At 39.1% G+C, this 54,054-nt stretch overlaps 1 protein-coding gene across 1 annotated transcript; it reads left to right on the top strand.

Moving 5' to 3' along the window:
* Positions 1-13,004: 13,004 nt before the first annotated feature.
* Positions 13,005-44,235, top strand: TNFSF13B (TNF superfamily member 13b). Its single transcript, XM_082675765.1, has 6 exons — positions 13,005-13,358; positions 13,437-13,524; positions 28,890-28,946; positions 40,358-40,470; positions 40,558-40,708; positions 43,830-44,235. The coding sequence occupies exons 1-6, from the start codon at positions 13,029-13,031 to the stop codon at positions 43,940-43,942; spliced, it is 852 nt and encodes a 283-aa protein (XP_082531891.1). The 5' UTR covers positions 13,005-13,028; the 3' UTR covers positions 43,943-44,235.
* Positions 44,236-54,054: the final 9,819 nt, after the last annotated feature.

Raw genomic sequence — 54,054 nt, 5'->3', positions numbered from 1 at the left:
CTTGTATCAATGGGTCACTCCAACGTTATTTTTTTATTTTTTTGCGGTACCCGGGCCTCTCACTGTGTGGCCTCTCCCGTTGCGGAGCACAGGCTCCGGACGCGCAGGCTCAGCGGCCATGGCTCACGGGCCCAGCCGCTCCGCGGCATGTGGGATCTTCCCGTTCCGGGGCACGAACCTGTGTCCCCTGCATCGGCAGGCGGACTCTCAACCACTGCGCCACCAGGGGAGCCCCACTCCAGCGTTCTTTGATAACGCTTTTGAGACAGGAGCAGCATGCTCTGTGGGTCAGCAGCTTAGCAGGATTTCTCTTGAAATAGAGAGACGCAAGGTTAGCAGGATCCATACTGTTGGGGCACCGTGGATGGCTGGGCTCGCCAGCTTCTTATCCGAGGACGTGCAAAGGCCGTGGGCCCTGCCGTACCAGGACTCACTAACACATATCTTGTAGTCCACTGATTTTGCCAATTAAGGATAATCTCTGACAATCTTTATGTTTCTTACCAAACCTAAGATGTAATACGGACGAGCTAACTCCTTACAATAATTACTCAACCTCTATTAACTAATTCTAATTAATTCACATATAGCACATTTGCCATACTGAGGTGTAAACAAATTACCAGAAATCCGAATGTATTGTCAACTGAAGACATGCTGATGAGATTTTGATATGGAAGAATGTTGAAATAATGTGAAATAGTGCAAAATAGCTGAAATGTTTATATATATATATTCCATTAATAAACAACTGCACACTTAGATAAACTAGCCTAAATTATTGATTGATTTATAGCCTAAATTATAATTATTGATTATATATAATTATACTATATATTGTATATAATGTACATAATATATAATAATATAATGGATATTATTTGTTTCATTAATTGTTTAAATGAATGGAGCATTTATAGTGTGTTCTGTCACTGTACTGTATTTTGGTTCCCTAAAGGCAAGCAAAACAGACACAGCTTCTGCCTTCATGGAATTTGGGAGATGAACAGTTAACAGGTAAATAAATATATACACATGCAGTACAAATAGTACATGTTATAATTAGAAAGAATAGATTTCTCTGAAAGAGAATGACTTCCTTGTACGTGGGAGGAGGAAAGATCATGTTTCCTTGTTTTTCTACATCAAATTAAATCTGACTCAGCCTTCACTCATCTTCCTGGCTGGATTGTTAATCTTGGTGATCAAGATGGTTCTGCTGTCAGGGTCCCCTAATCTCTTTCTTGAGACGGTTCTAGAGCCATTCGACTTATGGGATCTGAGACAGTTGGAGCAGTGCCTCAGGTTTTCAATATAATATGGTAACTGCTGGCTATTTAAATCTTGTTGGGTCTTTCTACTCCAGAGTTTGTTCTAAGGCGGCATCGTTCCTTCCACACCAGGCTCAGCCACGAGTCTATTTTCCGCGGCTCCTAGGGACACTGTGTGTCTCTGGCCCTCACACAGACCCCCCATCAGAGGCCCTGCAGGTGGCACATGCGGGTTTCCCTACTTGGCGGAAACTACCCCCTTTCCAGTCTCTGTCCTGAGTGCCGTTCTGTTGGAAACTGACGAAGATGCTGCATGATTTAAAAATCCAGAATCAGCAGAGCAGGTGATGGGCATAGATTCTGAAGGATAAGAGTACAAAGAAGCTGACCTGCCTTCTGGGAGAAAGGGCAGAAGCAAGAGAAAGTTTCATGAGAGCTCACACATCCTACTTTTTAGAAAAAGGACTGTTATGTACGTGGACGAAAGACAGAGGGGCCGCCTCCAATGTCTTCTTTTCACAGAACTTGTAAATAGAAAAAGGTGATTGACCTTTTGTTCCATTTGTGGGGTTACAAAGTTTTCATGCGTACGGAGCTATTGAGACAGTGGTAAAATGGATAACCATTCACTTGTCACTTAGATTCAGAATTTGCTCATGTTTTTCTCCATATTTGCTTCACCTGTCAGTCTGTTACATCCATCATATATCTATTATTTTACATTGAACTATTTCAGAGTAAGTTGCAGGTACGATGACACTTTACCCATAAATACTACTGGATGCATCACCTAAGAATAAGGGTGTTCTCCTACGGAAGCACAATACCACTGTGACACCTAAGATACTTAACAACAAAGTAGCCAATCTGTATTCAGCTCCCCTCAATCTCTCCCCAAATTTCTTTGAGCTTGTTTATTTTTATTTTTTTTGATCCAGGATCTTCATCTGGTTATACATTGCGTTTGGATTTTATGTTTTATATTATAGAACAAACAATAATAGATTAAACATATGCAAAGTCTCCTTAAAAAGTAGAATGTTTCATGGCACAAGACTAACAAATCCAAGAGGAAAACAGTGTCTCAGTTAGAGAGGAGTGGTCAGGAATGGGGCATGAAAAGTGGAAGTCACATTAGCAGTAAGTCTCCCACATGGCGGAGGAGACTGTGACCTAGAGAGTGGGGTGTAAGGGCAGGTGTGTCCTTGTAGACAGCGTAGGTTTATTTTGCTAACATGGGTTGATAACAGTAACTGTGAAATTAATCCAGGAAATCTCCTGCTCGATTCCAAAGCCTGTGCTTCTAATGTTGCTTAACTAGCGTATTTACACATGAATATCTGAGCATATTTGAGAAAATGTGCTGATCAATAAACAAGAACTGTATCTATAGTTTTTTTTCACATTGTTAATAGGTTAGCTTCTAAACGATTTTTTTAAATGATTTAGAAAATATTTATATTGGTCTTTGATCGGTTCCTGGTGCAGAGTTCCTAAAGCCTTTGGAATATCCTAGGTGATAGTAGTGTCTTTTGTTCTAATGAGGAGACTCTTGGTCAGTGAATGAAGGGTGGTCACCAAAAAGACCAAGCCATGATTAGAAGTTTGGAATTTTCAACCCCACTTTTCATTCTCCAGAGATGGGGCTGGAGCTGGAGTTAATGAGCAATCATGCCTGGTGAAGCTTGCAGGAAAGTTCCAGAAGTGTGGGGTTGGTGGCTACCTGGAGGTGCTGGGAGCATGGCGTCCTGGAGAGGGTGTGGAAGCAAGGTGCCACTTCCCACACGCCTCTTCTGTCTGCCTGTTCATATGTACCCTTTATCGCATCCTTTGATAACAAATTGGTAAACACTAATTAAACCATTTTCTTGAGTTCTGTGGGCAAATTAATCAAACCCAAGTATCGGGTCGTGGGTTCCTCTGATTTATAGCCAGGCTATCAGATGCACGGTGACAACCTGGACTTGTGGTTGCCATCTGAAGTGGGCTGTAGTTAGTGTTGTGGGACTGAGCCCTCAGCCTGTGGAACCTAAGACGAACTCCAGATAGATGTGTCAGAATTGAATTAAACTGTAGGACAGCCAGCCGGCCTCACAGAGGAGCGCCCACACTTTTGGTGTCAGAAGAGTTGAGAGATTGGTAGTGGTGTGACGGTGAAAAGATACATAGAAAGATAAAACAAACGGAAAACGAAATTAAAAAAGAAAAAAAAATACATAGGAGGAAGATTGAGGTTTTCTTTACAAGCCTATTTGAGGAGATGTGCCAGTCAACGCACAAGAACTGTCTGTAGTTTTATTTCACATTGTAGATAAGTTAGCATTTGTGTTATTTTTATTATTTTTTTTTTTTGCGGTACGCGGGCCTCTCACCGCTGTGGCCTCTCCCGTTGCGGAGCACAGGCTCCGGACGCGCAGGCTCAGCGGCCATGGCTCACGGGCCCAGCCGCTCCGCGGCATGTGGGATCTTCCCGGACCGGGGCACGAACCCGTGTCCCCTGCATCGGCAGGCGGACTCTCAACCACTGCGCCACCAGGGAAGCCCTGTGTTATTTTTTAAAGTAAACTTTAAAGACCTTTAAAAAATGTCCATTGTTCATCACTAATGAGGGAAATGGAAATCAAATCCACAATGACATATCACTTCACTTCTGTTGGATGGCTACTATCAAAAAACAGACAATAAGAAGTATTGTCGGGGATGTGGAGAAACTGGAACCTTGAGCACTTTGATGGACATGTATCAATAAAATGGGTGCAGCCGCTACAGAAAACAGTATGGAGGTTCCACAAAAAATTAAAAATAGAATTAACATGTGATTCAGCAACTCCACTTCTGTGTATTTGTCCAAAGGTATTGAAAGCAGGATCTCAAAGAGATTTTGCACACTCATATCCATAGCAACATTATTCACAGTAGCTAAGATGTGGAAGCAACCCAAACTGATCATTGAGAAACCCAAGTTGATTAGCATCCATCATCGATGGATGAATAGATAAACAGAATGTGGTATTATATTAATCAGTGTTTTCCAGAACCAACAGGATGCGTAAATATACATGTATTCCAGTATGTGTGTGTGTGTGTACACACACACACACACACACACACATACATACATACATACATACATACATACATACATACATACATACATACATACATACATATTCCAGTACAGGTCTGAAGTCCTGAGAACCAGGGGATCTGGTATTGTAGGTTCCACTATGAAAGTTAGCAGGCTCAAGACCCCAGAAGAGCCAGTGTTTCAGTTCAAGTCTTGAGGCAGGAAAAGACACGTGTCCCCCTTAACAGGCAGGAGGAGTTCATTCTTACTCAAGGGGAAGTCAGCCTCTTTGTTTTCTTCAGGCCTTCGATGGATTGGATGAGGGCTGCCTACATTACTATCACAGGCAAACATACGTACATTGGAATATTATTCAGCACTGAAAAAGAATGGAATTCTGACACATGCCGTCCCATGGATGAACCTTGAGGACATAATGCTAAGTGAAATAAGCCCGTGACAGAAAGACAAATATTGTATGATTCCACCTATATGAGTATCTGGAATAGTCAAAATTATTGAGATAGGAAGTGGAATGGTGGTGACCAGGGCCTGAGGGAGGGGAAAGGGAGTTCTTAGTTCAATGGGTATGGACGTTCATTTTTGCAAGATGAAAAAGTTCTGGAGAAAGATGGTGGTGATGGTTGCACAACAGGGTAAATGCACTTAACACTACTGAATTGTACCCTAAAAGTGGTTAAGATGGTAGATTTTATGGTATGTGTTTTTAAACCACAATTTGAAAAAAAAAAAAAATCTAGGGCCACAGGAGGCACTGTAGACAAAGGACAGTCCTGGGAATCAAAATGCCTTTCTCTGTACTGATTAGAGTGGAAGAGACCTGAAAGAGAAGTGAATTCCACAGAGGAATGAGATGAAACCCAAGGGTGAAGGGACCAAACCTAGACACGCAGCTGTAATCAGGACCCAGATTTTCCGAGTGTGGCCGGGGCTTTGTCCGCCATGCACTGCCGCCTTCTGGAGCCTGAGATGACGTGTACAGTGCCTCCTGCAGTCCTCTTCGTGTTGCAGATCCATGACCTACAGAAGTTTCCCCAAATGAGATATCTTTCCTTCTCTGGGATGGGGTGAGGATTATAAATTCAAAAGTTAACCATATTGGGACTTCCCTGGTGGTGCAGTGGTTAAGAAGCAGCCGCCAATGCAGGGGACACGGGTTTGATCCCTGGTCTGGGAAGATCCCACATGCTGTGGAGCAACTAAGCCTGTGTGCCACAACTGCTGAGCCCGCATGCCACAACTACTGAAGCCTGTGCACCTAGAGCCCATGCTCTGCAAAGAGAGAAGGCACTGCAATGAGAAGCCCGCGCACCGCAACGAGGTGTAGCCCCTGCTCTCCACAACTAGAGAAAAGCCCACGTGCAGCAACGAAGACCCAACAAAGCCAAAAATAAAAAAATAAATGTATTTTTAAAAAAAGTCAACCATATTAAAGAGAAGTTGAAAAGTGACTTCAAAAGGGTAACGTGGATACAAACGACTATATGTAAAATAAACAACAAGGACCTACTGTATAGCACAGGGAACTATATTCAGTATCCTGTAATAAACCACAATGGAAAAGAATCTGAAAAAGAATGTGTATATAGGTATAACTGAATCACTTTGCTGTACACCGGAAACTAGCACAACATTGTAAATCAACTACGCTTCAATTTAAAAAAAGGTAAGGTGATAAATTTTATGTTATGTGTATTTTAACACAATTTTTTTTAAATCGAAAAGATGTGGTACATATACAGTAGAATACTACTCACCCATGAGAAAGGGGGAAACTTGCCATTTGTGACAAGATGGATGGACCTTGAGGGTATTATGCTAAGTGTGATAAGTCAGACCGATAAAGACAAATACTGTTTGCTTTCACTTACATGTGGAATATAAAAAACAAACAGACAAACAAAACAAAACAAAACTCAGATACAGAGAGCAGATTGGTGGTTATCAGAGGGAAAGGGGCTTGGGGGGGGGTGAAATGGGTGAAGGGGATCAATTGTACAGTAACAGATGCTAACTAGACTTACTGTGGTGATCACTTTGTAGCGCACACAAAGATTGAATTATGTTATACACCTGAAACTAACATAATGTCATATGCCAATTTTACCTCAATTAAAAAAACTCAAAAAGTGTCTACAGTTAATGGTTTAAGATTAGTGTTCTAAAATACTGAAGGATTTTAATAGTCACCAGCAGAGCCCAGTTTATACTTTATTTTATTTGACTTGTTATCCTTAGTTAATTATTACTAATACTGCTGGCTGATAAGGGATAGTGAAAATTTCACATGAATTTTGTACTGCATCGTGATCACTTCTCTTGAGTGTGGAAATACGAAAATGGGTCTGGATTGTGTTTAATTTTTGAAACTAGTAGAAACTCATTATTTAGTTTAAAATATGTAAACAGCTGTAGCTGTGAGATAACAGATTATGCTTTTGGTTAAAATTCTGGAAATCACCCTCTTTTTTTTATACCAGTGGTAGAAAAAAGAGGCTTATATTTAAAAGGAATAGACAAAAATCAGCAAATTCATTTTAAATGCAGTACATTCAGATGTAATTAACAATAAATGCAATTTATGAACTCTGACATATTAGACATGTTTTATGACACTTGACGATTATCTAATACAGCTTCTACAAAATTTCCTATAAAATTATATTTCTGTTGAGCAATCAGACTTGGTAATAAAACAATCTGAGATTAAGTGAGTCTTTATATTTTGAGTAGCAGGAAAACACAAGAAGAGAAGTTGCAGATTTCCAAGCCGCTCAGAGAGGGCTTCCCTGCTGGCGCAGTGGTTGAGAGTCCGCCTTCCGATGCAGGGGACACGGGTTCGTGCCCCGGTCCGGGAGGATCCCACATGCCGCAGAGCAGCTGGGCCCGTGAGTCATGGCCGCTGGGCCTGTGCGTCCGGAGCCTGTGCTCCGCAACGGGAGAGGCCACAACAGTGAGAGGCCCGCGTACCGCAAAAAAAAAAAAAAAAAAAAAGTGACCATCCTTTCCTTTTTAATTCATCTATTAAACTGTTTCATTGGAAAATGATGGGGATCTTTTTTAGTTTCTAAGAAAACTTACTGCAGTTGAATTTTCTATTAATTTTTAGAACTCAAATTGTCCATCACCTCTGTTTTGCATGTTGGCAAGAGGATTCCTGTTTCTCTTTCCTTCTGTGCCTGTTCACCTCTCCTAAGCATCCTATCAGTTTTCTTTACTCACTCAACTGCTGGGAAACCAAGTCCTCTCCATCTGGATAAGCCGGCCTGGTGCCGGCAGAGAAGCTTGCCGTCTACTGATGAGACATGGGCGTTGGGGAGGCTTTCGTTTCCTCTCACCCCTTACGTTATCCCAGCTCCAGGGATGGGAGGAATACCTCCACTCACCTGGTTCCTCCATGCCGTCTCCAGGTCAAGGACACCTGGCACACTCATGGGGGGCTGATGGCCCCCACTGCCTGGGCCCACAGACTTCTGCTTTGCCATTTATTTGAAGATTCACTGAGACTCCAGTCCCAGACTCAATACTACCTAACCTTGCTTTGGGGGAAGAAGCCTCACATCATTTTTCTTGGTCTAAGAACTGTTAGAGCCCAACATCCAGCTGCCTATGGGTTCCTCTGTAGTTTGGCTCGAGAAAGATGGATAACTCAGAGCCTGTAGGAAGGAGAAGAAAAATGGATTCAGGCTGCATTTTTCTCAGAATACCCTGGGCTTCCTTTGGTTTTTCTTTAATTCGAGGTGATTCCCTCCTTACATGGTGACCCACAATTCTGATTTCCTATTTCCCTTCCTGAAGAGGTGACTGAATTTATTCTGGGTCCACATAGAAAAGACAGATCCCTTCAATACATCTCCACAGAATAACGCTTTTAAAGATGTTGTTTTCTTGTTTCCTAATTCCACTAAATAGTTGAAGTTATCAAAAAGTAACTTTAGAAATGGAAATAAGATTCTTCTTAGTGAATGAGCTAGTTTTTCCAGCAATAAATGCTAGATGAAATATAAAACAAAAATTTCTCTTTACATTGTAATTTTTAACATGAAGACATTTGGAAAAATTCGGGAAGAACATTCGAAACACACAGTTTTTGGGTTGTAGGAATATAAATATCCTCACGCTAGCAGAACTAGTTAGGATGTTTCGGGATCCATTAACGTCTACTCTTGTCTCAAATTGGCTTAAAGAATAAGGCAAAAGGATTACTCAGTATAAAACATCCCCAAATAGGGAACACGAAGAGTTGATTAATTCAGCAGTGCAATAGTGCAGTTAGAGACCCAGGTTTTCTTCCTACCCTCCACCTGTCGGCCTAGACAGCACAGCAGTTGGTAGATGGCCAGCACAGTTCTGTGTGGTCATATGTGAACATGTGGCAGTGCAGGAAGTATGTCTTTTTCTTGGGTTTCTCTTTAAAGATGATGAACTCTTTCTCATGAGCCCCCAAAGAGACCACCCCTCCCATCTGATTGTTAGAAACCTCTCTTATCCGTCCACTCTTAGCAATCAACGCTGATGCGGATGGAATCACCAGGAGTGCGTTGCAGTGATTAGAATTGAAGCTTGCAGTGGGTCAGCATCCCACCAAAATGTCTATCTAAACAAAATCAGTTTCTAGATTTGGGGCAGGGAAGAGTCTGTTAAGATGGTAGAACAAGATTGGGCATACAGATGCGTCTGACTCCAGAGGCCATACGTCTCACCCCCATCATTTTACTTCTCACATTTAATAAGCAAAATTTCAAATAAATTATTAAAAACGTTTGCAAACTCTGCTTTATTCGTTTTTAAAGACAGAATTTCATAAGTAATGTTTCCTGCATGGATAGAATTAATCCTTTCTCCCAACATTTCTGAGATGGTCAAATCTGACCAGGTATTATTTGAGTGCCCTTCTGTGTCAGTGTGTATTGTCTGTGTCATGCATGTAAAGTAGAAAAATTAGTTGATGTATATGAAATAGACAGATGATCTGACACATATTCATCTTAATACTAATGAAAATATTCTTGTAAGTGTTATAAAGGTAAAGAATAACAAACTAAACTGCACTTTAATTGAAAATAGTATTAAACAGAAATTTCTTAAAAACACACACTTAAATAAACACTCAAGAGAATTAAATCTGAAAGCAGTTACACTGCAAATTGAGGACAATTCACAGATGAAACTGAATTCTTAGCGGCTTTTTTTTTTCCAAAACTGACAAAAATTAAGCTCCAGTAAATACATACACACTCCTCATTTGAATATAACTATTAAGAAATAAAAATCAACATCGCAGGGACTGACATTATTTTTTGTATAAGAAATGACCAGTGTTGTCTATGTTTAAAATCACACCATTACTTCCTGGTTCAGTTTCACAGAGCAGATAGCACTTGGCCTTCCAACTCAAGTTTCACTATAATTATAATAGCAACTGACTGCATGTATATATTTCTACAAGGAAACAACATGATTTTTTCTGAAATTAATAATTATTTGCATCAAGCCATTTTCCATATTCTGAGCACCTGAGGAAGCCAGTTTTACCTAGGTCTATTTTTAGGTACATATGCATTTCTAGAAGAGCTGTTGTCTCCATGCTTGAGTTGTCCAAATCCTTATGAAAGACACTTTTTTCCTCAAAGAAATGGGTAAAGGATAGATTTCTCAAACCCGCCAATTCTTTATAGGATTGCTAAGCCAGAAGTTTAAAATTAAGCTTTCTGAATCTTTTTGAGGTTGTCACTATAAGAAGCAAGCCGTCAGAGTAGATGTTTGTTTTACGCTGTGTTTCATCCATCAGACAGACTCCTGACTTCAGTTCTTTTCAAATATACTCTCCCATGTTCCTATCTACTCTCTCCTGAATAGATGGGACAGGGAACGTGGGACTCCCTTTGTTTATTCAGTTTGTTTCAGCTCTGTTGCAGGAGGATGTTTTACACTCCAGTTGAGAAAAAGAAGTGGCTGAAAAGGAGCTGAACCGTGGAAGAGAAGTGTGGCTCAGGTCCAGCCCTAAATAAACATGAATGTGGTGAGCTAGTCAGTGACTATGGACGCGCTTGCTATCTGTTGAACAGAATTTCAGTTAAATTATTGTCACACCCTTTCCTCTGCAGGAAACAGATCCTTGATTGATGGAGTAATAACTTCCTTTTGTTCCTCTAATAAGAAATTCGAGAGCACATAAATGCCACTTCGTTTTCTACCTGTCTTCTGAAAAACTGCATCATGTGATGGCTGTGGAGGACATCACCCGGCCATGTCCAGTCTGGGCCAGCTGCCCTGCCGCCTTTGGTCGAGGGAGAACTAGCCCTCCTCTGCTGGGGCTGCCCGCTGGTGGTCCAAGACCAGCTCCTGGTTCCAAACTGGCCGCAGGCAGACTGCTCAGTGGCTCTCCCAGGAGAGCAGCTGAAGGCGAAGGTAATTCCCTAAAGCAAGTCATTCCCTCTCTCTTGAGAACTTTTACAGCAGAACACGGAGCGGAGTGGCCTGCCAGAAGGGGAAGAATGTCCACTCACAGAAAGAAGCGCTGGCTGCAGGTGTCCAGGGTGGAAAAGAGAGTAATTGGTTTCTAGCACTGCCTTGAATTCTTTTATTTCTCCATGTATTTAGGTACTAGGAAATGCACACACTTATAATCTGAGAGAGTTTCAATTACTTTCAGTCAGAAAGTAATCCCCAAACTAATCCTTTTGTAAAAAATTGAAATGTTACCTAGTATGTTTTACCGTGATGATCTGGAAACGAGGACTGTCACAAAGGAATTGTATTACAGTAAAGAGTCTGCACGCTTACTTATAGAAGACAACTTCCACCTGAGAACAGCTAACTGGGGGGACCACGGGAATCACTAAAACCTTTCTTTAAACAGAAAAAAATTTTAAAGTCATTTTGAAAGGTCTTGGAACTTGCAGATGCAAAGGAAAAAACAATCCCAAGAGGTAAAAATGAATAAGGTGGATGACATCGCACTTAGTGAGACAAGGACGAAACAGGCGGTCCTGGGAGGGAGCTCAGAGACACCTGGTCAAGGTGACTATGTGCTCTTCTCCAGCAGGTGTGTGCAGCTGTGACCAGGGGACAGGTACAAAGACGTCTATTGCAGCACTGTTTGTAAGAATGAAAAAGATTCCATGGACTGAATAAATGAAACATTCCGTTCATAAAATGAAGGAATGAAATAGATTCCACATGATGAATGAATGGAATGAATGGAATGAATGAAAAATGGGAACATCTTAAAGGTAGCTTGTTCTACATTCCTGTAAGTCTCCTTACAGCTCTCGGGGACAGTTATCACCCCATCCAACAGATGAGGACACAGAATCACAGGCGGGATTGGTGTCCTTACAGCCACACCACGTCCAAAAATAGAGATTTTTTTTAAAACTTAATTTATTTTTGGCTGTGTTGTGTCTTAGTTGCAGTGTGCGGGCTTCTCACTGCAGTGGCTTCTCTTGTTGCAGAGCACGGGCTCTAGGCGCGCAGACTTCATTAGTTGTGGCTCACGGGCTTAGTTGCTCTGCAGCATGTGGGATCTTCCTGGACCAGGGCTCGAACCCGGGTCCCCTGCATTGGCAGGCGGATTCTCAACCACTGCGCCACCAGGGAGGCCCCCAACAATAGAGATTTGAAACTAAATTCTGTCTGGGTCGAGTCGGGTCGTCTTGTATACAGGTTAGATTGGGGCAGAGTCGGCCTAATGTGGACGAGCAGATTAGCTGCTTTAGGGAAAGAGCAGTTAATGACGGGACCCAGGCATCTGGAGCTGAGCTAAGACCGATTCTCCCCCAAATGGTGTCAGACGGAGCAGGGACTTGCAGCTCCAGAGGTGGGGACGGCAGAGGTGGGACAGCTCCTGGGGACTGGCCATCCTGTGGGTGGCTGCCTCTCTAGCAGTGAGTCCCAGGAGGAAGAGGATTACTTAGAGTCCCTTTCAAAATGCATACACCTGCATATAGAGGATCCCCTGCACAGCTAATCTAAGTAGGTCCCCAAAATATAGGCACTTTCTTCTCATTCCATTACTAAGGTGATAGTGGGGACAGTACTCCCCGGCGGACTTTTATGCCTTGTCTAAGGACATTTCATTGTATTTCCCACTTAGAGACTGTTAGGAAATCACTCTCCAGCTGACTACAGTTCAATGCTGAAGTACTTAGCTTATCTGACCTTGGCATTCATTAATTTTATCACACCAGCAGGAACTTATTCATATTCTTTTCCCCCTTCCCTACAAAGCCACGTGGCCCCAAGTGGACCCAGTTCTCTCCTAATGCCTGAGGGGGAGTTCCTTAAACACCTTCCTATCTTAAAAGTTGTCTGTAGTGTGCTGGTCCAAACCCCCAACTCCTTGCCGTTAGTAGATTTAAGGGGCCCTTTTGTGCATGAGTGTTCTGAGATGCCATTAAAATTCTTACAAAAACTGAAAGTGAAATGAGGAAGACTGATTGAGCAATCACATAGAAGGGCGAATGCCAGGAAGACCTATCATACAGTAGGGGCAGAGATGCGGCCGGGCAGAGAGAAGAAAATTCAGGAGAACTCTCCGGAGGGCGAGCGCCGAGCTGGGCCATGTAGTCAATGTAGGACATCAACAAACACAGATAACAGGAAATGATCCATTCTCTGTGGTCACTTATTCAAAGGGCCCGAACCTTCAAAGTTCAAGGAGGGAAATGGATGACTCCACAGGGGAGCAGTCACGCCTTTCTCGCCTTAAGACCAGAGACGAAATGAAACTGAAGGAGACAGTCTCCATCCTCCCCCAGAAGGAAAGCCCCTCTGTCTGCTTCTCCAAAGATGGAAAGCTGCTGGCCGTGACCCTGCTGCTGGCCCTGCTGTCCTGCTGCCTCACGGTGCTGTCCTTCTGCCGCCTGGCTTCCCTGCAAGCAGAGCTGGGAAGGCTCCGGGCGGAGCTGCGGGAGCTGCCCGGCGCCCCCCAGGCGGGAGCCGCAGCCCCCAGGGCCGCCCTGCGGGAGGCTGCAGCCGCCACCTCCGCCCTGAAAGTGAGTCTGCAGCAGCCCCAGCCCCACGCTCCCGCACCCAGACGCCCTGGCAATAACGGGGGCCTTTTCTCTTGGCAGGGGAGTTTTGCGCTACCAGCTCCCCGAGAAAGCAACTCCAGCCAAAGCAGCAGGAGTAAGCGTGGCCTGCAGGATGCAGAAGAAACAGGTATGTTGGGGGCACAGAAGCGGCTAGGAGTCAGGGATCCCAGTTCACAGGTGAGGAGCAGAGGGAAGCCAGACAGGACCTGGAAACTTGGACACTTGCCAGCTTGCCGTGCCAGCCGGGTGTGGCTCCAGGGAAAACCAAGCCCTGGCCGATGTGATAGGCCGACAGCACGTTTTGTCCTACGGTGAGCGGGTTTCGTGGGGAGAGGGATTTATCTGCGCGGCACTTTAAAAAAGGGGAAAGGGGCCCACATTTCCCCTCCAATAGATAGTTCACTCCTACGTCAGGAGCATCATCTGGCCGTGCAGGAACAAAGCACCACGTGCCAGTGTAGAATGAGCTTCTGTCAGAGAAGGGCAGCCAGACAGCATCTCCTGGGGGGCGTAGCCTCCGTGAAACCACGTGTAGATCACCCCGGAGGCAGGTGCGTGTTTGTGCTTCATTTGGTGTCTTGCTTTTTAAAAAAAAGCCTATTGTACACACACACTCACACACACACGGAGATTTTAATGCTTTTCTTTAACGTGTGCTTTTTCCTGGAGCTCCACACACGTTTATAGCCTCCTTGTAACAGTTCCTTAGCGATCGCTACCTTTCTTCCTGCTGCACGTGTCCCACAGAATTGTGTGCGTCCCGGACACCTCAGGTTTGGTGGGGCCTCCCAAGACGTGATTCAGCTCTAGTTCCTTCATCTCAAGGCTGAGAAAGAGCATTTGAATGGCGCTTACTAATATTGCAATTTAACAAATCCTTGGTGCTGTTTCCCTTTTATATTGAAGGAACCTTTTCTTGAGCCCCTAGAATGTGCCAGGCAGGCTTGTACTAGGAGAGGTATCGTCACACCTCCTGTTTCCTTTCATCTTCACGGTGAGTGTGAGGCAGACCCAACAGGTGTAATTATTTACATGTATTTGTACTTCTGAACAGAAGTGCATGAGAGACAGAATAGGTGTCCTATCACACCACACACACACACACACACACACACACACACACACACACAGGATGCTCCTTCTGTAAACTTATTTTTCACTAAATGCCTTATTCGTGGAAAAAATTCTTCCTCGTTTTATACAACTGTAAATTTTGTATCTGGTTATCATATCTTTGTGCCAATTATCAGAAACAATTGGGTTTAAAAATTTTAAAACTGGAAAACACTCATATTTTTACTATGCTTTAACACATCGATTATTTTCATATTTTGCGTTTTATCGTCTATATTTTTTACATAATTGAAAAAATTCAGTATATATACTGTGGTATATTTTTGTATTCACTTATTACACAATAAATGTGTTCCTTGTTTCTAAGTAATTCTCACACATCCATATTTATTTGTTATCATACAATTATTTATCATGATCATTTCCAATTTTTTTGATAGAATGGAACATGCCAAAATTTTTGTGCAGATCTCTTTGTTGCTGATGAATTTTATGCATATATTCAATATAATTTCCATACATGGAATGTCTGAGCCAAAGAGGATGAACATCTTTAGCACCCTTGCTACCTGTTGCCATACTGTTTTCAAAATGAATTACAGATGTATGTAGTCAGAAATGCAGTGTACAGGTTCTCCACATTGTTACAGCATTTTACCTTTAAAAATATATTTTGGCTAGTTTAGTAGTTGTAAAAGAATGCCTCAAATTTAATTTTTTGCTTGCTTACAGATAAGAATTAACTTATTTCTGCATATTTTGATAACTTCTAATTTTATCTTCTACTAATTTTTATTTATAACTTCCCTCATTTGTCCTATTTTTAAAATAATTTTGAATAAACTCTATATTAGGCATCTTGTTTATCAAAATTTTGATGTAAATATTTTCACAATATTTTGCAGGTTTTTAAACTTGTACAGAGATTTTGCATCTGTATATTTATTGTGATACACTTTTTAAATTTTCTGTAATACATCAAAGCTAAAAATATATTTGTTCATAATCTCTTAAGTAGTTTATTCTTTTCTCTGCCATTTTGACTTTTTTTGTAATTTAGTGTTGTAGTTTGGTATTTAATCCATTAGTCCTGGAGTTTATTTTGGTAGGTCATGTCATACTAACTTCCTTTCTTTGGAACTTCCTTCCTTCCTTCCTTAACTTCCCCTTTCTTCTTTTACTTTTTCCTTCCAAACTATTGCTAAATATCTCGGCCAAATTCAGTAGATGATTCTTTTTAACTCATTTGCATTGGAATGCTTACTATATTATATTAAGTTCCTCATTTATAGTTGAATCTATTTTGAGACTTTTTTTTCATTGATTTATTTCCTATTTATCTGTATTAAATATTTTAAGTAATTTTATAATAAAATGAGCTTCAATGCCTAGTAGGGTGAGGATGCCTCAATCTTCTTCAACCTTGTCTGCTAGTATTCCCCTGCCTCTAAATATTAATATTAAAACTAAACCCTAACTTTTCCATTCCAAAGAGGATATAGACTCATTACATCAGATTTAAGAAGGAAAGAATTGAGTAAGAAATCAGTAACTCCCTGAGTCCCACTTGACCAAAATATGTTCTATTAATATTTGAAAATTTCCTCCCATGTGAATATTTTTTCATATTTGTGTTACTATGGCATCCAAAAATTGTATACTGACAAAAATTTCCCCCCCCAAATTTGCAATTTTTAGAAAGTTTGGAGAATAGCAGAAAGTTGTAACCAATGAATCAGAATGCACCGGGTTTCCATAGCCCAGATGTAGTCACTATGGTCATTATCATGGTTTGCCTCAGATTTTTATAAACCCTGATGTAGCATATATATGGTGTTTGTGTGTGTGTATATATATATATATATATATATACTCTATAAATATACTTAGTACATATATATCTCTAAATCTCTCTCTACATATATTTATAACATTCATAGATCCCACATGAAAGGTTTGAAGACCAGAACCTTAGTGATAGGTAATATCAATTATTCCCAGTCAATGAAATTGGCTTGAATGTTGTCTTAGACACTATCCTTTTGTGCAGGGAAAATTTATTTTGTTTAGCCTTACTCCAAAATTAATGCATATATATATACCAAGAAGGTTGTCTGAGACTCCATGATTTTTGTTTGTTTTCTGTTTGGTAGGGTCCTTTTTTTGGAATTGAGAAAATTCTATGCAGTTTGAATCTAGCAACTTTCTTTGGTTTTGGTTTCCATTCTAGTTGTTGTGATTTATTTTAAGTAAAACTCAAAAGCCAGAGTTATCCCTTTTCCTTTCAAAGCATTAGTTTCTATTTTATTTATTCATTTTCTATAAACGTTTTTGTTGGAATTTTAGAAAAACTGTAACTCTGAAGAAGAAAATGAATTTTCACACTTTGAATTGATATATTCAAGAATTTTTAATATCTCTATTAAATACAGAAGTGTAAATTTCACAGTAAGACAGTTTTCCTTATATGGGTTTCACTATTCTTTCATAGTTAAATTAAAAAGGGTTTATTGCTATTAGGAGTCTTAGCATTTTCAAATAGCTTGTTAAACTGCTAAAAAACATAGAATTTGCAGTAAATGATTTAGTATTTGATCTCACGCTTATTTTTAAGCCACGTCAGTAGTACACTCAGTGGATCTATACTTAACAGATTTATAATATTATTCTAGACTTTGTCTAAAATACTCTGCTTTCTGTATATACTCCTCAACATCAGGTGGTCATTATTTTATAACTGTGTCAAAAAGGTTCACAGCTGAATATTGCTAAGTAACATACCAGAATGTTACTCGTTCTTATTTTTCTATAAATCCAACCCAGATTTCACCAGGCATCTCAATTTTTATTGTGTGGATATTCAGTTTGTAAGTAAATTCCAGTATGCCGTGGGCTAGAAAGTCGAACCTCCCCAGCACACAGCAAGCCTAGTTATTGCATTGGTATTTGATACTCATCACCTATTACCTAGGAAGGTGGTTTTCTTTTCATTTGTGTATATCCCGTCTGTTCAACTAAAGAGTAGAGACTTCTGTGGTCTGGTCCTATTTCTCCTTTTGTATATTCATCATGACACTTGCACCCTGTAGATATTCCACGAATATGTGTTCATCAGTTTTGGGCTCAATATCAAATAAGATAGAATGATTTGGTATCATTTTTAGGGGGAAGGGATTTTCCCATATTTCTTCATTTGTCAGGTTTTGATCAAAGGCCATCTTATGAATTTTTTTTAACTTGACCTTTAAAATAACTAATTAACCAAAGAATGAGCATGATCATAAGGCTAAAGTCGCAGGGGCAGTCTGGAAACCCCTTGCCTCAGACTCTGTTGGTGCACCAGGTAGAGGCACTGTTTGGGCTCATTGAAAAGTCATAGAGAAGCTCCCATATTCAGCAGCTTCTTTAACTATAATTTCCTGGGTTTTTAGCTTAATTCTTTAAAATTTTAATTGACGTATTATTTACACACAGAAAAGGGCATGTATCTTCAGGACACAGGTCAGTGAAATTCACAAGCTGAACAGCAGTAGGTGAAGGGCAGACATCACCGTCAGCCTACACACCCATTTAGTATTTCTTGCAGACCACCCCCGGAGTAAACGTGCTGCTTTGACTTCATTCTAGAATTTGGTGCTGTGGCTCCAGTTTTGTTTTTCTTAATTATGTTGTGTTTCAAATGAAAGTCTCAGTAAGTTTCATGTGTTTCATAAGATAATTTATGATTATAATATAACAAACAGAAATGTGGGGAAATCCAGGATTTAAATTGCCAAATGGCTTACAATAGCCAAAAATTCACTTTTAAGCCCATAAGTGTATTTGGAGATAGTCCCAATTAGAAAAAAAAACAAAAACAAAAACACTAAAGTGACATGGCTTTGAAAATATTGCGCATGAAAATTTCTTCACAGATGAAATCATGATGACCCACGTTTTGAACCTGCACTTAACTATAATTCTATTCATTTCAAGAATCTAAAGATAAGCATCTTCAGAGTCCATCAAGAAAGTGAATTCTTCCAAATGGGTTCCTACTGAATTAAAACAGTTTATTAATAAAATTAGGTGACCTTTCATTTTTTCCCTTGTTATTCAGTAGGGAATTTAAGTTATCAGAAACCCATGTATTTTAGATTATAGAAAGACAAAAATTGTTTTTTTATTAATAATGTTTATTATACTCATCTCAACTGTAATATTAAAAATAGTGGTGAAAGGGACTTCCCTGGCAGTCCAGGCTTAAGACTCTGTGCTCTCAGTGAAGGGGGTGCAGGTTCTATCCCTGGTCGGGGAACTAAGATCCCCGTGCTGCATGGCACAGCCAAACAGCTAAAAAAAAACAAAAAACAAAAAAAGTCATGAAGTGGTGAAAGCATGAGCATTTCAAAGAAATATAAAAACAAGAGCAGAAAAATTTGCCCATATTTTATCTTTCAAATATTTATTGTAAAATTCTGACCAATCTACTTTATTTTTCTCCGTTTTTAAATAAACGTTTTAGTTTGAAATTATTTTAGAATTACAGGAAAGTTGCAATAACAGTGCCGTGAGCTGCCATATATCCCTCATGCCGTTTCCCCTAATGTTAACATCTTATGTTACCATGGTACCTTTGTCACAACTTAGAGACCAACATTAGGATTTAACTGAACTCCCGACTTTATTTGAATTTCACCAGCTTTTCTGCTAAGGTCTTACCATGTTCCGGGAGCCATCCAGGACACCAGAATGCATTTAATAGTTTTTAAAAATCAGAGTTTTGAATATAATGCACATAAGTTAACACCTAAGAGTATAACTAAAGTATTTCTCTGGGGTAAACATTTTTGTTGTTAAACATAAAGATATCAATACTATTAATATTTTTGAAATATTAATATTTCTTTCTTGAAATCCATAGTGCATTTCCTTTGCAAGAAAAGATGGGGTGTCTTAGGGGTTTGTAACATCCAGTCTTTGCTTCATCGGCATTTCGGGCTCAGCTGTAACTTACAAGGCTGTAAAGTGAGTGTTAAAAGCATGCAGTGTATAACTCAGCCATCCAGTTTGTCCCCAGATGAGGCTAACGGCAGCCTCTTACCCAGCAAGGGTGTGTTCCTTCCTAGAACAGAAACAGCTGGCTGCTGTCATGGTGACCTTTGACCAGAATCTTCCCTGAGTGTTATTTTTCTTTTCCCCTGCTTTAAATAAGGAGAGCCTTCTTTTCAGTGTTGCAAGAGCTGGATCCTGTTCAATTTCCACAAAAGTATTTAAAATGAAAATAGTGACCTGGTAACCAAACCTTTGAACCCTGTTCTTATCAAGTTTAAAGTTTTGGGAAACAGAAGAGCCAGGAAGCGAATCAACCAGTGAAGCCAGAGGCGATGTTGTATCTCTTCCAACCTTCCCTGACCTATAGGAGGTCCAAGCACTGTTCTAGTTGTTGGGTATTGATTATAAGACAAACAGATAAAAGTTTCCCGTGCATTGGAGATTACATTGCAGTGAGGTGGAAAGCCATAGAAAATAATCAATAAACATAATTAATGAGGAAATTATAATACTAGAAAATGTCAAATACATTGCGAAAGTGAAAATTTTAGGACAGGGTTAAGAGAACCAGCAGAGTTAAGGGTGAAGAAGGGTAAGAGGACGTGTCTGTATTTTAAGTAGGGAGGCCAGGGTAAGTCTTTCTCTCTAATCCCTGAAAGCTCAATAATTCTTTATTGTTTCAACATTTTAAAAAATTGCAGACATTCCAGGTATTTTAACAATAAATTCATAACGTCGAGGGACGCATTCTCATTAATAGTTCGTAGAAATGGGTGATATTAGTTTTAACAGTTAATTATGCTTTTTATAGGTCAAGTCCTACTTACAGTATCTGCGTTGGGCAGCTGCTCTTTTGTTGTGGTGGGATTTTCTTTGACCTAAATAGACACTTCTCCAAAGAAGACATACAGATGGCCAGCAAACACATGAAAGGATGCTCAGCATCACTAATCATTAGAGAAATGCAAGTCAAAACTACAATGAGGTATCACCTCACACGGGTCAGAATGGGCATCATCAAAAAATCTAGAAACAATAAATGCTGGAGAGGGTGTGGAGAAAAGGGAACACTCTTGCACTGTTGGTGGGAATGTAAATTGATACAGCCACTATGGAGAACAGTATGGAGGTTCCTTAAAAAACTAAAAATAGAATTACCATACGACCCAGCAATCCCATTACGGGGCATATACCCTAAGAAAACCGTAATTCGAAAAGAGTCATGTTCCACAATATTCATTGCCCCACTATTTACAATAGGCAGGACGTGGAAGCAACCTAAGTGTCCGTAGACAGATGAATGGATCAAGAAGATGTGGCACATTTATACAATGGAATAGTACTCAGCCATAAAAAGAAACGAAATTGAGTTATTTGTAGTGAGACGGATGGACCTAGAGTCTGTCATACAGAGTGAAGTAAGTCAGAAAGAGAAAAACAAATACCGTATGCTAATGCACATATATGGAATCTAAAAAAAAAAAAAATGGTTCTGATGAACCTAGGGGCAGGACAGGAATAAAGACGCAGACGTAGAGAATGGACTTGAGGACACGGGGAAGGGGAAGGGTAAGCTGGGACGAAGTGAGAGAGTGGCATGGACATATATACACTCCCAAATATAAAGTAGATAGCTCGTGGGAAGCAGCCGCATAGCACAGGGAAATCAGCTCCGTGCTTTGTGACCACCTAGGGGGTGGGATAGGGAGGGTGGGAGGGAGACGCAAGGGGGAGGGGATATGGGGATATAGGTATACGTATAGCTGATTCACTTTGTTATACAGCAGAAGCTAACACACTACTGTAAAGCAATTATACTCCAATAAAGATGTTAAAAAAATAAAAATTCCTCAAAGGACATATCAAAAAAAACCCAAAAGTATCCCCATTCTGAGAGTTAGAGAAGAAACAGACTCTTCTCAAAATAGAGGAGACACCTACTGTGCAAAGCTCTGAGGTAGGCTGTCCAGAATATGCAGAAAAGGGGAGAGAAATGAAATGAAATTAGCCGAGTACGGTCCATGTGAAAGCTCTGGGTTAGGCCCTGTGGGCCTATGATTATCATTTGCCCTCTTCGTAACCCTGCAGTGCTGGCATTATTGTCTGCATTTTAGGTGAGAGAACTGAAGCAGGCACAGCCAACCCCTCTTTTCAGAAACCCAGTACTGAGTTGGAGAAGTTTCAAAAAACTAATGTAAATTTCAAGATAATAAATAATTAAAAAATAACAATGTCTTTTGCCTTTACAAAACACATGCAAATTATGCCTTCAACTAATTCTCACAACACTGTGAAATAGTTTTTTTCAGTTTACAGATAAGAAAAAATATTTCAAAATTGTGTCAATCTCATGATTAAATAGCTAATTGGTTTAAGAACTAAGGTTGAATTTATTATCTCGACTATAAATTCTGAGCTTTTTTGATCACGTGAGCTATATGTGCTTAATGTTCAAATAAAGCACCAGTTTTGAGAAAAGTTATTGGATCCTGGAGAAGCCTAAATTATTATTAATATTATTACCAGTGAGAAGGATAGCTAGTTATGGAATCACAGGATGTCAGTAGTGGAGATCACAGACTGAAAGATTATCTAGACCATGGTCGAGAAGAGCTGAGCTGGGTTTTAAAGGTTGAGTAGATGTGGGTAAGAGGAGAGTGTATCCAAGGTATGGTAACAGTAATAAAACAGGAAATAGAAAAAATACAAGAAGAGACCTTATTATAGTAAGCGGCCATCTCCTTGGGGATTTTTGCAAATGTTGATTGATTGAAGTTCAGGCTTTCCTCTTCTCCTCTCCATCCCTCTCCTCTGACTATCCTGTGTCAGGTAGACAAAGAAATGGAAAATAACTGCTTCATGGTATCTGCTGACACAAGTTGTGAAGCTACACTTCAGCTCATCTTTTTTCTCTTCTATCTACTACCCTAGAGCTTCTTCTGGCAACTAGAGAGTAAGAAATTCTAGAGAAATAGCACAAAACCATTTACTTTTAAAAATATTATAGCATGCTACAGTTCTATGGATGATGTTTCAAAAATTTATTGAGATTATTCGTTATGAAGAATGTTTTCCATAAAACCATGGACCCAAAGATTTATTGTTACAGAGTTCAGACATCATGGACATAGGTTTTTTTTTTTAATGGGACCTATTTTCCCTAAAACATTAATTTAATTTGATTTAACGTCTTATAAATTTGGATGTAAGGATGGGTTTTTTAAAAATTATTTGGAAAGGTTAGATGTTGGTTTGATGTCTACTTTCTTTTCTAAATTGTTCCACAGATTTTTTTTTAATGTGCTGTAAATCAGACACTGCAAATTTGTAAATGATGGCCCTTAATATGAAGTGACTCACAGTCTAGGGATGGAAGCAGTTATAGAAACAATTAGTACATATAGTGAAATGTATTTCAATAGATGTACGTACAAAGTGTAATGGCATCAAATATTTAGCTAGAAGGATCAGGGAAAGATTTGATATGTGGCCTGAGCCCTGAAGCATGAATGAGGTTTCACCAGTTGGAAAGGTGAGGAATATTTAGCCGTAGGGAATGGCAGATACAAGGTCCTGGAAACTTGAAGCCGACCTCCTGTTCTGAGAAGGTGTGTTTAAGTACAGCGGGGGTGGGAGAGGAGGGTCATGAGGCTGTGCAGGTAGGCTTGGATTTTGTGTGCAAAGAAATCCTTTGAAGGAATTATAAACATGATAAGGACAAGATAGGATTTGGGTTTAGGAAGATAATTCTGGAGGAAATGCAAGTGATGGACTAGGAATTGTAGAAAATGGAAGAGGCACAACTAGGTAGACTAAGGTAATTGTGAAGAATGGTGAGGGTAAAGATCTGAATTTAGGCTACGATGCTCTCCATCTTACCATTTCTCTCTCTTTCTCTCTCTGTCTCTCTGTCTCTGTCTCTCTCTCTCTCTCTCTCTCTCTCTTTCAGCCAAACTTGCCACCATTCAAAGAAGCCTTCCTCATTGGAACAGACATCTAGGCACTGTATCTCTCTTACAGTTGCAATTTTAATTCTGTTTTGGTGCTACTGATTCATGCCTGTTCTTCCCACTAGATTGTAAGCTCCATGGGGATAGGAATTATATCTCCTTTTTTTTTGGTATCCCTAAGTGCAACATGTGACACAAATTTAGTGCTCAGTAAAATTGTTGAATGGATGAATGAGAGATGAAACCTTAATTGAACGAAAGTTAAAAGTTCAAACCATTAGAACTTGGTTATTAGTTGAATTTCAAGATTGAGGAGGAAGAAATAAGGCATGTTTATAAAGTTTCTAGTTTGGGCAACTCAGAGGACAGTTATATATCCACTAAGAGAGAAAACAGAGAAGGAGTGAGAGGTGAGTGTGTGTGGAGAAGATCAAGAAATAGATTTGAGGCAGATGAAGCTTGAGGTATCACTATGGCGTTCAGGTGGGAATGTCCAAGCGGGAGTTGAAAATGTAACAGCCAACTGTGCAATTTATTGCTACCTTTCTCCAGGTATTCAGGTGTATTTCTATTTTTGGTTTTACCTTCCTTGACTTCAGAGCTGTTTGCACGTTGTGTTATGAAACTAATGTCCTTCACTGGTAAGTTAGTGATACCCAGTGCCTTCTGAGTATGCGTCATTAATAAAGTGAAATATCCTGGGCTTCCCTGGTGGCGCAGTGGTTGAGAGTCCGCCTGCCGATGCAGGGGACGCGGGTTCATGCCCCGCTCCGGGAAGATCCCACATGCCGCGGAGCTGCTGGGCCCGTGAGCCATGGCCGCTGAGCCTGCGCATCCGGAGCCTGTGCTCCGCAAGGGGAGAGGCCACAACAGTGAGAGGCCTGCGTACCGCAAAAAAATAAATTAAAAAATAAATAAATAAAGTGAAATATCCTAAAATAATGCAAAGAAGTCATGACCGAAGAAAAAACATATCCTGTGGAGATGATGACAACTATAAAATTGGTAATTTTAAGTTAAAATATTTGATCATTTGCAAAATTAAACATTAGATGAAGATGGTATTTTTGGGGGTTTTTTTGCCTTTGTTACTTTACTCTTATGAGGCTATCCAGAGGGCTGCCTTCTTACATATCCTGCCTTACTTTAGTCATAGAACATGATTATATTATGAGTGGTACATGGCAACTTCCAGTTCACGTCAAGACTCTTTCTGTGCATGTATACACATAGAAAATCTTCAATTCAAATGTATTTCTTTACTTCTATCCGTTATATTTATTTTTACTTTATCAGCTTCATTCCAAGCCCTCCAAAAATTCAGCACCTCTTTCTCACTTCCCCAAGGCCATTATAGTGCTGCCATCTTTGTGAATTCCCCAGAATTGAAAACGTGCTTTTATTATTAGTTTTTAATTCTCCTTCAAGCACATATACTCATTAGTCAGAAACTTTTAAATTTTTTTCACAGTTTGTCTTGGGTGCTTCACTTATGTAATTGCATTTTAGACCAAATCACCCACATATTATATTTATTACCAGTCAAGAGCTGAACCTTGGCTTTCATTCTCCCTTTACAGCAGTTCATTCTACACATAGACACATGTATTGTCTTTCTCAGGCACAACATGTATCAGGCAAGCCCCTCTCAAGATTAAGAATTCCTAATATTTTTTTCTATTTTCTAGTAAGTCAGATACAGACTTCTCAACCTAGCTCTCTAGAAATTCTTTCAAAACTCTCTCAATTCATTGTTTTTGTAAGTTACCAATAAGTAACTTAATAAATGTTGCCAGTTACACAAACTGCTTATCCCTGATCAAATAAAACTTTATAATCCAGTTTCCACCCCTAAAATTTTGTCTTCCCATTCCGGTAGAAATGTTTATCCTAAAACCATGATTTCTTTGATTTCTTCATAAATCTATGTCCAGCATTAGGTCAATATTTAGATCTGTAAGGGATTTCTCATAACTAACTATTCCAGCCACTGATGATTTATTCAAAACTAGCTCAAGAAAATTCCAACTCCTACATTTGTCATGGCTTCCATGTACTGAATGAAAGCTCTACAGAAATGAAGAGAGGCATCATCTCCAGAGTCGTCATTCTTGAAAAAATGTACAATGTAATAAGTAAGGCAACAGAAAAAAGAAGAAAGATAAAAGAAGATGAAGGAAGGGCGTCTCACTCAGACTGAAGAGCTTAGAAGAAGCTTCTTGAATGAGATGAGTGAGAAATATGGGAGTTAGTGGGTGTAGGTCATATGGACAGGACACGAGTAATGGGAAAAGCTCATGTGGGATGCTTTTCATGGGAACCACACATAATCTGCAATAATTGCATTATTTATGGTAGTTTCTATTAGATTTAGCTTTGTGGAAATAATGTATAATAAACTGGATTCCAGTCTGAAAAGGTTTGGTTTCAACGCAGAAAACAATACAACAGATATTAGCAATTCCATAAACCTATAAATCTCTTTTCCTGATTAAAAGCCACTTTAAAAGGTGGCTTTCAATCTCAATCAGTCCAACCACTATTCTAATTGTGAAGTTGGTTGGATTTTATTATATCAAATATTGAGCAATAGAAAATGACTTTTGTCTAAAAGTTCTTATTGTAGGAATTCTCTTTTGTAAGCTAGTTTTGTCGTCAATATAATGTTTTGTTTTTAGAAATATTTTTCACATGGTTTAATATGAGTAAATTTTCTTATGCTGTAAAAATGTACTTAAGATTAATTATCTGTGGTTCTCACATCATTATAATATGAGATATATATACATATATATATATATTTAGAAATATGTGTCTCCCCATTGACACAGAAATGTTTTAATGTATGCTACTGCCTTGCTTAGTTAAAAAGATAAACCATTCTCAAACTCTTGTATAATTCCCCTCAACTGTAGCAGCAGGAAAGATGTGTGAAAGGCATTTGAAAACCAAACACAGTCAATTAATACTACAATTGTTATCAATATTATATTTCTTATATTAGACTATGCATTCGCAAAACTATTGTGGTTGGATATCTATGCTATTGGGAGATACAAAAAGAGTACTGCTCTCTTGGCCAACTTTTTGTGAGCAATAATCTATAGTCTAAAATCAGATCTATGTTGAATTGGAAAGAGAGTCCTCAAAGACTGAACTGGAGATAAGTTGATAATAGATATCAAATTTCCTTAAAATTCAGATACTTTCGTATCAGTTTGGTAGTTTCCAGGCAGCACTCATTAGGTAAACCCCTTTCTGTCTAAATAGAAAAGGTAAGTCTCCCACAGGAGTTTGTGGAAACAGTCAAGGAGAGGGCTAATTGGAATAGTATTTCTAGGGACTTCCCTGGCGGTCCAGAGGTTAAGACTCTGCGTTTCCACTGCAGGGGTGCAGGGGGCAAGTGTTGGATACCTGGCTGGGGAACTAAGATCCCAGGTGCCTCGTGTGGCCAAGAAATAGTATTTCTAGTATTTCCTTGGGCCCTGTATCAGCTTCACTTGGTCTTCTTGCTCTCCTAATGTCCTTCCCTTGTGTTCCCAGTTTATTTGGTTCGATGCTACTAAGAACAATACCACTAATAATAGCCAAGATTGACTTTGCAATTATTATGTCCCAAGTACAGTACTAAATGTTTCAGATGTATTATCTCACTTAATCTTTACAATATGCATGCACATGACAAAGGAAAGATGGAAAATTTGGAAATTTAACTTTGACTTTCGTCAAGATCCTCTTCTTTTTCATTGTGGAGGAAAGATTAGAGCTTTTCACGCTCTGATTGGCCCTTGCATCCCTCACAAAACTTATCATGGTGCCTTGTATGTAGTAATTCCTCAAGAAGTGTTTGTTAGAAAAATAGGTTTAATATGGTGACTCTAGACCTTGTGCTTTTCAGACTTTGGCTGCTTTGGATGTTCTGTGGTTCCTTTCTTTCAAGCTATCCTTATTCACAGCTATTCTGCCTGTGACGATGCTTTTCCATATTTTCTGTGGCAGAGGGTCTGCCATAGTAACTGCAGTGATGAGTCACATTTCCCTGTGGCATAGACATCGCTGCCATTGTTTTCCAGGTCAATAAAAGAACCACAAAGTGGCCAAAATGTTGTGCTCCTATCCAAACCATCACATTAACATAAAAATGTGTTAGAAAAGTCTCGTGGTTATAAAGGAATTGCAGTTTTTATCATTATAGTTCCACCTTTAAATACCAAGGGAAATTTCTTAGCAGGTTTTCATATGTGATCACTGCCTGTAACAGTATTCTTTTTAGGCCTATGCATTTGCACAGCTTCAGAATATTACATAATTATTCCATCTGTTATTCCACGTTTTCCATTAGTGACTTGCAGCAGGAACTCTCCACTGTGTTAATAAGCTCCTGAAGTGTATACATTGCGAAGCATGTTTTTAAAGCATTACTTCAATGCAGAATAAAATACTTGCTATATAATAAACGACCTAAACTAATATTTTCTTAATTTAAAATAGGCATATACTTAGGTTCATGTTCCATATTTACCGTAGATCTTTGCTGCTTTGTTTCCTTTTCCTACAGGCAGTGTACCTATTTTGCTGTTACCCGAAGGCATTGTCTTTATTTATTAGCGTAGTTACGTATTCTTTGGAATACTCTGTGTTGTATTCTATATGTGATGTGTGATGTGAATTGATGCTTCCCAGAAGCTTTACTGGTGATGCAGTGTCAGGGAAATCTTCCATTTTATCCTAAAAAGACGTTGTAGCTCTCTTTCTCTTTCTAGTCCAAAACATTTTACCAAAAGCCTGACTTTGGTTCCACAGTGAAACAGGCGTGATTAAATTCTGGCCCTGTCACTTTCTATCCCTGGGGACTGGACAGGTTGTTTACACTTTCCATGACGTAGTTTCCAGTATGTAAATCTTGGAATTTTTGTGAAGTTGCCTGGATTTATATTAGCTCAATGCATTTTAGCAATTATTTTTATTTTCAGTAATGTTAATAGTGATAGTTTCAGTACTAGTGAGTTGTTACTTAATGTTAGATTTTTTAAAACAAAAAATCATTTTAGAGTAATCTGATAATTTGGCTTGTGTATTTGAGAGAATTGAAAAACAAATGACAGTGGCTAAACTTGCTTTCTATACAGGCATAACATTTTAGAATAAGTTAAGCTAAACTGTTCAGATAATATACTTACTGTATTTCAACAGTATATAGAGTTTTTCTAAAGCTTGAATTTCAAGTACATATTGTATTTCAAGTACGAGTTATATTAAGAACCTGTGGGCACATTTCCTATAGTAATTTTAAGAAGAGCATACAAGCAATATAGAAAGTATAACTGATTTGGTGTCACTGGAAGAGTGGGTTTACAGCTCTGTATTCTTGGTCATCTTTATTCCCTTACTATTTCTATTCAAGTAGCTAAAATGATATATTTTTGCTTTTCAGTCACTCAAGACTGCTTGCAATTGATTGCAGACAGTGACACGCCTACCATACGAAAAGGTAATAAAATATTCCCAGGAACGTTTCCACTTAGAATTCAATTCAGTCCAATTACCTGTACATTTCAAGTCTAAAGATTGTATTCAAACTCCATCTCAAATCACCTATCTGCCTCAAAATTTCTTACAATCAGATTTAAAATAATAAATTTATTTAAAATGATTGGGGAGTAAATATTTAGGCTAATGTAATAACCTAACAGAATTACCTTAAGGATACTAATACGTACAAATTTTAAATAAGTAGCACATGATAAGGCAAAATCAGTACTAAATCAAATTCAGTATTTTATTATTTAGAAATGATTTTGGCCTCTATGGTGCCTCAAGATCCTCTTCACAAACATTCATTCTCTGTTATATTAGGTTGTAGAATATTACAATAGGAAGAAGATAAAACTGAACATACATTTTATATTAATTTATCAATAAGTATATGTACAAATATAACATTTTTGTGACAAATCTCCAGTGTGAAATTGTTGCTTTATATTTTACATATACTGGTTAAAAACATACAGTGCGCCAGTTACTGTGTGGGTGTTGGGGCTCAGCAGTGAAACATATATATATAGGTCCTCATTTTTATGGAATTTACCTTCTCATGAAGGGAAAACAGAAAAGCAAACAAATGAACGAGTAAAATGTAGAATGATAAAATTAAATGGTATGGAGAAAAATAAAGCAGGCGGGGGGGCAAGGGAATATTTGGGTTGTGAACCACAAGGGGGAGTTCAGAAGTGTCAGGAAGTTAAGCTGGGGGCCAGGAGTGGAGACACAAGAAAGATAATGAATTTGGATTGGCCTTTGCAGTGATTCCTGGGAACTCTACCTTTCATCTCTATTTTTCTATGTGACTTTAATTATCCTAATGTAACCCAAATAATAAACTATTTGAAATTCTCTTATTATTTATTGTTCTGCATTTTCCAAAGTCATATGTTTGCAACTTTTATTAGGTAGTAAATTGTTCCCTAAGAATTAAAATAGAGCCAGAAGAAGACCCTAAGGACCAATTAAAAAATACAACTTGGAAAAGGTTTGTTTTACACATTTGGCCAAAACCAAAAATGCTATAAATCATGCAAAAATATGCAGCTGCTACTCCATTGTGAGCTTGAATTTCACAGAGTGTTATGATCTTCCTGGCGTGGTGGCTGCTCTACATTGATCCTCCTTGGAAGATCTGGGTGCTTATCTGGGTGCTTTGCCATTTGGGCTGATGCGTTGTGATGCCAGTAAACCTTGAACGTGTAAATGTTAGTGTGTGTGGACACTGCAGCAGTACTGCTTTACTGCATCCTATAAGTTTTGGTATGTTGTGTTTTCATTTTTATTTGTCTTAAGATTTTTTTTGATTTGCCTTTTGATTTCTTTTTTGACTCCCTGGTTGTTCAGGAGTGTATTGTTTAATTTCCACATATTTGTGAGTTTTTCAAATTTTCTCCTGTTACTGATTTCTGGTTTCATACCATTTTAGTTGGAAAAGATGCTTGATATGATTTCAGTCTCCTTTAATTTGTTAAGACTTATTTTGTGTCCTAACATTTCATCTATCTTAGAGAATTTTCCTTGTGCACTTAAGAATGTATATTTTGCTACAGTAGGCTAGAATGTTCTCTATATATCTGTTAAGTTCATTTAGTCTGTAGGGTTGTTCAAGTATGCTATATCCTTACTGATTTTCTTTTGGGTGATCTATCCGTTGTTGAAAATGGGGTACTGAATTATCCTATTGTTGTTGTATTGCTGTCTATTTCTTCTTTCAGATCTGTTAATATTTGTTTTACATATTTAGGAGCTCCACTCTTGAGTGCATATATATTTATATTTGTTATATCCCCTTGATGAATTGATCCATTTATCATTACATAATGACCCTCCTTGTCTCATGTGACAGGTTTTGACTTAAAATCTATTTTGTCTGATTTAAGAAAAGCCACTTCTTATTTCTTGTTTACCATTCGAATGGAATATTGTTTTCCAACCCTTCACTTTCAGTCTATGTGTGTCCTTAAAGCTACAGTGAGTCTATTGTAGGCAACATATGATTGGATTTTGTTCTTTCCAATCCATTCAGCCACTCTGTGTGTTTTGACTGGGGAATTTAATCCATTTACATTTAAAGTAATTATTGATAATGAAGACTTACTATTTCCCTTTTGTTAATTGTTTTCTGGCTGTTTCACAGTTCATTTGTTCCTTTCTTCCTCTCTTAATGTCTTTCTCTGTGTTCTCTGATTATTTTTTGTAGTGGTATGCTTTGATTCTCTTTACATTCTTTGTATCTACTACAGGTTTTTATTTCTGCTGACCATGGGGTTTACATAAAACAACCTAGTGATAATAGTCTACTTTAAGCTAATAACAACTTAACTTTGATCTTATCCCAGAACTGCACTTTTACTTCTCCCTCCCCTACACTTTAGCTTGTTAATGTGACAACTTACATCAGCTTATCTTGTGTATGTATTAACACATTATTGTAGTCATAATTCTTTTTTAAAAAAATACTTTTGTCTTTTAACTTTTATATTTACTAGAGTTAAAAGTGATTTACAACTCATTATAGCCATTTCAGGTTGTTTACTGGAGATTTTTTTTCTTCCTTTGTGTTGTGTTTTCTCGATTCCTCATATTCCTTGTAGATTTGCTTTGTTGTCTGTGCATTTGAAGAAGCAGCTACTTCTCCCCATCTTCTTGGACTGATTTTGACTGGGATACACTTTCACTGTCAGCAGTGCTCAGTGTTAGTCACTCTAGGGCTGGGAGCAAAGCCCCTTTGCATCCTTCCTTCCCTCCTGAGGAAAAGTATCAGTTCTCTGCTTTTCCACAATCACTGACTATAAGGGGATGCACTCCCCTTTTTTGTTTCTAACTGTCTCAAGGGACCAAGATCTTTGGTTGTTCAGTGCTCAGTACGAGGCAAGATAGAAACCAGTTCCTCAGAAGGCACCCTAGGAGGCCCTGAGGCCTTGTGCACAATCCAACCTCACCATCCCTCCATGCGAGAATCATGGGCTTGAGGCAGTCTTCTTGGGGTGGAGCTAAGCCTGTCTGGAGGAGGGACTGATGTGAGTAAATTGAAATTGCTTTTCTTACCTGTATAAATATGACTGCTTCTCAGTTTGTGCTCCTCTAGGCTGCTTCTACTTCTTAGTTGGATCCTGAATGTCTCTTCACGGTATTTTGATAACAATATTATTGTTAAATCAGCACTTCTGTGGAGGGATGAGAGGTAAGTCTCCCTACTCTACCATCTAACTGGCATCATTCAGAACCTTAAATATGTCATCCCACTGCCTTTTGATGACATAGTTTCAAGTGAGAAAACAGCTGTTGATCTTATGGAGCACCCCCTTGTACTTGAGGAATTGCTTTTCTCTTGCTACTTTCGAAATTCTGTGCTTGCCTTTGTCTTTCAGCTGCTAGTTATAATGCATCTTGGTGTGGATCTCTTTAAGTTTATTCTCCTTGAAATTCATTCAGCTTTGTGGATATGTAGATTCATTCTTTCTACAAAGTTGGGAAGAGTTCGGCCATTATTTTTTCAAATATTCTTTCTGCCTTTTTCTCTTCTCCTTCTGGGACTCCTATAATGCATATATTAGTCTGAAGGAGAGTGTCCTATGGGTCCTTTATGCTCTTTTCACTTCCTTTTATTCCTTTTTATTTCTTCTACTCAGACTGGATAATTTCAATTGTCCTATATTCAAGTTTGCCGATTCCGTCTTCTGCCTGGTGAACTCTGCTGTGTAACCTCTCCAGTAAAAATTTTATTTCAGCTATTTTAATTTTTAGCTCCACAACTTCTTTTTAAAGAAAGAGTTTGGTTCCTTTTACAATAATTTTTGTCTCTTAACTGATAGTGTCTATTTGTTCATACACTTTTCTCCCAGTTTTCTTAAGTTCTCTGTCCATGGTGTCCTTTAGCTCTTTAAACATATTTAAAATATGTAATATCTTTGTCTAGTAAGTCCAGTATCTGGGCTTCCTCAGGAATGGTTTCTGCCAATTTTTTTCCCTGTGAATGGTCCATAATTTTCTGTTTGTTTGTATGCTTTATATTTTTCTTTGTAAATTGGACAATTTGAATATTACAGTGTGGTAACTCTGGAAATCCCATCCCCAGGGTTTGCTGTTGTTGATTGTTGTGGGCTGCAGTTGTCCATTTGTTTATTGAATTTTCCAAAATATTTTTTTAAAAAATAAACTGTACTCCTTGTTCTGTGTGGTCACTGAAGTCTTTTTTCTGTTATCTCTGCAGTAATCCTGTTGGGGATTCTTTTATCTCCAATCCTAATCCTGATAGAGATTTACTTTAATGCCAGGAACCAAAACCAAAACCAACAACAACAACAAAAACCAAACTCCCTTTTTCTGAGCAGATTATCTCTGGGTTGGGGCACTCCAACATTTAGCTAGGCTACCAGCAACTGTGCCTTAGACTTCCCATCCTGCTTGAGCAAAGAGCAAAGATCGACTAGAGATGTTAGCTTAGGGTTCTTTCAGGTGTTTTCTGAACATGCATCCTGCTCTGGTCATGCACAATCCACTGCAGATTCCTTGGTGTATGTGGTAACCCTTCAAAGCCCTTATTCCTTGAAGTATCTTCCTCCTTAGCCTCATCCTTCTCAGGCTTTTTGTCAGCCTGCTGCTTGCTCTGTCCACTGTTCCTTGTTACAGGTGGCTACAGGTAGTGTATTTCTGTAAAGCTTTGGACTGACACCAGCCTGAGGAGCTGCTCCCATCTAAATGGAAACTCCAGGCAGGTCAAAATCCAGAGTCACAATGTTTTGAGAACAAAGTGAGTATTGCACTTCCTGGCATCAGCAAGACACCAACTGGAACTCAGGCCACCATCTCCATGTCTGCCACTAAGCAGGAGAATGAGGGGTGGTACATGAGTAAGCAGAAATACCACAATACTTTCTTACTGAAATTTACACCTTTTGTTTCATTAAACACTCCCTTGGTTTCTATAAGTTTTTTACTAGATTTCATATATCCAAAAACATGGGTTCTGTAAGTTCTTGCAAGTTTAATTGCTGCCTTAGCAAAGGGACTTTTCTTTATCTTTTTTTGATTTTTGAATTTTATTTTATTTATTTTTTTATACAGCACGTTCTTATTAGTTATCCATTTTATACATATTAGTGTATATATGTCAATCCCAATCTCCCAATTCATCACACCACTACCACCCCCAATGCCACTTTCCCCCCTTGGTGTCCATACGTTTGTTCTCTACATCTGTGTCTCAATTTCTGCCCTGCAAACCAGTTCATCTGTACCATTTTTCTAGGTTCCACATACATGTGTTAATATACAATATTTGTTTTTCTCTTTCTGACTTACTTCACTCTGTATGACACTCTTTAGGTCCATCCACGTCTCTACAAATGACCCAGTTTCGTTCCTTTTTATGGCTGAGTAATATTCCATTGTATATATGTACCACATCTTCTTTATCCATTCGTCTGTTGATGGGCATTTAGGTTGCTTCCATGACCTGGCTATTGTAAATATTGCTGCAGTGAACATTGGCGTGCATGTGTCTTTTTGAGTTATGGTTTTCTCTGGGTATATGCCCAGTAGTGGGATTGCTGGGTCACATGGTAATTCTATTTTTAGTTTTTTAAGAAACCTCCATACTGTTCTCCATAGTGGCTGTATCAATTGACATTCCTACCAACAGTGCAAGACGGTTCCCTTTTCTCCACACCCTCTCCCGCATTTGTTGTTTGTAGATTTTCTGATGATGCCCATTCTAACTGGTGTGAGGTGATACCTCATTGTAGTTTTGATTTGCATTTCTCTAATAATTAGTGATGTTGCACAGCTTTCATGTGTTTCTTGGCCATCTGTATGTCTTTTTTGGGAAAATGTCTATTTAGGTCTTCTGCCCATTTTTGGATTGGGTTCTTTGTTTTTTTGATATGGAGCTGCATGAGCTGCTTGTAAATTCTGGAGATTAATCCTTTGTTGATTCATTTGCAAATATTTTCTCCCATTCTGAGGGTTGTCTTTTCGTCTTGTTTATGGTTTCCTTTGCTATGCCAAAGCTTTGAAGTTTCATTAGGTCCCATTTGTTTATTTTTGTTTTTATTTCCATTACTCTAGGAGGCGGATCCAAAAAGATCTTACTGTGATTTATGTCAGAGAGTGTTCTGCCTATGTTTTCCTCTAAGAGTTTTAGTGTCCAGTCTTACATGTAGGTCTTTAATCCATTTTGAGTTTATTTTTGTGTATGGTGTTAGGGAGTGTTCTAATTTCATTCTTTTACATGTAGCTGTCCAGTTTTCCCAGCACCACTTATTGAAGAGACTGTCTTTTCTCCATTGTATAGCCTTGCCTCCACAAAGGGACTTATTTTTGAGCTTTGTACTCCGTCATTTTTCATGATGTTACTCTGACATCTATAATTATATCTTTAGATAATATATATTGATTGTCTATTCTGGTCTGTAATAAAATTAAATATGATTTTTCTTTATTTTCTCTATCATTCCTGTCCTCCACCATCCATTTTTTGGATAGTGGTATTACATTTCTTAATGCTTATCTGCATACTGTTACGATGTTTATATTTCTATTACTTGATCTCTCAACTTTATACGCTTTGAGCCCCAGCTGTTACAAATGAGGCAGTTGATGACTTTACTGTCAACATTTTTTTCTCCACTACTTCTCAGTATTTGCTAGTTATATAATCTCTACATTGTCATGGCATAAAACCGTTCTATTCTTTATCATCAAACCATCCTCTTTATGTGTTTTTACAGTAAATATGTTCAATACCCATTGCAAGTCCTTTTGCTATGGTTTCCTCATTCGTATCTTAGTTTCCGGAATTTTGTTTTCTACTAGTTTATTCAAAATCGCCACAGGAGAACAATGCTCTCTTAGTGTTTGCATTAATAGAGCTGTTTCCTTGTAGTTTTTATACTTTAAGGACAGATGCCTGGGTGTGAAATCCTCAGTTTACCCTTTCTTTACCTGGGTAGCTTGTAGGAATTTCTCCACTGTCTTTTGCCTTTGGCATTATATGCACTTTGAAGAAAACTAAAGTAAGAGAAAATTCCTTCTCATAAGTGGCTTGACTATCTTGCCTAGTTACACAAAGAAGTATATGTTTACCTTAAAGTTTCAGTACTTATTTTATTATGTATCTGAAGGTAGACTATTGTGGTGGGTAGAAAAATATTTCCTCAGACATGTCCACACTGTAATCCCTGAAACCTCTGAGTTTCTTACCTCACCTGGCAAAAGGGACTTGGAAGATGTGATTAAGATAAGGAATTCGGGCATATTATCCTGGATTATCCGTGTGGTCCCAGTATAATCACAAAGGTCCTTGTAGGAGAGAGTTAGCAGGGTCAGAGTCGCAGAAGGTGATGTGGCGATGAAAACAGAGTTCAGAATGTTGTGATTGCTGACTGGGAAGAGGAAGGGCCACAAGCCCAGGAAAGCAGGCAGACTGTAGAAGCTGGAAAAGGCAAGGGATGGACATTCCAGCGTCCAGAAAGAACACAACTTGCCAACACCTTGACTTTTGCCCAGTGAGGCTTCTGATGTTTCAAACGGGAGATAATAAATGTGTGTTGTTTTAAGCCACTAAGTTTGTGGTAATTTGTTACAGCTGCAATAAGAAACTAATAAAACTCTGAATCAACCTTCTCTGGCACATAATGGGCCTTTTAATTCTGCAGTAGCTCTAAGTGCTTGTTCTGCTTGACTTTTTGTTGTTTTTGTTTTGTCTCTCTGGGTTCCAATTATGTATATGCTGGTAATTCATTACCTATCTTTTATATTCTATAGTTTTACAATTTTTCTCAAATTCTTAACTCTTTTTTTAATTTCCATCTCATTTTGTTCTGTGTGAAACCTATTTTCCCTTCTGAAACTTTTACTTTCATTTAAGTGAGCACTTTCCCCCCCTAATTTCCCAAATTCTTTTAGCTTACATTGACATTTGCTGTTTGTTTGTGTGTAGATTTCTGTGTGTGTGTGTGCGGGCCTCGTCACCTTTAGCGAGTTGATTTTGCTGACTCTGTGTGAACTTGGCTGTTCCAGGCCATTGACTAGTTCCTTTGCTTCTTCTCTGCACTTTTATGCTCAACTTCAGTGTGATCTCAGTTGCTTTGGGCATCCCTTGCAGTTATTTTGGAGAACACACATCTATGTTTCTTTCATGGGATTTACAGGAGGTAAAAAAGGAGAGATGTGATTTCCACAATCACTGATAGTGGAAGTCTCTCGACTCCATTCTTGGCGTCTGAGTTTCCAGCTGTGACTACAGCATAGTCATTGCCTTGGCCTAATGGAGTGTAATCCGTGTGTGTGTGTGTGTGTGTGTGTGTGCGCGCGCACACGCATGTGTGAGGCTGGGGTTGGGAGGAGAAACGTAGACAGTATATAAAGACAAGCAAATGTATACTCTCTCTCTCTTTAATAAGAATATTTCCAGCGAGGTATGATGAAATGCCGAAAGCAAAAGAGTAAATAAGAATACAAACCTAATAACTACTTGTTTTTCTTTCTATTGTGACAATACAGCAGTGGAATTTGGTAAGAACTGGCTAATTTTATAGATGTAAGTACTGTGTAAAGAAAGAGAGGATCAATTTCAGGTATGGCAAAAAAATTTTTTTACTCAATATCTCTAGTCAATATAAACAAGCAGTTTTAGAAATATGTGTTTTACTTCAAGAGTTCATATTACCTCTATAGTGGAGGGTGTTTCATTTCCAAGAGTTTCAGAAACCAGGTAATAAAATGCTTTTAAAAAACAATCGAATGCTAGTGACTAATTGCCTAGCACCCCACCATTTTGAATTATTCTATGTTTAAAGTTGAATTAGTTAACTCAGTAAATATTTGCTGCATCTGCTGTGGGCCAGGTATCATTTTAGGCCCTGGGGAAACAGCAGGGAACCAAACAGAAACAGTCCCCAAGCTCAGAGAAATTAGAGTCTATAATGGGTATAGTTTTGAAGGGGAAGGAAAGCCCTTTGTGGTCAGAGTACCAAATAAGTATCACTTCCATGAAAACAATCACGTTCAGTCATCAGCTTACATTTTACAATAATAACAACCATGATATTAATTTTTCCTCATGTTTTCAGAACTCTACCTTAAAGAATGCTTTGGGCACGTGATCTTTATTTAAACAGAACTTAAAACTACGTCATTATAATCTTTACACCGAAATAATATTTTATAAAAACAGGTGATGATGAGATTACCTCTGTTATTTGTAAATGAGGAGATCTTTATTCATGGACTGTCATTACCCAGTGTGTGGCCCTGGAGAGTTTTCATTTAAGGAAATGGTTTCTCAGAGACCGTCTTTGTGGACAGCAGATTGGGGGGATCAGACCTGCCTCATGTGTCGGGGGGAGCATTCACTCCTCCTGAGAGACGGAGCCATTCAGGGGAGCACAGGAGAGGAGTGGAGATCTGTGGGGTCCCCTCCTGCTGCTTCCTCTCTCCTCTCTCCACCCACCCCTCCCTCTCAGCTCCCTCCCTCTGTCTGTGGAATGTGATCCTGGAGGGCTGCCTTAAGGAATTGTTTCATTGTAACTTGAATTCACAGTATAGTGGCTTTGTTTGACCACTCAGGTTCTTAATTCCTCAGAAATATTCAGAAAATATGTGGTTCTTCCTCTGTATTCTTCCCTCGAGAATCCTATTTGGGAAAAGCTCAAGTAGGATGGTTTTGCCTTGGGGGCACCATTGAAGCGGGCTTGTCCACTTAGAAATTGTGTTTATGAACATGAAAGCATCGTCAACTATTGCATCCTAGGGCGCCGCCTTAGGAAAATCCGCAGGGGAACATTTCCTTTATTCTCAATCGAGGACAAGTTGTTCTTTTCTTGAGCTTCTGTCATACCGTCTTGTAGACTTCTGAATTTTATTATTGATTTTGTTTCTTTTTTTGTTATGACCAAGGTGACGCTTGGGGACACATGTGGTCCAACATTGCCAATTATATGGGAAAATTTTTTATATGATTTTAGATGACCCCAGTTTCATTTTACTATTTTTTTCTTGTGCTGCCATTTCCCTAATCTTCTTTTCCCTTACTTTCTGCCATTTTATTTATACCCCAGATTTCCCAGCCCCTAGCCTCAGGGTCCACTGTTTACTCCACTATATGCATAACATGATGGTGGGAGCTCCAGTGACCTTAGCGTGTGAATTCACCGGAAAGCAGTGTTTACTCTTTCAGTGGGCATTCCGGCTCAGCCATCCGCACCCCTTTTGCCCATGCATTTCTTTGGCCTCTGTCTTCTCTCTGCCCCTTTATCCAACTCTTGAGAACCGTGGCTCTCCTGCCACTCCCCAAGTGATGTTTGAGGGATAGTGGAGGAGAATGGGTGTATTGAACAGAAACCACTTCAACTTGAACATTACGGATGGGTATCACAACATTCCTGGACCATTTCCTAGGAGAGGTTGCATCTCAGTAATTTCTCTCCCTCTCCTTAAGCTCTGTCTTATTGCCATGTTGGGGAGAGGGTGGCTTCCTCTCCATATTCTTCGCTAAACTCTCCACATACAAACTCCCTCCTTTCTGGGAACTGGAGGGGAGCAAAATTTGCTGCCCCAAAATGTGTCTCTTTGACATGAGGATTAATTTAGGCTGATTATTTTTAGCAATTATTTTTAAGAAGACGCGGGAAGTTTTTCTTGTTATCTCTCCCCTTAAGTTCCTAAAAGAATTTGGATAGAGGACTTGTTCCTAGAACAGAGCCATCCTGAGAGATGTCTGCAAAGAATATGGGCTGAGCCTAGTGGGGGAGACTCTGGTAGGGCTTAGCGACCAGAGTCCACTCTGTGTCCCACTGTCTCTGGTGGCCCAGCAGACATTTGTTTTGCCCACTTTGGGGGGTTACTCAGTCTTCCTGGGAGTCTCCCATGTATGCATATTATTAAACTTTTGTGTGATTTTCTCCTGTTGATCTGTCGCATGTCAGTTGAATTCTTAGACCAGCCAGAAGAACCAAGAAGGGTAGAGGAAAATCTTTTCCTCCCCGACAGAATCAAAGGAAAACCAAAAATTTCTCTTGCTGTGTTATTCAGAGACAGTTTGTCCATGTTTTTGGCCTCAAACTGTCCCATCCAGACCAGACTATATTTTGAAAATTGCTGAAATACAGAAGAAATCAAAACCCCAGACATTACATATGAAGTGTTTGCTTTCAAGTTCCTGTATCTGACAATTGCCTGGGTGAGTATGTAAATACGGCTGAGAAACCAGTGGAGGATTGTGATTTCTCTTCTTTTCCCCTTTTTTTAAAAGATGAAATTCTCCTCTAGGTTTCGGACTTAGTTTAGCAGCTAAGTGGAGGTGAAGAACTGCTTTTCTCAGTTTTTTTTTCTTATGAATGATTCTCTTCATTGTAGGAGCTTACACATTTGTTCCATGGCTTCTCAGCTTTAAAAGAGGAAGAGCGCTAGAAGAAAAAGAGAATAAAATATTGGTCAAAGAAACGGGTTACTTCTTTATATACGGTCAGGTAGGTTCCACCCTAATACCGCTGTCACTGTCCAGTGCCTCCCATTTTGTGCTGACTTCTGACAAAGTTCTTTGGTTTGTTTCTCAGGTTTTATACACCGATAACACCTTTGCCATGGGACACCTAATACAGAGGAAAAAAGTCCATGTCTTTGGGGACGAATTGAGTCTGGTGACTTTGTTCCGATGTATTCAAAATATGCCTGAAACACTACCCAATAATTCCTGTTATTCAGCTGGTAAATAATAGTTCTATATACATAGACAGAAAGACATTCCTCAATATACTGTGTGGTACTTATTATCTTGAATGATAACCTAGTCTGTGTTGATAGAGGCAAAATCATTATTAATAGGTTTATCATTTTTATATACATTTAGAAAGGGCAGTAACTTCACAGCAGTCCACACTAGAACAATTGTAAGCGGTGTTTTCTTCAACCTGTAATAACAATGCTGGAATAATACGAGAATGATAAGCGCGTGCCAGGCACTTTACCTGTGCCCCTTCCTTTAATCCTCCCTGTCGAAGGGAGGTGGGGTCTGAGGCACAGAGAGGAAGCACACATTGTCTTAGGCTGCACAGAACTTAGTTTAAACCAGCCAGTCTGACCCCAGTGGGACTCACAGAATCTCTTCTTCACCTCCTGCGGAAGAAGTACCTTTGGCTGGTTTGAGGGTCAGGTCCAGTGGCCCAGTGGCTTTGCTGGTGTCAGTGGACACCAGGTGGATGCGTTTGGGATGTGAAAGTGTAGGAGTGAGGCTGCATTTCAACTCAGAAAAGGGAAAGGGCAGGCTCGCTTCATTGCAGGTCTGTTTGGGCTGTAATTGCCATCGTAGCCTTCATCTTGTCTTGGGGTAATTTCAAATTAATCGAGGCCAGTATTTGAAAAAAAAAAAATTGCCTTCGACACGTTTATTTCTCTCTGGTGATTTTGACAAATCCATTCAGGACCCCGAGGAATGTCTTCCCTTCCAGACAGTTAGCGTGAATGGCAGTGTGAACACGGGGTGCAGCTGGGCTGTGCGATTTGAAGCGCTATATTCCAAAGGCGTTTACTGACAAAGGCACGATGAAACAAGTGAGAAGGCAAAATAGTTCCCAGTAATGGAGACAAGTGTCATCCTGGATCCACAGCCACAAATAGCTTTGACAGGGTGATGAGGAAGTGTACGAAATTGGAATTCCCTAATTTTCATAGAGAATTGCTTCCCTGCAGCCAGTGGTAACCAGTATCTTGGTGTTGCAAAATATTTATAAATGGTGAGGTCACTTCAGTCTGTTATATGTATTTACATTAATTAGTACTTAGAGCTTTACAACACACTCCTTTTCAAATTTTCTAATCATCAGCCCCTCATGGTTACTTTCTCAGCCAGATTTCCTAGGTGCCTTACTTTTTAAGAGTAATTAACTTGACCTTAAAGATATTTCTCAGTGCTAGTAGCTTAGTATTATTTACGAAAAGTGTTTTCTAGGAGATTTCAGGTTTTCAATCTTTATCTGTTCTAGAACGAATTTGTTTAAAACCATTAAAAGCTACACATTGGTGTATACGTGTATAAAGTGCTTCCATAATAATCTGGAAAAAATTAAAATGGTCCATTTGAGGAGCCCAACGAAGCTGAATCTTATTATTTCATTAACAAATTGAATGTGTTTATTGTAGAAAAAGTTAGAGCTGATTGCTATACTCTGGAAGACTTGAACTAGCCAATGACCCAGTGTTGAAATTTTAAATAGAACCTACTTTGAAACGTAGTTGGTTCCCACAGACTTTATTTGGAGAGTTCCTGTTAATTAATGATCTGTGATCTATAGCCTTTGTCAAATGATTAGATTATCTTTAATCTCTATGATAATGACTAATCCATTCAACAAGTAACTTCAATCTTTTTTTTTTTCTACTACTTAATGTAGTCATCAAATGCCTTGCCAATCCTAAAAGTGTACACTTTACCCTTAACAATACCTAGAACTATGTTCTTTTGTTTGTTGTCTGTCTTGGTCTATTAACAAAAAACAAGGTCCTTGTAGACAGACTCTTTGGTTATTCTGATCACCGCCCTATGAGGGCCTACGAAGGTGTCTGGTATATCTGAGGTGCTCCGTAAATAAATACCCGCTGGCTAGTGCTGCAGGACACCCAGGTGCTTTGGCTTGACAGTGGACTAGTGGTTAACGTAGATGTGTTCCTGTAAATACATTTTCATGGCATGTTAATGAAACAATGCAACTACTTTTAAAATTGTGAGTTGAATGTATTGACAATTTAGATGCTATTTCCTTTGTTATTTCGTTGGCTTTATTCTCTGCCCCTCCTCCTCTTTCTTTTTCTTTATCTTTTTCTTTTAAAATGATGTCAAGAATGACCTGATAGTATACTGAGTGTAGTTCCTGAGTTGTGTTTTGTATTCCTGAATCACAGGCTGCATTATTGTAAAATAGGCGCATGAATGAAGATTAGTTTATCAGTTTTGAGAAGCTAATTACCTTGTTGCTTTTGATTATAAAAACAAGTATGGAAACACAAATTATAGAGGGCTATAAAAGTAATCCAAATGACTTCTCATCCCGCAGTTTGTACTCTAGAGAAAGACTATGTTAGCAGATGTGCTTTGTGAATAAGTAGTGTTTTGTTTTTCACTTTTAAATAATTTATGCATTTTATATGCACATTTGAAAGTATATTTAGGACTATGCAGTATATATACGTGGGTGTGCTCATTTTTTTGTATTTTTATTTAACATTATTTTTTAAAGATTCCCATGTCAATAAAATGAAGCAAAACCAATTTTTTTTTTTTTTTTTTTTTTTTTTTTTTTTTTTTTCGGTACGCGGGCCTCTCACTGCTGTGGCCTCTCCCGTTGCGGACACGCAGGCTCAGCAGCCATGGCTCACGGGCCCAGCCGCTCCGCGGCATGTGGGATCTTCCCGGACCGGGGCACGAACCCGTGTCCCCTGCATCGGCAGGCGGACTCTCAACCACTGAGCCACCAGGGAAGCCCAAAACTACTTTTAACTATATAACATTCCATCAAGGGACGTGCTATGAATTCCTAAACTTTTTTCTTATAGTTAGATGTCTGAGTCCTGTTTAGATTCTCCATTTTACGAACAGTAGGTGATACATCCATTTATGTCTGTTATAACTCCTTCTGCTTATTTCTTTTACTTTTTTTTGGGGGGGGGGTGGTGTTTAGGCAAATCATAACTGGTTTAGAAGTCCACTGGTGTAATTTGAAGGGTGAATGCCTACTGTTTTTTTCCAAAACAAAGTAGTTGTCTTTAATGTTCTCCCCTCCCCCTCCTTTCCGTGTACAACTGCTTAAAGTTCTTGCAAATCATTCTTTTCCAGGCATAGCAAAGCTGGAGGAAGGAGATGAACTCCAACTGGCAATACCACGCGAAGATGCTAAAATATCCCGGGATGGAGACGGCACGTTTTTTGGTGCACTGAAACTTCTGTGACCTACTTACACACCTTGGTGTGGCTGTTTTCCTCCCTTTCTTTGTACCTCTAAAGAGAAAACACTTAACTGGAAATACCAAAAGGAAAAAAAAAAAAAAGGTAGTTACCATAGCCTGGTTTGCTGAAACTAGACCAAAACAGGAAATTTAACAGACAACCACAGCCAAAGGGTGTCATGTGAATTAAAGAACTAGAGCCCGTTTAAGGAAAAATAGAACTAGAAAGACTTTTCACTATAATGCCATGTTGAACACCTTAGTCATAGTTTCTTACCTTGCAAGAAGCACAGGATTCAAAGGGGCAGTAATCATTTCTTCAGAAATGGTATCCCACTGTTTGCTATGGGACAGCGCCCATGGCTGTAGGACATTAAGACATTTGGGGGAAACCTGAGGATTTATCCTCTATTTTTATGTTAAATACCCTTTCTCCATTTTCAGTTAATATTGAGGAAACTAAAAAAAAGAAAAAAAAAGTATAGAAATCTTGCATTCCATACATGAAAAAGTAACTAAAAGTTTAAATATCATTAAACAATCGGACTCAAAATAGGATATAGGTACTATTTAAGTCTTTTAGGTTTATTTCAAGTTTGCAGTTTTTAGCTCTAATATCATATATTACCTGCTGGAACACTCCTGGACATCTTTCACAGGAGGGAAATAATTCTCTCATGTGTTTACACTTAGGTGTATTTTTTATAGCTAATTTCAGTTACTTCAGAAACTTTTAATGTAGGGTAATTCCAATTCATACATATAAGCATTAATTGAAAGAAATAACTATAAGTGTTTTAACCTAAAAATAAAATCTGCCATAAAAGTTAATAAGTACATTTGTAATAATGTAATATCATTTCCCTTTATTTCCTATCCTTCTATTTTAAACTGCTGGTATTGTAGTTCACATATCCCAGCCTTTAAAAAATACTCATGTTATTAGCTTTACAGAAGTTGAGGTTTAATGAAAGTTCTTGGCATCCTGAGTATGTTATATCCCATGTGCTTGTTCCAAAAATTATCACATGCCAGAAGACATTGTCCTAATTTTCATTTTATAAAGACTCATTTTTGAGAATGCTGTAATACTTATCTTTTATAACGTCATGTGTTTTGCTTATATTTTTAAATGTCATCAGTTTAAACAGTTTACTTCATTGTTTAAACAGATGGAAAAATAGACCCTGGTCTACACTAGTTTTCCCCAGTTTACATTAAAATATTTTTAAAGGTATTTTTTTCAAAACAAAATTATTTGTATTTTGTGCCTAAAATTAAACTTTGTTTAAAACTGATTCCTATAGTTTTGGCTTTTTGGTTAAAATAAAATACACTTTGCAGTTTATTCTGTTCTTCAATATTGTAATAAAAAAATAAGTGATAGGTGAGGTAGAAGTTTCGATAATAGAAGGAAGTCAGAGATTTTCTTAGTGTTGCTGCTAAGTGGATTGCCAAATAAAAAAATGTTAGTGCCTTTTGCCTCATTTTTGGATTGTTTGTCTAACACTAGTCATCTTTTGGTTTCTCTCCATAACACTGAATGTTGTCTTAAAAATTAGGTGCATGCAGGGAACTATAGTCAGTATCCGGTGATTAAACCATAATGGAAAAGAATATGGAAAAGAATGTATATATATGTGTAACTGAATCACTTTGCTGTACAGAAATGAACACAATATTGTAAATCAACTATACTTCAATTAAAAAAAAGACTAAGTAAAATGATAAAAAAAATTAGGTGCATAAATTGTTGCACATGATAAAGTAGTATGTGTTAGGGTATGATATAAAGTATTTGAAGTCATAAATATTTTACATGTTTCAGAAAGGATTTGGTCACCTCGATAGTATATATATAAAGTTATGGATTAAATATTTCTTAGAGCCCAGGTTAAACAAAGATAAAACTACATTGTAACAGGCTTGTGCCCTAATCTCTTGTGAACCTACAGCTTGCAACATTTTTCTCTCTAAATGGCTTAGCGTATTTTGTCAGCAGATGTAGAATTCAGCCACATAAAATGGTCTTAAGTCTTATTTTGCTCTCTGTTCAAACCAGCCTTAAAATGTGAATCTTATCTTCCTCGTCAGTGAAATGGTGAGGAAAATCAGACTTCGGTTGTGTCAAAGTTTATGCAGTTATCAGGAAGTTGAATTAAGTCAGAAAGAGAAAGACAAATACCATATGATATGACTTGTATGTGTAATCTAAAATATGACACAAATGAACCTATCTATGAAACAGAAGCAGAATCAGGGACATAGAAAATAGACTGGTGGTTGCCAAGGAGGAGGGGTGTGGGAGAGGGATGGGTTGGGAGTTTGGGAATAGCAGATGCAAACTGGTATATATATAAAATGGATAAACAACAAGGTCCTACTGTAGAGCACAGGGAACTATATTCAATAACCTGGGATAAACCATAATGGAAAAGACTATGAAAAAGAATGTAGATATATGTATAACTGAGTCACTTTACTGTACAGCAGTAATTAACATAGTGTTGTAATTCAACTATACTTCAATAAAAAAATTTTAAAAAAGATTAGGTAAATATAGAGGTGTGGGGGGATGTGACTGCAACAGTGAGTGAGGTTGCCCAAGTTCAGCCTTTGCTATCTTTCCTCCAATTTATTTTAGCAGAAAATGGATGTTATCCTGGGATTTCCTACGAAAGAAAATTTCTAAGGTTTAAGTGTATGGGCCCAGGCCAGATACTCTTCTGTCTTAAATCCGAAGTCAAGATTCGTGATGCTACCTAATCACCCAGTGAGGGCCCTCAATGCATTAGCAGAACATCCTGAGGAAGTAATGTGCTGGCCTCACTGGCGCCTGGAGAAACGCCTCCACTGTCTGGTCACCGTGCAGAGAAGCTCCTCCCATGCACTCTGTTATGGGTACAATGACCTACTGATAGAAGGGCTTAATAAATCCTATTGTCATTCGAAGTCCAAACCAGAAAATATTACTCTGAAGATGTCCCTGCCCTAGGAGACCCGTGCAGCCCCCTGACGTGTTTGGTTTGGCTCCCATGTTGCTTCGCAATTTTTGAGTTCGTTTCTTTTTTCTTTTTTTGTATTGGAGTATAATTGCTTTACAATGGTGTGTTAGTTTCTGCTTTATAACAAAGTGAATCAGCTATACATACACATATATCCCCATATCTCTTCCCTCTTGCGACTCCCTTCCACCCTCCCTATCCCACGCCTCTAGGTGGACACAAAGCACCGAGCTGATCTCCCTGTGCTATGCAGCTGCTTCCCACTAGCTATCTACCTTACGTTTGGTAGTGTATATACGTCCATGCCTCTCTCTCGCTTTGTCACAGCTTACCCTTTCCCCTCCCCATATGCTCAAGTCCATTCTCTAGTAGGTCTGTGTCTTTATTCCTGTCTAACCCCTAGGTTCTTAATGACATTTTTTTTCTTAAATTCCATATATATGTGTTAGCATACAGTATTTGTCTTTCTCGTTCTGACTTACTTCACTCTGTATGACAGACTCTAGGTCTATCCACCTCATTACAAATAGCTCAATTTCGTTTCTTTTTATGGCTGAGTAATATTCCATTGTGTATATGTGCCACATCTTCTTTATCCATTCATCCGATGATGGACACTTTAGGTTGTTTCCATCTCCGGGCTATTGTAAATAGAGCTGCAATGAACATTTTGGTACATGACTCCTTTTGAATTATGGTTTTCTCAGGGTATATGCCCAGTAGTGGGATTGCTGGGTCGTATGGTAGTTCTATTTGTAGTTTTTTAAGGAACCTCCATACTGTTCTCCACAGTGGCTGTATCAATTTACATTCCCACCAACAGTGCAAGAGGGTTCCCTTTTCTCCACACCCTCTCCAGCATTTATTGTTTGTAGATTTTTTGATGATGGCCATTCTGACTGGTGTGAGATGATATCTCATTGTAGTTTTGATTTGCATTTCTCTAATGATTAATGATGTTGAGCATTCTTTCATGTGTTTGTTGGCAGTCCGTATATCTTCTTTGGAGAAATGTCTATTTAGGTCTTCTGCCCATTTTTGGATTGGGTTGTTTGTTTTTTTGTTATTGAGCTGCTTATAAATTTTGGAGATTAATCCTTTGTCAGTTGCTTCATTTGCATATATTTTCTCCCATTCTGAGGGTTGTCTTTGGTCTTGTTTATGGTTTCCTTTGCTGTGCAAAAGCTTTGAAGTTTCATTAGGTCCCATTTGTTTATTTTTATTTCCATTTCTTGAGGAGGTGGGTCAAAAAGGATCTTGCTATGATTTATGTCAGAGTGTTCTGCCTATGTTTTCCTCTAAGAGTTTGATAGTTTCTGGCATTACATTTAGGTCTTTAATCCATTTTGAGCTTATTTTTGTGTATGGTCTTAGGGAGTGATCTAATCTAATACTTGTACATGTACCTGTCCAGTTTTCCCAGCACCACTTATTGAAGAGGCTGTCCTTTCTCCACTGTACATTCCTGCCTCCTTTATCAAAGATAAGGTGACCATATGTGCGTGGGTTTATCTCTGGGCTTTCTATCCTCTTCCATTGATCTATCTTTCTATTTTTGTGCCAGTACTATACTGTCTTCATAACTGTAGCTTTGTAGTATAGTCTGAAGTCAGGGAGTCTGATTCCTCAAGCTCCGTTTTGCGTTCTCAAGATTACTTTGGCTATTCGGGGTCTTTTGTGTTTCCATACAAATTGTGACATTTTTTGTTCTAGTTCTGTGAAAAATGCCAGTGGTAGCTTGATAGGGATTGCATTGAATCTGTAGATTGCTTTGGGTAGTAGAGTCATTTTCACAGTGTTGATTCTTCCAATCCAAGAACATGGTATATCTCTCCATCTATTTGTATCATCTTTAATTTCTTTCTCATCAGTGTCTTATAATTTTCTGCATACAGGTCTTTTGTCTCCTTAGGTAGGTTTATTCCTGGATATTTTATTCTTTTTGTTGCAATGGTAAATGGGAGTGTTTTCTTGATTTCACTTTCAGATTTTTCATCATTAGTGTATAGGAATGCAAGAGATTTCTGTACATTAATTTTATATCCTGCTACTTTACCAGATTCATTGATTAGCTCTAGTAGTTTTCTGGTAGCATCTTTAGGATTCTTTATGTATAGTATCATGTCATCTGCAAACAGTGACAGCTTTACTTCTTCTTTTCTGATTTGGATTCCTTTTATTTCCTTTTCTTCTCTGATTGCTGTGGCTAAAACTTCCAAAACTATGTTGAATAAGAGTGGTGAGAGTGGGCAACCTTGTCTTGTTTGTGATCTTAGTGGAAATGCTTTCAGTTTTTCACCACTGAGGACGATGTTGGCTGTGGGTTTGTCATATATGGCCTTTATTGTGTTGAGGAACGTTCCCTCTATGCCTACTTTCTGCAGGGTTTTTATCATAAATGGGTGTTGAATTTTGTCAAAAGCTTTCTCTGCATTTATTGAGATGATCATATGATTTTTCTCCTTCAATTTGTTAATATGGTGTATCACGTTAATTGATTTGCATATATTGAAGAATCCTTGCATTCCTGGAATAAACCCCACTTGATCATGGTGTATGATCCGTTTAATGTGCTGTTGGATTCTGTTTGCTAGTATTTTGTTGAGGATTTTTGCATCTATGTTCATCAGTGATATTGGCCTGTAGTTTTATTTCTTTGTGACATCCTTGTCTGGTTTTGGTATCAGGGTGATGGTGGCCTCGTAGAATGAGTTTGGGAGTGTTCCTCCCTCTGCTATATTTTGGAAGAGTTTGAGAAGGATAGATGTTAGCTCTTCTCTAAATGTTTGATAGAATTCGCCTGTGAAGCCATCTGGTCCTGGGCTTTTGTTTGTTGGAAGATTTTAAATCACAGTTTCAATTTCAGTGCTTGTGACTGGTCTGTTCATATTTTCTATTTCTTCCTGATTCAGTCTTGGCAGGTTGTGCATTTCTAAGAATTTGTCCATTTCTTCCAGGTTGTACATTTTATTGGCATAGAGTTGCTTGTAGTAATCGCTTATGATCTTTTGTATTTCTGCAGTGTCAGAAGTTGTTACTTCTCCTTTTTCATTTCTAATTCTATTGATTTGAGTCTTCTCCCTTTTTTTCTTGATGAGTCTGGCTAATGGTTTATCAACTTTGTTTATTTTCTCAACCAGCTTTTAGTTTTATTGATGTTTTGCTATCGTTTCCTTCATTTCTTTTTCATTTATTTCTGATCTGATTTTTATGATTTCTTTCCTTCTGCTAACTTTGGGGTTTTTTGTTCTTCTTTCTCTGATTGCTTTAGGTGCAAGGTTAGCTTGTTTATTTGAGATGTTTCCTGTTTCTTAAGGTAGGACTGTATTGCTATAAACTTCCCTCTTAGAACTGCTTTTGCTGCATCCCATAGATTTTGGGTCATCGTGTCTGCATTGTCATTTGTTTCTAGGTATTTTTTGATTTCCTCTTTGATTTCTTCAGTGATCACTTCGTTATTAAGTAGTGTATTGTTTAGCCTCCATGTGTTTGTATTTTTTACAGATCTTTTCCTGTAATTGATATCTAGTCTCATAGTGGTGTGGTCCGAAAAGATACTTGATGCAATTTCAATTTTCTTAAATTTACCAAGGCTTGATTTGTGACCCAAGATATGATCTATCCTGGAGAATGTTCCATGAGCACTTGAGAAAAATGTGTATTCTGTTGTTTTTGGATGGAATGTCCTATAAATATCAATTAAGTCCATCTTGTTTAATGTATCATTTAAAGCTTGTGTTTCCTTATTTATTTTCATTTTGGATGGTCTGTCCATTGGTGAAAGTGGGGTGTTAAAGTCCCCTACTATGAATGTGTTACTGTCGACTTCCCCTTTTATGGCTGTTAGTATTTGCCTTATGTATTGAGGTGCTCCTATGTTGGGTGCATAAATATTTACAATTGTTATACCTTCTTCTTGGATCGATCCCTTGATCATTATGTAGTGTCCTTCTTTGTCTCTTCTAATAGTCTTTATTTTAAAGTCTATTTTGTCTGATATGAGAATTGCTACTCCAGCTTTCTTTTGGTTTCCATTTGCATGAAATATCTTTTTCCATCCCCTTACTTTCAGTCTGTATGTGTCTCTAGGTCTGAAGTGGGTCTCTTGTAGACAGCAAATATATGGGTCTTGTTTTTGTATCCATTCAGCCAATCTGTGTCTTTTGGTGGGAGCATTTAGTCCATTTACATTTAAGGTAATTATTGATATGTTACGTTCCTATTCCCATTTTCTTAATTGTTTTGGATTCGTTATTGTAGGTCTTTTCCTTCTCTCATGTTTCTTGCCTAGAGAAGTTCCTTTAGCAGTTGTTGTAAAGCTGGTTTGGTGGTGCTGAACTCTGTCAGCTTTTGCTTGTCTGCAAAGGTTTTAATTTCTCCATCAAATCTGAATGAGATCCTTGCTGGGTAGAGTAATCTTGGTTGCAGGTTTTTCTCCTTCATCACTTTAAATATGTCCTGCCAGTCCCTTCTGGCATGCAGAGTTTCTGCTGAAAGATCAGCTGTTAACCTTATGGGGATTCCCTTGTGTGTTATTTGTTGTTTTTCCCTTGCTGCTTTTAATATGTTTTCTTTGTATTTAATTTTTGACAGTTTGATTGATATGTCTTGGCATATTTCTCCTTGGATTTATCCTGTATGGGACTCTCTGTGCTTCCTGGACTTGATTAACTATTTCCTTTCCCATATTAGGGAAGTTTTCAACTATAATCTCTTCAAATATTTTCTCAGTCCCTTTCTTTTTCTCTTCTTCTTCTGGAACCCCTATAATTCGAATGTTGGTGCGTTTAATGTTGTCCCAGAGGTCTCTGAGACAGTCCTCAGTTCTTTTCATTCTTTTTTCTTCATTCTGCTCTGCAGTAGTTATTTCCACTATTTTATCTTCCAGGTCACTTATCCGTTTCTGCCTCAATTATTCTGCTATTGATCCCATCTAGAGTATTTTTAATTTCATTTATTGTGTTGTTCATTGTTGTTTGTTTCATCTTTAGTTCTTCTAGGTCCTTGTTAAATGTTTCTTGCATTTTGTCTATTCTATTTCCAAGATTTTGGATCATCTTTACTATCATTATTCTGAATTCTTTTTCAGGTAGACTGCCTATTTCCTCTTAATTTGTTAGATCTGGTGGGTTTTTATCTTGCTTCTTCATCTGCTGTGTGTTTTTCTGTCTTCTCATTTTGCTTATCTTACTGTGTTTGGGGTCTCCTTTTTGCAGGCTGCAGGTTCATAGTTCCCGTTGTTTTTGGTGTCTGTCCCCAGTGGCTAAGGTTGGTTCAGTGGGTTGTGTAGGCTTCCTGGTGGAGGGGACTAGTGCCTGTGTTCTGGTGGATGAGGCTGGATCTTGTCTTTCTGATGGGCAGGTCCACGTCTGGTGGTGTGTTTTGGGGTGTCTGTGGACTTATTATGATTTTAGGCAGCCTCTCTGCTAATGGGTGGGGTTGTGTTCCCGTCTTGCTAGTTGTTTGGCATAGGATGTCCAGCACTGTAGCTTGCTGTTCGTTGAGTGAAGCTGGCTGCTGGTGTTGAGATGGAGATCTCTGGGAGATTTTCGCCATTTGATATTATGTGGAGCTGGGAGGTCTCTTGTGGACCAGTGTCCTGAAGCTGGCTCTCCCACCTCAGAGGCACAGCACTGACTCATGGCTGCAGCACCAAGAGCCTTTCATCCACATGGCTCAGAATAAAAGGGAGAAAAAGTAGAAAGAAAGAATTAGTAGAAGTAGAAAAAAAGAAAGAAAGGAGGGAGGGAGGGAGGAAGGAAGGAAGGAAGGAGGGAAGGAAGAAAAAAAGAAAGGATAAAATAAAGTAAGATAAAATATAATAAAGTTATTAAAATAAAAAATAATTATTAAGAGAAAAAAGAAAAAAATTAAAAAACGGACGGATAGAACCCTAGGACAAATGATGGAAGCAAAGCTATACAGACAAAATCTCACACAGAAGCGTACACATACACATACACACTCACAAAAAGAGGAAAAGGGGAAAAAATCATAAATCTTGCTCTCAAAGTCCACCTCCTTAATTTGGGATGATTCATTGTCTATTCAGGTCTTCCAGAGATGCAGGTACATCAGGTTGATTGTGGAGCTTTAATCCGCTGCTTCTGAGGCTGCTGGGAGGGATTTCCCTTTCTCTTCTTTGTTCTCACAGCTCCCGGGGCTCAGCTTTGGATTTGGCCCTGCCTCTGCGTGTAGGTCGCAGGAGGGTCAGACAGGACGGGGTTAAAGGAGCCGCTGATTCGGGGAGGGAGGGGCACGGAGTGAGGGGCGGGCCTGTGGCGGCAGAGGCCGGCGTGACGTCGCGCCGGCGTGACGTCGCGCCGTGCGTTCTCCCGGGGGAGGTGACCCTGCATCCCAGGACCCTGGCAGTGGCGGGCTGCACAGGCTCCCGGAAGGGGGGTGTGGAGAGTGACCTGTGCTCGCACACAGGCTTCTTGGTGGCGGCAGCAGCAGCCTTAGCGTCTCATGCCCGTCTCTGGGGTCCGCGCTTTTAGCCGCGGCTCGCGCCCGTCTCTGGAGCTCCTTTAAGCAGCGCTCTCAATCCCCTCTCCTCGCGCACCAGGTAACAAAGAGGGAAGAAGAAGTCTCTTGCCTCTTCGGCAGCTCCAGACTTTTCCCCGGACTCCCTCCCGGCTAGCCGTGGCGCACTAACCCCCTGCAGGCTGTGTTCACACCGCCAGGCCTCTCCCTGCGCTCCGACCAAAGCCCGAGGCTCAGCTCCCAGCCCCGCCCGCCCCGGCGGGGGAGCAGACAAGCCCCTCGGGCTGGTGAGTGCTGGTCGGCACCGATCCTCTGTGCGGGAATCTCCCCGCTTTGCCCTCTGCACCCCTGTTGCTGTGCTCTCCTCCGCGGCGCCGAAGCTTTCCCCCTCCGCCACCCGCAGTCTCCGCCCGAGAAGGGGCTCCAAGTGTATTGAAACCTTTCCTCCTTCACGGCTCCCTCCCGCTGGTGCAGGTCCCGGCCCTATTCTTGTCTCTGTTTATTCTTTTTTCTTTTGCCCTACCCAGGTAGGTGGGGGGTTTCTTGCCTGTTGGGAGGTCTGAGGTCTTCTGCCAGCGTTCAGTAGGTGTTCTGTAGGAGTTGTTCCACGTGTAGATGTATTTCTGG

Source organism: Grampus griseus (assembly GCF_964374135.1).
Source record: "Grampus griseus genome assembly, chromosome: 18".
Taxonomy (NCBI): Eukaryota; Metazoa; Chordata; class Mammalia; order Artiodactyla; family Delphinidae; genus Grampus; species Grampus griseus.
This window is presented reverse-complemented; position numbering and strand designations above follow the sequence as displayed.

Excerpts from the sequence above, each read along its gene's own strand:
- TNFSF13B (XM_082675765.1), top strand. The coding sequence starts at position 13,029 with ATGGATGACTCCACAGGGGAGCAGTCACGCCTTTCTCGCCTTAAGACC. Across the intron at positions 13,359-13,436 it reads CCGCCACCTCCGCCCTGAAA|GGGAGTTTTGCGCTACCAGC; the intron begins GTGAGTCTGCAG and ends TTCTCTTGGCAG. Across the intron at positions 40,471-40,557 it reads ACTTCTTTATATACGGTCAG|GTTTTATACACCGATAACAC; the intron begins GTAGGTTCCACC and ends TTTGTTTCTCAG.